This window comes from Tinamus guttatus, unplaced genomic scaffold (genome assembly GCF_059628265.1).
Source record: "Tinamus guttatus ecotype Peru unplaced genomic scaffold, ASM5962826v1 Tinamus_guttatus_pri_ptg000030l, whole genome shotgun sequence".
Taxonomy (NCBI): domain Eukaryota; kingdom Metazoa; phylum Chordata; class Aves; order Tinamiformes; family Tinamidae; genus Tinamus; species Tinamus guttatus.
In genome coordinates this window covers 1005708-1077020 of record NW_028288564.1, presented here as the reverse complement: position 1 = coordinate 1077020, position 71313 = coordinate 1005708, and the positions used below count along the sequence as shown (strand labels likewise).

General features: G+C 40.7%; 3 protein-coding genes across 3 annotated transcripts; 2 read left to right on the top strand and 1 right to left on the bottom strand.

Moving 5' to 3' along the window:
• The first annotated feature begins 6384 nt into the window (after window positions 1-6384).
• On the top strand, window positions 6385-28875 carry FHL2 (four and a half LIM domains 2). The gene is made up of 6 exons (XM_088530437.1): window positions 6385-6403; window positions 16490-16669; window positions 24990-25164; window positions 27299-27468; window positions 27824-28010; window positions 28717-28875. Exons 1-6 carry the CDS (start codon window positions 6401-6403, stop codon window positions 28866-28868), a joined length of 867 nt encoding a protein of 288 aa, XP_088386563.1. The 5' UTR covers window positions 6385-6400; the 3' UTR covers window positions 28869-28875.
• Window positions 28876-32432: 3557 nt separating this feature from the next.
• On the bottom strand, window positions 32433-40202 carry TSLIG2 (tRNA splicing ligase complex subunit 2). Its single transcript, XM_010219625.2, has 4 exons — window positions 40062-40202; window positions 37514-37680; window positions 35204-35576; window positions 32433-32707 (listed from the first exon to the last, which is right to left on the bottom strand). Exons 1-4 carry the CDS (start codon window positions 40200-40202, stop codon window positions 32651-32653), a joined length of 738 nt encoding a protein of 245 aa, XP_010217927.2. The 3' UTR covers window positions 32433-32650.
• A 3194-nt stretch (window positions 40203-43396) lies between these two features.
• Window positions 43397-70712, top strand: TGFBRAP1 (transforming growth factor beta receptor associated protein 1). The gene is made up of 12 exons (XM_088530105.1): window positions 43397-43404; window positions 46243-46944; window positions 49961-50155; window positions 50520-50674; window positions 55466-55548; window positions 60635-60976; window positions 62098-62155; window positions 63513-63656; window positions 64675-64821; window positions 66835-66994; window positions 68588-69021; window positions 69862-70712. The coding sequence occupies exons 2-12, from the start codon at window positions 46260-46262 to the stop codon at window positions 70048-70050; spliced, it is 2592 nt and encodes an 863-aa protein (XP_088386231.1). The 5' UTR covers window positions 43397-43404; window positions 46243-46259; the 3' UTR covers window positions 70051-70712.
• The last annotated feature ends 601 nt before the right edge of the window (window positions 70713-71313 follow it).

Genomic DNA, 71313 nt, shown 5'->3' with positions numbered 1-71313 from the left:
CCAGCAAGGGCCCTTTCAACTTTATGATTAGACACTAGAGTTGAATGAAAGGACAGGATTTGCATCGTAAAGTGACTTCTGACTTCTCTCTAGTGATTTTTTTAAAAAAATCACTTATCCTTCAGCCTGAGACACATTATCTTCAAGATGTGCCATTGTCACAAAACCTTTATATAATTTTTGAATTTCATTCGCAATAAGAGAACAACTTCACTGACACCCATGTTTATACAAACTTGACAGGCACAAACACAATTCACGAGTCTATCAGCCTGACAATGGATAGTATATTTTTTTCAGCTCCATGAGAAGTGTTAGACATGAACATTCACACCAGCATCAAAATGACTGCTCTAATCCTAATATTTAAAGGGCTGGAGCAAGAGTAGAGTTCAAAGAAAGCAAAGAGCTAACAGGATCAACAGCAAGGACTCTACTTCAAAGTGCACAGCCTAAGCTCATATTTGTAATCATAATATATGACTAAGCCTCCGTCTCAGACCCTCTCTCTTTATGTATAGAATATATAAACAGTGGCTGAGCAGAAAAATAACTGTTGTTGTACAGTAGGATTTTTGTACAAAACAGGACATCCCCAGTCATATTCAAAATGGAAGGGGGACTGCTTCTACTTCCATCAAAATATTAGCCTTCTGAAGTAATCTGAGAAGTCTTTCTTCATCTGTGTACTTCTTTTGGACTCGAGGTAAGCTGGACAACTTGGGGAATGATAGGGCCAATAGATAAGGCATAAAAGTGAAGAGAAGGCTGTGGCATAAAAAAAAACTTTTTTTTTTTTTCTCCTGTATTCACTGTAGAGAGCTTGGAGAGATTCCCATGGCAGAACACTTCCTTATGGGGATCATCAGATGATCTACTTCAAGCTAAAGTGTCTGTAAGGGAGGTATGGAGCAAATAAACAAAATGAATAGGGAGAAAATGTTAGAACCAAACAATGCTCAGCCAGGAGATCTAAAGGGACTCAGAGATGAAATACCTGAAATAAGTGTAGCACATACTTTCTTTTTTAAAATAGGCTTAGTATTGAGCACCTGCAAGTAGCCAATATAATGCCAGTATTTAAAAATGCTTCCAAGGGAGACTGGAGGAATTAGAGCCAGGTAAAGCTGATGCATTTAGAAGACATGAGTGTGCAGGATAAGAAGATGGGAGATATTATACAATACAGCTTTGCAGCTTTGTATAGGGAAATCATGCTTCATAAATCCATGTGATTCCTATGCGAAGGTAAGATGCATGCAGCTATTGGAGATTTTGGATTTGCAGTATCTGCTTGTGCTTCTACCACTTATTCAACACATACTTACTCAACTAAAGACCCTTAAAACAAATAAGCAGCCACAATGTAAGAGGGAATATCTTTGCATGAATTACACAAAATTGCCTAAAAAGATAAAAAGGGAAGTTTATAAAGTACAGGATGATTAGCAGTGGAACTCTCTAAGGACTGAAGAACAGGAGAAAAAATGGCTGGGCATTGGGATAACATCTTAAACTCTGTGTAGATAAAGATAAAGTATGCACTGGGGAAAAAATACAACTTTACCTATAAAATAATGGCTCTGAGCTGACCATCTGAGTGTGAAATGTGGGGGTTAAATAAGTTTATGAAAATATCTTTTCAATGCTCAACAGCAGCTAAAGAAACAATCCGAGTTTTAGATTTTTAGTCACTTCATTGGAAAAAGTAAATGGTCCTATGGAGTAGCTTGGTGTCATGTTGCCATCCTTGATTTGAGATTTCTTTTTTCAGGAAGTATAGTACTGTGAATGAAACTGGGGCTAACAATGTAAAAGAAGGCCCAAATTAACTTCCTGAAACACTGAACAAAATCTTTGCCTAAAGTGATCAGAACAGTTCAGACTGTTTTCAGCACTATTCCAGACCTTTCTGCCACAGAATTAGCCCCGAATTTGTGTTGATATTATGTATGATAGCACATAACAATATTGAAGCTTTCTGAGGAAATAGTTGACATTACACTAAAAATATCCCAAAGTGATGGAACTTTATCCTACATAGAAATAAAAGCTACTCAGCCTTGACACCTTCCTCTAAATTCACTGAAGAAAAATGTTAGAAGGCTGTATGTGGAAACTATTTAAAGACATTAAGAAAGCAAATGCAGGAACATGATTTTTTCAGATTAGCTCAGTATTTCTAAAATTTTAAGCTTCTCATATTGCATCCTCCCAGAAATAAAAGTCTTGCATCAACCCAAAGCAGATAGATTAGTGAACTTACCTATGCCTTGACTGAATTAGGTTTAATGGATTGTCAAAAGGTATCTGTTACTTCTTCATTGGAGTCTAGGAAACTCTAACACTTATAGCTTGCTGAATATTTCTGCTTGAGTCTCTAAGCCATCTTGCAGGAAGAAAAGACTATAACACTGCCAAAAGAGATACTGCTGGAAGACTGCATGGGGACATAAAACATACACATGCACAAAAAAAAATTACTTATATTTTGCATATTCCTCATATGCTTGGACAAAACTATGTATCTGAAAATGTCCTACTTGGGATTTAATACTGCCATGCTGTTATTTTAGGTTCAATGAACTAAAATACAATGTTTGTATGAGTCTATATTACTTCCTAAGCACTAGGGCCAAAAATAGCAGTTCTCCTAGATGAACCCTCTCATGTTCAATGAGAGTTACATGGACTGCAGTATCAGAAAGGGATCTGACAAATTCTGATAATGTAACATATTCCAGGATAAAGTAGTAGTGGATGGAATCAGTCAGTAGTTTAGCTATTTTCAAACTTTAAAGTGTGGCTTTCCAGCTCCTCTAACCTCCTCAAAGACATTGCATTTCTCTATCACTCAAACTTTGCAAAACAGAAATATTCCAATTCCAGACAGTTTTTTCCTTTTCATTATTTTTTTCTATTGTTTTCAGCCAGAAGAGGAGATAAGTGCTTAGATGGTAGTTATTTGGGCATCAACTCAGTAGCTGAAGTGAGATTTCTGAAGGATTAGTAAAATAATTGAGAAGCGCTAGTATGTGAATTATACTTTTTTCCATTTTGCTTTCCATATGTGAGGTACGGCTTTCTCCATGAGGGAATTAAATCTGTTAAAACACAGAGACTCCTGAAAAAGAAGCAGTATATGCTATGTAAGTGCTACATATGCAAGGAATATAAAAGCCATATGATATGGCACTGAATGGTACTTATATTCTCAACTCTAAATTTAGGCTCCTTTTTAGAAATATTGCCCACTGCTTTCACTGAAATGTCTCCTCTGAAGCCTTGAAGATGTCTAATCTGTTCTGGGCTGCTCAGAAAACCAATGATACGGGGAAAAAAAGAGGAGAAAGTGGGTCACACGAAGATGAAATTTTCCATCAAGGAGAAGTTCCTGCCCTCCTCTCCATCTCCCCGTTTGCGCACACTCAGCTCTGGAGGAGTGTGATCTGCTAGTAAAAATGATTGCGCTCTTTCCATCTTTACCATGAAAGACAGAGTTCGAGATGTTCCCTTTGGTTCCTGCATGGGGGTGATAGATGGGGCAGTTTGTGAGATATAAAAAAGGGCCACGTACATCTCAGAATAAAGCCAAGAAAGGTTAGCCCAAGGACAGAGATGGTCACAGATGCTGAAACAGGGGAGAAAGAAAATAAAAAGGCATCAAACAGTGTAAAGTTTGAAAGAGACACTTGTTGGAGATGAGGAAGCCATTCTAGTCCAAGGGACCCAGAAACACTGATCTCCTTTTCTGCATCGAAGAGTTGTTTATAGATTGCTTAGCATTTCACTCCGAGGAGCAAATGACTGTCAATGTAAAGCAATAATGTGAAAATATTTCTCAATGATCAATTATATGACAAGATGAACTTATGAGTGATTTTCTGACCAAAGGAGAAGAATTAAGGAGGTTTGGTGTCTGATTGCCCAGATAATTTGATGCTGGTGGAAAAAAACATTGTGCAGTATTGCCAGTCGTTAAAATATATTTTTTCCTGCCTGTCAGAAAAAAAAAAAAAAAAAAAAAAAAAGTATTGTTAGCAGCTTTGGAACAACTGAAGGGAGGTAAGAGGTAGGGGCTTCCCCCGTGGGCTATGGTGCATACTCCACTATGGTGGTAACTTGCACATACCAGCTTCAAAGCAACATCCAGCTGTGGTTGTGGCTTCGGATCATCCACTACCATCTACGAGTCTGCAATGCCACAAATCATCAGCTTACAAATTGGCAGGCATTCTTCTGCCTTCGAGGACATACACAGGTTAGATTAAATCAAAAAAAGACAAAAATTATCTTATCTTCCTAACGGCAAGCCATGACTCCAGAGGGTTAAGTAAAGTGACTTCAGCTGTTATCAGTAGATATTTTATCTCAGAAGTGCGGACAATACTGAACTGTATTCCAGCAGGTCTGATCAGAAGATCCTTGGCAGAGATACTGTGCTGGCAGCCAATGCTTAGGGAAATGAAAACATAACGGAAATAGAAAAAAATCCAGTATCATATTAGAGTATTTAATTTGGTTTAGAAAGGCCTGGAAGTAAACTGACTTAAATAGCCTAAATCTAATCACCTTTGGGGCCCATCTTTCTTCTTTACAGTCATTTTTAAATCAGAGCTGAGGTAAGAACTGTAACTAAGATGGAAAGTAATGGTTATTGTTGTCACTATGTAACAGTTTAACATAATAAGAAAGAAGCATTATTCCTATTAGTGTGCATTAAGTAGTCCTTTCCATACACAAATTTCCCTACACCTCACACAGGATTTTAGCTGTCCTGAGCGCTACACTGATAGGGGGTGACAATGAGGAGCAGCAAATGGCACTGTTGTGTCCAGGGGCACCCAGCAAGCCCAGCGGAGGTGGGAACAGAGCCCAGGACTCAGGTGCAGCTCCAGGGCTCCTTGAAAACCACTTGCTTTGCAGCTGACGGAGCTCATCTTCCAGGGCCAGCGTCAGTGTGAGGGAGGAGCGGGGACGTGTGGCTGCAGACTGCAGCGCCTTTGCTTTAAATGAGCTTTAGCTGCCCAGGAACCAAGCTCTGTAGTCTCAAACATGCCCAGTCTGTCCTCTAGGGCACAATGCCTGTGTTTGCCAAATGCAAGGTTAAACCTGAAGCTTTACTCCTGACAGAAGAGCTAGGAATGGGCCTTGCCTATTATTTTACTGTGCTTTTACCAGGACAAGCTCAGTTGATTTAAGCAGAGCTGAGACTGATAACTCATTTCATGCCACTTCCAAATCTGAAACTGTTTGGGTGCACCAGGGGACAGTGACTAGATGGCAGGATTCTGGGGTAAGGCTGTTTCCTGTAGAAACGCTTATCAAGCCCCTTTGTATACCCGCACCACTGCCCAGGCATTTACCCAGCACCCAGTGTCCAACACAAAAAGACACTGGATGATTTTTGCTTTATCTGGATGCAAAACGACAGCAGGAATATCTCAGGCTAATGGGCTTTACATTTTCATCCTACTAATTTTTCTTAAGGTTGAAAGCATTCAGTCTGAAGTACCTCCTTCTGGCTGGCACTATTAAATTGAGCTGTCTGCCCCCTCTACCCCACAAAAGGCAGAGAACAAATGTGCTTCATCCTATATGCTTCAGGTCCCAATTCTTCCCTTTGGAAGGTTTCCTCGCTGTTTTGATTAACAGAATGTGTTTCTGCTAGAATGTTAGATTTTGTAGTAGTAAAATTTGTTCCTGGTTATAGAAGGATTAATGCATCCCCCCTCTCTTTATTTAACATGTGCCCACTGGCAGGGCTCTCTGCTGGGTCCGGAGCATGTGCTGAGGCAATCTGTTCGTCCACCTTTCTTTTACACGAGGCTTTTTTGGGGATTTCATTTATTTCCTCTGCTTTTCTTCTTTTTCCTCCTCACTATGGGGGACTTGGAGCAAAAGAGAAGGGTGGGGAGAAGCAGGAAGGGGCTCTGAGCACTTGTAAAGAAAAGCCTGCACACTTGCTCCTCCTAAAATCACGAACCTCTCCATGAAAAAGAGGAGAAACAGCTTGTTTCCTTCTTCCTTCTTAGAAAGGGCTAAGTCTCAGCAGGCTGAATAAGCAAATCAAATAAAGCCTCGTACCAACTGCAGCCAGGAACTTTATTCTCTCAGGCAGGTGAAGAGATGTAGAAACGTCTGTGCTCGAGCTGCTGTAAGACCCTTCCTTCTGCAACCGAGAGCCCCTGGCTTTAGCAAAGCCACGTTATTAATAAGCATCAGGGGCTTAGGAAAACAAAGGCTGGAGGAAGGGGGAGCCTTAATTTAGGAAGGGGTCCAACAAAGACAGCACGTTTAGGAGGGGGAAGTATCTACACCCTTGGAACAGAGAAAGTGGCGAGTGCCAGCTGCAGAGAGCCTAAAAGAATGAGTGTCTTGGATGCTTTTGTCTCCTTATATGGTAAAATGATACAGAGGGGTTTCACTCGGCTGGGGAAGGCAGCAGCCTCTCTCCACACAGCCCTGGCTGCGGAGCTGGGAGCGGGAGAGCTGCTCGTCGCAGGCACGAGCGGTACCGCTCCCCCTGCCAGCAGGCCACCCAGCTCCCGCCCGGTCTGTTAATGGATGTGACCCCCTGCCCCTGCTCCAGGAGCTGACATTAACTGCCTGCTACTGCTCTGTAAGTAAATATCCCTTTTTTACCATCCCCACTCCCTCCCCAGGACCCACGGAGTGATTTTTGCTTTAAACAAAGGGTGCAGACGGAGAGGTGGAGGGGGTGTTTAATGCCCCGTGCGTTGCTGGATAGGGATGCAAGGAGAGCCCTTGCCAGTCCCCGTCTTCCCTGAGCACACGGCGAGGGTTGTGAGGAGGACACAAAGATGAATCTCTTATCGAGGCAGTAATTGCTGCGTGTCTGTCCGTAGGTGACACATCAGCGATCTGATGAGGCACGGGGTCATTTCACTTGCAATTGTTTTTAATGACAGCAGTGTACTGTGAATGTAACCCATCGGGGAGTTCATAAAAAGTAGGGGATGGGATCTTCGGTTTCTTACACCTCTGTGCACGCCTCCCGCTCGACAAAGGATGAATTTTGCAGTCGCAAGAGCAGATGCACATGAAACAAAGGTAGCTGGTGCTGCTTGCAGGCAGCCCGGAGGGACAGACTGTGCATGGGAAAGGGAAGCCACCAGCACTGTACTTCTTATTTTTATGCAGAGACATTAAGTTAGAATGCAAATCCCAATAAATAGCTCTGAATTCTTTCCTTTCATGCTTCCCTCCATGTGCATGCATGTGTAGCCACAATAGCCTAGGTTCTTCATGTATGACAGCTCTCTCTGTCTAAATACTAAAGGACATAGTGACTTTCATTGTCTGCATTAACGGTTATCCTAAACTTTCTGCATCCCTGAAGGGATGCAGCTTTTATTTAGCTGACTAGCTGACCCACAGAATTGAGCCTTGCTGTGTACAGAGGCATAATCACAAGAAGGCAAACCTAATAAATCTGTATACTAGCAGCAATGATTTTGCTTTGCTCCTCCCCTGACTCCTGTCTAGAAGTGTATTAACTAAGATTGCCGATTGATGCCCCAGGTCACGAATTAGAACATTTATTGAGGGCTACACATAATCTGTTCACTGCTTTAAGTAGGAATTGTCCTTGAAGTGCCGAGAGAAGAACGTGTATTATTAGGTATTCACATGCGGCCAGCTGTAAAGGGATGCTATGCCTGAGGTTGCCATTCGGTTTCTGCTTTAAGCTGTTCTACACTGATGGAATGCCCTGCTTTCTAACCCAAAATCTTCTGTGCCTTTTATCAGTTAAATGGTGATCTTGGAAAATGCTTCAGGTGTTTGGATTTGGGGGACAGAAAAATGTTTCTTAGCGTATTAATTTTATAAAAATGATTTATAGTTCTCTGTCCCTGCACATATAGCTGGGAAAGGATTAACTCTAGAAACTGCCCCATCAATATAACCTGTGTATGTTGACCAAATTTGGGGAAAATAATTGAAAAATAAAGCACTAGATTTATAGAAAACTTGGTACCACCCACCTGATATAGTGGGACTATCTATCCCAAACCTGACCACAGCACTAATAAAACTATATTTTATGCTAACCATAACATAGATACTGACCTCTGTGGCTATCCTTTGGGTTGAGAAATAACATGCAATTGAGTTGAACAGGATAGCTAGAAGGACACAAACTGCTCTTGCTCTTGTATCTGGGGGCTCTCACTTGACATTTCCTTTTGACAGAGCAGGCCTGAGGCTGGGGCAGCACCAGATCTGGAAGGCCTTTGAGAAAGCTTAGGAAATCCTGACATGGCAGAAATGCTGGGGTGGAATATTCCTATTTTCGCAGCCTGTGTTGCTGGAGGAACTGGCAGTGCTACACATGCAGGCTCCAAATATTCACTATCAGGATATATAATTTTTAAAGCAGATAATGATTTTTTTTTTGAGATCACTACTATCACATAGCAATAGCCATTGGAAATGGTTTGTACATGCAACACTGCTGCCCTGAAGAGCATGAAACTGTGATTCCCAACTAAAGGACCCAGGTACAGACAAGGCCCTGTTTTCTACTTAATATGGTTTCTTAACAAAGTCAACAGAAGTCCAGGTACCATTTCCTGAAATCACATTTTTTAATCCATACAGGTAGACACAGAGTTATCCCAATTAGGACACATAAACAAGCAGACACTTTTTATAAAAATGTTAAATGGCTCCTTGAAACACGAGCAACATAGCCCTACAGGTTTCCATCATGCCTATCAGGATACATTAAAAAATCATGAGTGTAAAAGGCAGGTTTTGTGGCAAAGGACTGTAAGGGCTGGTGACAGTTTGTGCTGTATCACATTGTATCAAATTTAAATCCAATTCACAATTTTGTCAAAAGGGAAAAAAAAGGAGGGGGAATCTTCTTCTCCATGCAAATGGGACGGAAAACCGAATTGTTGCCTGTTGCTGCTGGCCAATACACTGCCACTCTTTCTAGGATCCCACAGACCAGCTACAGGCTGCCGTTGCCTCACCCGTGTTATGCTGGATAAATTGGTCCAGAGCATCTTTGGAGAAACTCCGCCTGTGGTAGTGATCCAGGCAGCCCCTTTCCCCCAGTGGGGTGCTGCTTCAGAGACTGGGCATCGCATAATTTGCATTTTTAGGCTGATTAATGTTAATTGTGCACTTTTAATGTTTCATTTACATATGCACAGTTATTTGTGATGCAGATTCACCCCAAGTGAGTGTGTGAAGTGGCAGGTTAATGACAGGTTTCATGGAAATAAATCTTGGATACATTGACAGCTACTGAAGCATTAATATTTCAACAATACTAATTAGCTTGTTCTATATATATGGTTGGATTAGAAACCACTGGAGGCTTCTTCTGAGGCTGAACTCCAAAATACTCATGCCAGGTGAAAAGAAATATGATGCTCATTTCATGCATTTTCACTTACCTTTGTGCATTACATTGTGCAATATTAACTAGGCTGCCAGATAGTTATTGAATATACAGCATTACATAGTAAGAGGAATGTAAGAGTGTAGCTCTGACATAAGGACTAATGTCTCTACCTTCCACAACAAATTTGCCACATAGAAGTTGCAAATATATCTGCCCCTGCACAGCAAGTCCTAGGAGTGCTCATTCATTGGCAGGCAGCACGTTCAGACTCTTGCTGAGCACTGTTACAAGGGTTCAAAACCTACTGCTCTTTATCTTGCATGATAAAAGCCATGAGTTGAGTCAAACACTGAATTAGTAAATTAGTGAATTATTATTAGTAAATATTAGCAGAATAGCTGTAACCATTTCCCTAGCTCTGTTCTGTCATTACTCTGAAGCGCTATTGGGCACCAAGGCTCTCCTCAATGTCCAGGATCCCAGATCTTCCCAGTTCTTCCTCCTCCATACTGTGCCATGTGTCTCTCTATGGTGCTCCTTCTTTGCTCTTCAGTTAAAATGATTTCTCCCACAAAAAGTTTGCCTACATCCTTGTCCCCAGGTTCCTTCTGTCTTTCTGTGTTCACATTTAAACCCACCCACGCACCGTAAACCCTCCAAACCACTGCAAGTGCCAGTTATTTTAGACAGAAGTGGCCTTTGGAGTCTGGTACTCTGTAAGCAGAACAGGAGGGAAAGACCCAGGGCTGCTTTGCTAGAGAGCAGGACTAACCACAGAGCCTTCTTCCTCCTAGTATCCTGTCAGCTTCACCCCTGGCCTCTCCAGGGAGAAGGAAACAGAGTATTTGGGTCAGTCTTTTATTTCTGTGTCCTAGGGCATGTTATGCAGGATTTTAAAAATGTAGAAGAATTCAGAAATTTCATTGTTTGGTCGCATTTGAAGTTTTCAAAATATTTTTGGGGGTCTAATTTCCCTGGGATTAGCTGTGTTGCTATCAACAAGCCATTCTTTTCTGGAAAACAAAAACAAAACTGAAAAAGTATCTCCATACCTCCACTGATGTTTAGTCTCTGCAGTCATTTGGTGTATACATTATTTATACCAGGTAAAGATGGAAATAACAATATTTTTATTAATCTTACAACATTTTATCCTCTACCACCTTCCAATGTCTGCTAAAATGCTCTTTCTAGAAATACATCTTTCTGTACTTAAGTAATGGCAAATATTTGACCTCTCCATTTTGAGTAAGCCTTTGTTTATTCCACAGGAGAAAGAAGGCAGATATTTGTTTCAAGAGGGTTTAAAATTGAACATAAGAAGAAGCCCTTCAGCTTTAACTGTGCTTTTTTGTGCTATGATAGATTTAAAAGTCATGCTCCTTGTTATTTAAATAGGCTCCTTTTGTAATTGAAAGCTATAAAGGAATGTTTGCAAAACCATACATCCTCTAGTCATTTCAATTCCAGCCTTAGATAATCATAGTGTAATTTGTGTGGGATAAAGTGTCAAGATACCATCTCTTCTGTGGCATCTCTCATTCCTACTACCACCACTGGTAGCTTACTAATTACTGGAAAAGCTCTAAATTAAAGCTGATCCTTGCTGATTGCCAAACACAGCAAACTACATGGAATCCACAGCTGGGCTGTTGCTTTTCCACTACTGTAATTGGGATTAATTTAGCCAGGCACATTAGAAACCTAAAACTTCTTGCAAAAGAAACACTTTCTATGAAATAGCACACTTTCCAATCCATGATCGGCTAAGTGTGCAATCCAGACAGGAACCAAGTGTGCTTTCATTATCTGCACATGCTAATGCAGTCTGTCTGCTCAGAAAATTGCTCTAAACTACTTAGGAGGGGACACGGGAATGTTATTCCATAGGCAAAGTAAGTAAGTCAGCCCTGTACAAGAAGGCTAAGTTGATGGAAAAACTTAGACATGACTCTGAAGACTGTTTCAAGGTAGCTATAAAAAGTCTATTAAAACTGAATATTGTTTGAAGTGTCTTCTAATGGCTATCATATATATAAAGAAAGAAAAAAATCAGGATATTTAAGAAGAGATTTAATATAGTGATAAAAATGAAACCCAGGTTAAAAAAAAATACTAAATCATGACTTGGAATAGCTTTGCCAGATTGCTTCTGGGAGATCTTGGAAATTTTACTGTGAGCTTTATACTGTCATGAGGAGCAAGAAACGCCTCTCTAATTAGATACTTTGCTTTCAATAATCTAAACTGGATGTAGACCGTGGTAAAACAGTCCACACACCTTCTGGGAGCGCAATGAGATGTTATGTTATGAGGCCTTGATTTCTTAAAAGCAGAGTGCTGAATTCATTTCATGAGGCTTCAGCTTTATCCTGGCTGATTGCTCATCCATAGCAGCAGTAGCAAGAGAAATAAGTTTTCAGCTTTTCTCAACTTAAAAAAAATGACAGAGAAAATAAAGTGCCTGAGCATCCCAAGTACATTTATGAGCTCTACGTAAATCCCATATCAGGAGATGCAGGGATATGCCACAGCTCATTCCCTGCAGTAATCATGCCTCCGCTTTTCAAGGACCTGCACAAAAATGATGGTATGAACAAGCATGTTAGTAACAGCCCTTAATGTCTCAGTAATCTCAACACACATTGCTGCAGCAGAGCAACAGGAGTGCTAGTATTATCCATCATAAGCAAAGAAACAGGACTCTTCCTAAATACCTGTGGTCTTCTTCCCGAGCCTTTTAGGGGGATTGCTGCTGAGCTCAAGGCTAACTCCTTGACAGGTTCTGAAGACGTCTCGGCTGTAAAGACCTGACTTGGCTCCCCTTGCCAGAGCATGGCAGCCAACATGGTCACGTGGAGAGTCACGCACCCAAGCAGCAGGAAGACACAACACCTGCCCCACAGCGAGCTGGACTCCAGGCCCTTAGGGTTCCCCTTCCCCGCTCTGTTCTACTGCAAGAGCGTCTGCTGGTGTGCAGCAGAACATGAGATACACCCGGACAGCCAAAGAAAGAGAGCTACAACCTCTTAATATGTTCACGAAACCTAAATCTGATGCATACGGGACTACTTCATGTGTTTGTGGTTTGCACCTTTCTAGCTTAGTTGCAAGCCCTGAAATTCAAGTGGATCTGACTATATCGTATATCTTTCTTTTTTTCCATGACAAATGGTCATTTCTTCTCTTGCTCAAGTAAATCAAAAATAAGATTTTTTTTTCTTCCCCCCTGCATGGCATCCTGGTCTCGATTGGAAAAATGATTAGCTCCTAAAATAGTGACTTGCAGTGTCTTCAACAATATGATAGATAATGAATGTGGCAGTAGCTGCTAAGTTACGGGAAAAGAGTCACCCTTTGCCAGAAAGATGAGCATAGTTTGATCTGCTAGCTCCTAGTTGCAAAGAACATAATAAATCTTCACACTTTAGCATTTGGAACGTTAACATAAATTGTTTCCAAACGCTCTAGACCTGCATGGCTTATGTCACTAGAGTTGCCAGACACAAATCTTCCTTTCTCAGGGGAAGGAAAATAAACAGATAGAAGAATTCTCCATGTGCACAGCTCTTCAGAAAAAAAAAAAAAAGTCACATGGGAGAGGTGTGTGTCTGTGTTGGGGGGAAGCTGGGACTCTCCAAAGAGCTTTTATTTCCTGTGCAGGTGGTGAGCAAAATACCCTGTTCTCAGGGCACAGGTAAAGCACTAGTCACACTGGCAAATGGCAAATCCGCCTCTGGCTTCTACAGGGGGTTAATACCATTAGAAGAAGACAAGAAGACATCAGAGTTTAATTTCACCAAATAAAATTTGATTCCTACCAATTTCTCTTTGCTCTCTCTCTCCTATGTGTGTGTGTGAGCCTGTACTTTTCAGTGTTTTCAGCAACTGAGGCGCTGAAGGGGCCTGAAATAGGAGATGGACAGAAATCTCTTACTATGCTTGAAAACATAGCCAGAAAGAGCAGACATAATCGGGGCAGAGAGTGCCTGCTTTCACTAGTCAACACCGTCATAGGATGGGGGAATACTAGCTAGTTTCTTGAAGCTCTTATGATCCATGTTTTTTTGAGGTAATAATAATTTAATAATTATTTCTACTTAAATGAGATTGAGAGGAGAGAGGAAGAAGAGGAAAGAGGCATATTTTTAAAGTTAATTTACTTCCTTTTTCCAGTAATTTTTATACCACTTTTTACTTCTTGAAAGACACCATCTGGGTACTGCTAGCATTTGGAATAAGCTGTGATTTCTTTTCTCAACATTAAAAGAAAAGGTGTTTCCTTTTTGTGAGATATTTAGTGGCTAATATTGCAGGAGGAAAACTATGGAAGAAACTAATTTCTCATTATAGTGTTGAAAGCAATCTGAAATAGCATACGTGTATGTATGCTGTGACTACTGTGATGAAATCTCAAGACCTTATTGTACCACAAACATGTCAATAAGGTGAATTTCTGACCCTGCAAAGCTTAGAGTCAACAAATATGAAACAGAAGAGGAAGAAATGGATTAATGGCAAGGAGGCTGAAGAGTGGTTTGTGTCAATCCACAACTACCAAACTCTTTGTGTCTCTTAAAACAATGCATAAAACCTGTATTAAAGTTGCGTGGCTTTTGCACATATCATGAACTGACTGACTAGCAAAGTAAAGGACTACAATCACTAAGTTGCAGGCAAATAACATTGCTCAGTATGATTTTTCATTTCTTGTTTGTAAGACAACAGTGAAATGATTGGCTTGATTTTCCTCGTAATTCTTCACTAGGTAGACCTTTAATTTCTTCTCTATCATGAAAATATCATTAGTGAATAGTGAGATCCAGTCTGATACTAAGATTTGAACAGCCTGGAATTTGAGGATGTTTCAGGTAACTAAAATGCAGACTTTGGCCATCTTTTCTTGCCATCTTTTAATTTCTCAGGTCACTGGATCTAAGACTAACACTGTCCAGAATTGCCCCCCGTAGTGTCTTTGTATAGGAGAGGTCCCCACTAAATCAGTTTGGGACATAGAAATGAGGTCTGATCTTCCTGCTGTTGTAGTATGGGCTCAATCCAGCATCACAATCTTTGAGAACATTTAACAAAATCAGATCCCTTTCAGGATATGGGGACAGATATCACTGTATTTTATAAAACAGTGGCAGTGACTTTTCTATTACATAATGCTTGCTTCTGATCCTGTGGAGGAAAAAAAGAAAATAATACAATATTTGAGAAGAAAACGCCGTAACAAAATCACTAGGGCACCCAGTTGTGAGGAAAGAGTCCTTGCTTCCAGTCACAAACCATTTCTATAGTTTGAATTTAGCAGCCTTTGGATGAAGGACAGAAATGATAGATACACCTTTAAAGGAATCACACGTTATGTTTTGGGTTTTTACACATCTTGATTGCAGAGAAATTTTCATTCTTTGTTATCACGCATTGACTTCTAACTCAGAGCTGGAAAAAACAGTTTTTAAAAAAGGTGAAAGGTGCAAGTTTGTTAACAACCCCTACCCACGTCATCTTTGTAATAATTCAAATTGACTGTGCAAACAAATCTTGTTACGAAAAAAATTAAAAAGTCCAATAAAGTCTGAGAAAAAGTTACAACTTTCTGTCCTGCATATAGACTATTTGGACAATGGTATCAATCCTCTCAGATGCTGTCATACATGCACACACCAGTTTATACTGGTTTGTCTCCTTTCATTTTGCTGCAATTACCCCATTGAAGGAAATGAAGTCTTTCCTAGTTCTCTCAAGGGGAGTATAACTGTGTTACGTAGGCGAGCAGTGTAAACTCTTCCCCCTTCAAGTGCCCTAAAATCTTAACCAAACCCCAGCTACAGGGAATACAGGAAAATAATAAAAACTGAAACCTTGGAAAAGAACTGAGAATTTGAGAATGCCCCCAGGGTGACTCTTGCAGCCAAAACAAGAGGACAAACTCCAGAATTGAGGAACTTTGGCCAAGAACGCTGAGCGAGGAACTGCTTCTTGCTTCAAAGTGAGAGCTGATGTTGGCAGAAAGACCACAGCTGCTCTCAATGTCACCTGGGTGTGAAAGACAGGGGTAGTTACGTAAGCCATTAGTACGCAAAGCATTTAAGGTTTTATAGATGAAATTTGGCTTAAAGTGGAGATCAGGGCTGGCAATCTGTACAGACCCTGCCGCTCCATCTGGGAAATGCCCCTTCACCAGGAGCCTGCTCCTGCTGTCACCGCTGAGCACATTGCAGGTGGGACTCACACCGCAAGCCTCAGCTGAGAAAAATGCTGATGACTCTAATGAATCCCAGACACGGAATAAATTGTCTCAAGCAACTATAAACATTCAAGCCAGTACTCAAAAGCATTCATGTCCTTGCTGCTTATGTGTGAATCCAGAAAATGCTGGAGACACAGGAAACCAAGGGAGCAAATAGCAGGTGTCCCTGTTTCAGAGATACATCTATTTTGTTTCTTCTAGTTGCTTTTCCCTTCCGTAAACATTATTTGAAATCCACCTGCACGAGAGAAGAACCACAGGCCCCCAATCCCGTGCTGTTAACAGCTCCTGGAACCCTGTGTGTGAGCAGAGAGGGAGGGCAACCTGGCTCAGTGCAGGGCAATAATTGCCAGGTAGTGGCTCATTGAGAATATACAGAAAGGAGTGGAAGCACTTAGCTGTGGTGCCTGTATGTGACTAAAGTCTACCAGGTGTTACTCCTTCCTGAGACATGCTGGCTCATCATTTGAAGGAGCTTGATTCACTCCATTGGCTACAGAGGTAGCTCCTCACTTTGGGGGCTGCAGGTTAAACTTGCTTTATATTCCTGAAGCATCCCATGTAAATTCTTCACAGTCAGGTTTTACTCATATTTCTTTCTCAGGTCTCCAATACTAGCTCCTGTAAAAGATAGGTCAGTAGATGGCTAAAGTAGATGGACAACCATCTTTATCCAGTATTGCACGGTTTACAGCCCAATTTCTTCCTATTGTGCTGGTTTATCTGACTGAAGGTTGAATTGAAATGGAAGTACAATGGGATAAAGTGAAATGGATAATAAACTCTATTTTGGTGTTTGGGCCAACAGTAGTTCGATCTGCAATGTTCTGCTTTTCTTTTTATGGCAGGATAGCCAGACACCAGATACCACCATGACTGAACGCTTTGACTGCCACTACTGCAAAGAGTCCTTGTTCGGTAACAAATACATCCTGAGAGAGGACAGTCCCTACTGTGTGAAGTGCTATGAAAGCCTTTATTCCAACACCTGCGAGGAATGCAAAAAACCCATTGGTGCTGACTGCAAGGTATGCTGGGTTTGTGTCTTCCTACAGAAATCTTGCAGAGTAGCCTGGGTGTCATCCCTTACCTCTGAGCACTTGTCTTCAAAGACGAGGGCACAAACGGGAAGGCGTCCGTGTAGAAAGTGCCTGTCCTCTAGCATCTTGTTCGCTAACAGGAAGAACGAATGACTTGATCCTCTAAAGTGCTAAACACATTTTTGGAGCCAACGGGAACAGAGGGTACAATTTAAAGCGTTAAAAAAAAAAGGGAGTTTTCAGGTATAAAATTCAACCTTTGATATTAAAAACACAGATGCTCCTGCTTTTCTTCCCTCCCCCCCAGTTAATTAATGGTGAACTTTCACATTTAGTGACCTTTGTTCAGAGGTAATAAGTGCTGGTATTTTATTACAGCATTTTTTATTATAGCTGGCATTAAAGATGAATAACATTGTCATTATGCTGGAGCCCTTACAGGTGTCTGAGGCACGGTACTGTCAGCTAGAAGGATTCATGCTTTTCACCACATCTCTAATTTACCAAGCACGTTAACAGAAACACAAAAGCACCCCTCTCTCTGTAAGCCATGAGAATCTGATGTTAGAAGCATCAGCAATGCATTAGGAGGGCTAAACTCCCCATGAGGCCGAGCGGGATCTGGGGAGGTGGCAGAAATCAGTTTGTCCACCTTTTGAGCAGAGGGATTTAAGCCACTGCTGGCTTTGCAGCGGGTATACCCATAATTTGGGTATCATCGAGACAAGACCTGTGATGTTAGAACCATGCTCAATTCAATCCAATGCAATCATGATGAGCTTAATGTGGGCTCATGGAAGTCTCCTTAGAACCCTACCAATTTCTGTAGTTCATATTTATACTACTGGCTTTGGAGATTTACAGACTCAAATACTCACAGAAGGGTTGAGGTTGGGAGGGACTTCTAGAGACCATCTAGTCCAACCCCCCTGCTCCAGCAGGGTCACCTAGAGCACATGGCACAGGGTGGCATCCAGGTGGGTTTGGAAGATCTCCAGAGAAGGAGACTCCACAACCTCTCTGGGCAGCCTGTTCCAGGGCTGTGTCACCCTCACAGGAAAGAGGTTATTCCTCACATGAAGATGAAACTTCCTGTGTTTTAATATGTACCTATTACCTCTTGTCCTGTCACTGGCCACCACTGGGAAGAGTTTGGCCTCATCCTCTTTACATTCCCCCTCAGCTATTTGTACATGTTGTTCAGATCCCCTCTCAGTCTTCTCTTCTCCAGGCTAAACAGGCCCAGCTCGCTCAGTCTTTCCTCATACAATAGGTGCTCCAGTCCCTCAATCATATTCAAGGCAAGCACTTTAGTGAACGGTACTCCTGTATGTATTCAGGAAAAGCTGCCAAATCATGAACCACAAAAAAACTGGCTAATATTGACCTGAGTAACAGACCAGCTAGAATGCATTAGCATCTCAAATGCAGCCTGATGATACTGGAGTCTAAGACTGCAAAGGAAACAACATGATGCCCTGCTTGCTTGAGCTGTGCACTGCTGCACCACACAGAAACACTGACCACATGAGGTCCATCCACCTGCATTTCATTTAAAATAGCTGGGACATCTGGAGTGTATGCCAGTTTTATGCTGTCTGAATGAAGACAGATGATATTTGATTGATGTGTAGTGGTTTCTTGACCACCAAAGGTAGACTTCATCCAATGTAAAACCTCCTTGTACCAGTTTGACCTGCTCAAAGTTGGCCAAGAGATTCAATGGCAGAGTGACTTAGCAGTGGAATAGCAATTTCCATTAGGTGGCTGTGGGATTTTTTGACTGTTTTAAGTCCTGAAGTTTGATTTCCTATGCCGTCAGTCTGTAGCTTGAGAAACACCAGGTAGTCCCTATTACTGGTACTACCAGCCTACTACTAGCTTGTAAAATCACAGTTATAAAAATATATGCAAATTTGGATTGGAAAAATGCCAATTCTTATGTCTTCCAAATTGAACTACCTTACCCTACTAGAAAATCGGTAGGAAAGCCTCTTTCAGAATCATTAGAAAGGAGAATGATTCACCATCATGACTGGCAATAATCTGCAAGAGGGTGTAGCAGTGCCAACTTTCCTACAGCTCATAAATTAGAGCTGGACTGACATGGACAAGCAAAATATTTCTGCCCCATTCTAGAACGTACTTTGTTTTAAAGTCTCTTTCTAATCCCCTGAGAAGATATTTCTATGTGTTGACATCCAAGAATTTCAAAACTTGGACTGATTTCAACAAATCTTGGGCAAAGTATTCAGGAACTAATCAAGCTGAACTTTTCAACCCAGATTTATGGATTTAGGGCGTGTGGGTGTTATCCGATATACTTCTCTTCTGTGTTTTAAAACAAAACACAGTCTAATAGCATATAGAAAAAAAAGGTAGGCAATATAAGACTATAAGTGTAAAGAGTTAAAACTACATCTGAAGAATAGAACTACAAGATAGAGAATAAAGATTCCTTAAACAGTTTAAAAGTGTACCAAAAACAAATCCTTTTTTTGTTTCTGTGGCTGCTGTTTGTGCCTGTCTGCCCTTGAACCTGTAGTTTTTGAAACCATTGACTAATTTTAACTGAATCTTGACAGATGGATAAAAGTTCCAAACTTGTTAAGTTTTCTGTGGTAAGAAAAAAAAACACACACTTTGTTGTTCAGAAAAAAAAAGAGATCCTGTTAGTGTCCCCACTGACAGGAAAAGGAGAGTAGCTTTTCAATTACAGCAGAAGACACCAGAACACTTGTAAGTGCCTCAGCAGCAAGAAAAGTTTCAGTTAAAGACTGCGTATGGTGTGACTATGGATAACTCAACGTTGAGACCCAAAGTCACAAAAAGTTGTGTTTCTGCACCTCATTAACTACATACACACATAACACACATACACACATAAGTATATAAACACATTATATGTATTTATGCATACACATTTATAATTTTAATGTATCTTGGTAGGCACTGAATATGTGCTCCACAAGTCTTAAGAAAATTGCATTTTTCTCTGAACAAAGAAGTCAAAATGTACCTTGAATGACACAGGCATGCTTGCTGCATGTACAAAGAATGGGCTCCATATTTATTTGTGTGTTCTGATATAGTCTTTATGCACTGTAAAATTCAGAACCAAAATTTAATGGTGTGATAATATTGTGAGTGCTTATTTGTCTGGATGGCAATGATTAGAAAGAAAAAAAAAAGAATTTTATTAGTGGCACAAAGAGCAACCCTCCTACAGTTGAAAGAGCAATATCAAAGTAAAACAGGTGCTGACAAGGGAAGAGCAGCTCTCCATCTTTGACACTAATATAGTGTTTTTCTCAGTGCCTATCAGCACTGCTGCAAAGCATCATCTCACCTGAATTAAATTTGAGCCTGTTCAGCCACTGGTAATGGTCAAACTTTTATAGCATTGGCTCTAAGAGAGTCAAACTGGTGCCAGATTTTCACCCCATGTTGTTACTACTGTACAGAAAAGTTGTAAGATACTGTTTTGAAGACAAGCTTTCTTGGAATTCAAAGCAGGAGAAAATTTGTTTCACTACCTTCCAATCTTTTTTTCTTTTTTTATTGTGAATGTAACTGAGAAATAACTGTTTCTATATTATAAATGCTACTCTTTTACCAAAAAAAAAAAAAAAAAAAGGAAAAAATAACTGAATGACATGTGGTGTTAATTACACCTCTGGATTTAGGCCATTTTGTTAACCGTAAACAGTTCTAGCTGATGTTATGAGGATTTCGCAGGCAGATGAAAAGCTTCATAAATGTAGGATGTAGGAGGCAGTGGCAGACAGGAGAAAAACCGCAATGCCATTGCTCTTGCCGCCGTTACACTTTAGCCATATGCCCAGAGGTTCTCATGGAAATCTACTCTTGGGAGAATGAGCTGGCTTTTCATGGCCTGTGTCTCTGGTGAATGCTCACTGCACCTGCTGTTGCACACCTCCGCTTGCCTGAAGGACGGTGCCCTCTTTCTGGAAATCCATCCGTTATGTTCTCATTTGCTTAACTGCTTAAATGTGACTTCTAGTTGGTTTTGGCTTTTGGAGCACTTTCTCTGCAGGCTCTTTGGCAGAGAAGCCATCACAAATGCAGGAAATACCTGCAATAATCCAACGTTTGCTGTGGGCCGCAAGCTGGCCTTGGCAAGGAGGCGGGGGGGACAAATCTCGCTGTGAAATCTGAGAATGAAATTAAAAGTGGATTGTGATATAATGCTACTGTGTCAAGAGACAGGCCAAAAATGAATCAAAAGGGTCAGTCTTACATATAAACTAAGCAAGAACTAAAGCCTGTAAAGCAGGAAAAGGAGAAATGATGTGTCTTTAATTTTTAAACCCTGTGCTGAGTTTCAACTCTTTTCTGTTCATTACTGAATCGGAGTAGTTGAAAAGCTGAAGAGCAAGAAGAGCAAGAAGACCTTTATCTCCCCTCAGGTGACTGAAGTGCTGAGTTCCCCAACATGTCACTTAATTTTGTCTTTTCTAAATTCCTCTTGATGAGAAAGTACCAGCCTAATATATTTAAGTAGTCTGCCAGATTCTGCATGCCTAAAATCCATACAGCTTTTTTGTTGTTGTACCCCATTTCCTCTGCCCAAGCTTTTGAATAAGATCATTGTGGCAAGCAAACAAAACAAGCCTGATGTACTTCTCATTCATGGTCAAACACATACAGTTACTTTTGTAGGAATTACCTTTCTAATCTCCTTTTTCCTGTTGGGTCCCCACTGAGAGCCGGTTCAGGGGAAAAGGAAATACATGACATGACGGCTTAAATTTACCCTGACTTACACAGTCAGAGTATAATGCCATGCAGTTGCCAGAGATAAGGAGTTTATGTTTATCCCAGTTACATAGAAAATTCTGTCTTGCAGCTTTTCCATTTAAAAAATAAAATCACAGGCAGCCCCATCCTAGAGGCCAACAAACCACAGTTAATCAAAACTGCACAGAACTATGGAAACTATGAAATAAATTATGATTTTACTGGTGCTGAAAATGGCCATCCTGACAAGGTTTTCTTTAAGGATGTCATAACTAAGTTAAAGGAATATTAAGTGTTTAAAAGCCAAGGGGAGCTGCTTTTCAAAATCAGAATGTTCAATCAAATTGCACATGGGATGGCCAGAAAGGTTTGGAGAATATAGGATCTGCTTTAAGTTTTCCTTTTACCATATTCTTACAGTCTTCTGTATTTCTCCTTGCAAATTGTGCTGCAGCCTTTGCCCTCCTTTGCATTTATTAGTATTACATCTGAATCTAGCTGGAACACTCCGCACTTCAGCTCCAAAATGCTCATACAGGACAGATCCATATCCATAAGCATCTGTGCACACTCATCTCTATGTGCATCCCTCTGACCTGTGAAAGTGTATGTGTGTTTTACCTACCAGGAGCATTGGGTAGTCACTTTTCACAGGTGCATAGATAGACTGAAAAAAAATAAAAAAGTCATTCTCCAGATTCAAGCAACATTAGAGGTTGTATTAAAAACTAAAGTTAAAATATGCATCAGGGACTCAACTTCCCTCTAGCAGCTATGAAGTTATGCTCAGTATTTTAAGGATACACTTCCAATTTTGAGTCCACAATAGCATTTTCTTCTGTATCCATTCTTCCTGGCAAACTGTGCAATAAACAGGAATTAGTATCAAACCACTTGTATCCTCTTCTGCTGGAGCAGATTTATTTGGGCTACAGGCAGCTTTTATAACCTGGATCTTGCAGGTTGATCCTCTTTCAGCTTAAGCGAGGACAAGCCCAACAGTCAGATAAACTTAAAACCACCTTTGCACGTGCAACTTCTCCAGCATAGAAGCTTTTCTAAATTAACACATCTATAAGTCATGCATAAGCCAAAGGTTTCAGTAGAAACACAATATACTGAAGCAGACAAACCCTGATTGCCCATGACTTTGTTACACTGACATAAGAACAACGATGATTCAGAAACTGCTACATTATATGCACTACAAGATGACAGTACAAGTACATATGTAGGATAATGGCAATTACAAAATATCTGCTACTTTGATTTATCCAGCTAGTGTCCACAGAAGATGATATCATAAGCCTGACTAAGGAGTTAAAGCTCTTCTATTGCTAATTCTTGTCTTTTTTATTCTTCTTCTAAAAGAAATATACCAGCTGCGAGATCTATTTCTATTGATAAAACAAGGCAAAGCAAAATCAAATATCAGCATATCAATTGTGAAGGTAAATAAACACGCAAACAAGCAAAAACCTTGCAGAATATTGTATAAGGAGGAGAAAGGCAGCAAGAGGGGAAAAAGTAAATACCTTTTGTTTCACAAGAGAAAGGAAAACAAATCTGTTGTCATTCCCTTTTTTAGCAGGCAAATTTTGGAAACTTGTGTGTTGGCTGTATATTGCATTTTTCCATTGAAAATATTATTCCTCTCTGAGATCAGAATTAGGATATTCAACTTCCTTTAAAGAAAAAAGAATGTAAATAACTTCTAAAAACCTTTTTTTTTTTTAATTTTCATATAAAAAAAAGAGAATTTTGCAGTCAGAAATGGGCTTCTTTCAAAAGGATTTAATTGAAATGAACAAACAAGCTGAATAAAACTGTAGGGAGGATGGGGCCAGGCTCTTCTCCGTGGTGGCTGGTGACGGAACGAGGGGTAACGGGTGCAAGTTGAAACCCAGGCAGTTCCATCTCCATGCAAGGAAGAACTTCCTTACTGTGAGGGTGCCAGAGCCCTGGAACAGGCTGCCCAGAGAGGTTGTGGAGTCTCCTTCTCTGGAGATCTTCCAAACCCACCTGGATGCCGCCCTGTGCCACGTGCTCTGGGTGTCCCTGCTGGAGCAGGGGGGTTGGGCTAGGTGGTCTCTAGAGGTGCCTTCCAACCTTAACCATTCTGTGACTCTAAAGTGAGAAGTTTATATGTTCTATCTCTGAGAGCAACCTCGGAGCTGAAAGACATAGTGGGCATCAGTGCATAATCATGATGACTGAAGAAACAGAGGCGACTAGAGCATATAATCACAAAAAAATCCTTTATTACAAGTTTAAGTTCTTACTGAAGTGACTGTCGTTTATCAAGTGCGCTATGCAAAACTACTTCAGTGTTTCCTGATAACTACTCATGAGAGGAAGACTCCAGCAGACACAATTTTCTTATTTCAGGTCAGCCTAAATCCACTTAGGCAAGAATATGTGGGAACACTATGCATTGCTTGTGTTTTACTTAACATAAGATTAAAAAAAATATATGTTATCCTACAGTTCATTCTTTCCCTTCATTCAACCAAAGTAATTCGGTGCTTTTATTTAAGTTACAGTAAATCTCAAGATAGGACCTGAACAGGAATTTCTGCTGAATTTTGTACTTCCCATTTATGACGATATCACACCCCCCCACCCACAGCTCAGACTGACAGCCCACGTGCTTAGATGGAGATATCGACACATAAGTCTATAATCCCACCCTTTCTTTTAATAATCTGTGCTCTGTTTTGACTCAAGTACCAAATTGGACCACTCTGCGTTTTAAAAGGCACAATCTTTGGGTCACAATCTTAGACGGGCCTTTTCTAGAGAACAAAAATATCAGTGGAGAAAACTAAGGTGTACCTGAAATATGGAGATGCCAATGCTCATCCCACAGACAGAGCATTGTGAATCACCAGCTGCAGATGCAACGTGAAGTACCGATATTTGGTGTGTTCATTCACAGCAAAGAATCTGTAGGCAGCACCAACAAGGAGTCTGACCCACATTTAAAACACAGGTAAAACATAACTAAAACTTGGGAAAAAATAGTTCCGGTAGAAAAAAAGGAAGAGATAGCAGGCCAATTTCGTACTTCATGTTAATCTGTTGCACTGAGTAAACATCAGAAATTAATTTGGAAAATGCTTTCTGCCCAGCAATGAGCAGCTATGAAATGACCTAGAATCAGCAAAATCTAAGACAAAGAGGAGCAGTCAGTTATGCCTGAAAGTTTAACAAGTTTTAATTCGACTCAAAAATAGGACTTCATTCTGAAAAGGAAATATCTACATGAAATTAATTGTTCACCTAAGGCACACAGAAAGTGAAGGTTATCTTGAATTATGTTTGTTAAAACCTATTGAAAGAGGGACAAAAGTTGCCGTTAGCCATGTCTGGCAATCATACCAAAATGAGTTCCTCCTCAGCAGAACATTTTGTTTTCTAGACCTGTGCAAACGTGTCTCAGCTAACTCCTGGCTGTGATTCAGGATGGGCCACAGTTGGGTTCTCTGAGCTTCCGTTTGTACAAACTCTCCGTTCATCTGTTTCCTCTGTGCTCTGGATTCCACAGGATCTGTCTTACAAGGAGCGGCACTGGCACGAAACCTGTTTCCACTGCTTCCAGTGCAAGAATTCACTGGTGGACAAGCCCTTTGCTGCAAAAGAGGAGCACCTACTTTGTACTGATTGCTACTCCAATGAATACTCTTCCAAATGTAACGAATGCAAGAAAACTATTATGCCAGGTTAGGATTCTTACTTTTTGGACTGAGAAAAGATCAGGTTAAGCATCAAGCCCAAGCCCACTGACACCTGTAACATAAGTCATCCCTCCCTCCCTCCCTCCCTCTCAAGTCACAGTGAGTTTTGTAAATGTATCATAACCACTAGTTTAACTTATTCCCATGGCCAGATCACTCAGTTTTTGTAATGAATCTTGATTAAAATGTTACACACATAACATGGATTAACACAAGTCTTGAAATCTACCGCTTATTTCATTTTGCATTTTTATTAACAAGCACTTACATATTTCTATAGAAGTATTTAAGAAAAGACTTTGAAGACTGGTTGGCTAAAATTGGTATTTTCCATCCAAGCCCAGCTTTATATTCCGACTGACTTCCACTGTTTGAACAACAAAGGAAGCTTCTGAATTGAACAGTTTACTTAACTCAAGTTCAGCTTTTTTTCTTTCTTTCTTTTTTTTTTTTTGTAAATACTCTAAATTTAGCTTCTTAAATAAGAATAGAAAGCTGGTCAAAGCACCACTAAAGTCTTATTAAACACAAAGATTCAAAGAAACAGGAAAGGTCTATTTGTCTGCTTCAAGACAGAAAAACAGATGTCTAAAACCTGAAGATGCAGTAACAGATTGTTAAAATCTGATTTGCTGATGACAACACAGGCATTTTGTGATGGTTTCAGGGCTTAAAGGAGATGGTAAGTTGGGCTAGAAGTAGAGCATTACAAGGCAATTTGAAGAGCCCATATATCTGCTACATAATTATGAGTGGTTACTTATTCCAGTAGAATTTTTCTACTGGACTGGTTCTTACATTGGTCATCTTAGACAAAAACCACAATTCTGCTTGTGCACCTGACATGCTTTCATTAAAAAATAAAATAAAATAGACAGCTTGGTGATGATATACAGTGTATAAATACAAAACAAAACTTTTTAAAAGCAGATGGCCCCATCCACTCAGGACTCAATATAAGCATCTCCTTCCATTATTCTGTGTGCACCTGTTTCTTCAGATACAGCACTAACAACTGACATGTTTGAGAATAGCCAGTGTTAGTTTTAAATCTGGAAGAGTTTTCTTAAGATAATCCATCAAATCCATTCTCATGATGAGCAAGCTTTTTTACAGAACGTATCTCTGCGTGTTTTGCAAGTTACAGATTGGTAAGTAGTAACGGAGGCTAGATTCAGTGACCCAGAGAGTCACTTTTCTTATAAACTGAAATGGAAGAAATCATTGTTTTTTTAATGAAGCTTCACAAACACTGATTGGTCTCTAAATGCTTCCCCAAGACAGAACAGATGCCACCACATTCAGAAAGCAGAACATCCAGCCTGTGTCTTCTGCTGACATTGTAGACCATGTGAGCACAGGAGTTAAAATGGAGCACTGTGGCCATCAAGTGAAATTATAATTCATTTTGAAGGAACCAGCAAGTGGTTGGACACCTATTATGGAAACTTTTAATGCTACACTTGCCCTTTGCTTTGCTCCATTAAATGCACATTTTAGATTTAATAAAACATTATCATGATAAGCATATGAGATACTAAGTTAATTAATTATAAGCGTGATCTTTCAGTTCTGCTGCAAATTGAATTCTGACTTCAATTCTGCAGGTAATGAACAGGTCTCTCCCTGCGTTGTGTTTCATGATAGCACAACTCCAAGTAAAGCCCAGCCAAAAAAATGAAAATAACTTCAGTGTTCTGCATCTTTCCCCAAGATGCCAATCCTTCAAGGACTGATTCATTAACCAACACACAAAATGATCTTTGTAGAAGCTGTCCATTAATAAAATGGATCAGTAATATCAGTCAGTACCAGATAGGCTGGTCAGTCCTCTTCTAAAAACTTGATAGCATGCCTGTTGCTACTTAAGCATCATCTGCTTGCTGTTTCTTCTGGCTGGTTCATACTGGGACATAGTGACCGACACACTATATAGAACATGAAGAGATTTGCCCATTTAACGGGGCATCTCCAATTCTATATAAGGAGTCATCTGTGTAACAGTTGCTTTAGTTACTAACAGAATTGCACTCTCAAAGTTGTAAACATACCAGTAAGTGTCACAGAAGGGTAGGTGTCAGCCCGCAGCAGCCTGGCTCACGCTCTGGTTGCGTTGCAGGCACTCGGAAGATGGAGTACAAGGGCAGCAGCTGGCACGAGACCTGCTTCATCTGCTACCGCTGCCAGCAGCCCATCGGGACCAAGAGCTTCATCCCCAAGGACAGCCAGAACTTCTGTGTGCCCTGCTATGAAAAGCAGTTTGCCATGCAGTGTGTCCAGTGCAAGAAGGTACTGCTTTTGTTACCGGAGGTATCGCGGAGGAGGAAGATGGCTAGGACAGACCTAAGCAAAATGACCTACAAAGAAGGCTGGGCTTAGAAAGGACAGTTCAGAGTGACATTATACAGTGTATAAGGAATAAAACACTGTTAGCATGAGGCATCTTTGTATAAATTGGGAAACAATGAATCGCTTGCATTCTTGAGGTTAGCTCCTCCCCAGAATTGTGATTTTGCTATTGAACTTTCTCTCTCCCCTATACCTCCCACCAGCAAAAACCTTAGCGCCCTTCCTCCCTACCAAATGAAGGCCGAGACCTGACTCCCTCACGAAAACACTTTGTGTCTCACTTCCCCCAATCCAGGCTATCACCACGGGCGGCGTTACGTACCGGGAGCAGCCCTGGCACAAGGAGTGCTTCGTCTGCACCGGCTGCAAGAAGCAGCTCTCCGGGCAGCGCTTCACCTCCCGGGACGAGTTCGCCTACTGCCTGAGCTGCTTCTGCAACCTCTACGCCAAGAAGTGCGCCGGGTGCACAAACCCCATCAGCGGTAGGTCTCTCACAACCGCAGCTTCCGCTCCAAGTGCTGTTTAAAAGGAAAATAAACTGCTTCCAATATTAAAAGTGGTTAGTAACTCACTTTGAATGGCTTGAGAGAATAAACACTATTCACTTCAGGAGTCTGTGGTATTCAGTTACCTTACGATGCCTTGTGGACACTGTGGACACTGTTTTTCTGTTCATGCGAAAGACTCATTCCTCTTCTGAATAGTGCAGCCCTATCATTTTTCAAAATGCTGCTACAAAAACAAATATCCTCATTAGTTAAAGGACATGTCCAACTGTTAAGTCTCTTCACTGACTCCCAACTACTCATCCCAATATATCATATTCCAATGACCTGTTATCATTCTCAAGGTTAAACAGCAGATAACTCCTACCACACCAGAGACTGGTGCCCCCTTGCTTTCTCCTCAGTACCTTTTATCTTCAGTACCATTTATACCAACCTCCCTACCTTCAACTTTTCTGGAATATTTTTGCATTTTACAAATCTGCTTCCTGGAGACATCTCTCTTTGAAAACCTATGAATCAAGTCACTGCTTAAAGTGTTAGCCTTCCTTTAAAATGCATTTTCTATAAAAGACAATTGACCTAAACATTATAAATGTTCCTGTAAGAACCTACCAAACTAGCGCTTGATGGCTGATGCTCTGTTATTTTCTCCTAACCAATGCTTGTGGTCTCTACACAGGGCTCGGAGGAACCAAGTACATCTCTTTTGAAGAACGGCAGTGGCACAATGACTGCTTTAACTGCAAGAAGTGCTCCCTCTCCTTAGTAGGACGTGGCTTCCTCACAGAACGGGATGACATTCTCTGCCCTGAATGCGGAAAGGATATTTAAGGCTCAAAAACAAGTTGGGGAAAGGAGGGCACACAATGTGCAGAGGAAGCTGTGCTTACAGTATATACTTTAGCTTTGGCATTCTGTGTTTCTCTGTACCATTCACATCATTTAACCTTTTCCTTCAAACTCTCCAAAGCTGGAGGGAAAAACAACTTCAAAAGCTCTAGCAGCAGTGTTGGTGTTTAAGAGTTTCTGCAGCTAACCAGAACTAACGCAAAACCTGAGATATAAAACCGTATAGGTATTACTGACTTGCTCTTCTCTTCACTAAATATTCCAGTTTAAGCATCTGATTTAATTTACAAGTAAGTGATGCAGTTCAAGGATTATGACGACTACAAACAAATTCAGGATAGATATTCAGGATGAAACCCTCAAACCATTGAAATCAATGGCAAATCATCACTTTCCTTAAGGCTAAGGTCTCACTTCAACGTCCTTGAGCTATGTAGCTAGTGTGTGCTGACAAGTGCATAGAACGACTAAGACTGTAGTGTGTTTTGATGTACAAATAAATGTGCCATGCTGTAAAGACAATGAAAAGAACAGCTGAAGTGGGAGTGCTGTGTAACAGGTGCATATTTTATTGCATGACTAGCTCATCTTTGTGTTAAGTACAAGTTCTGACTGACAATATTACAGTTAGTTGACATTACACTGCACACTGTATTTTTCAAAATAAAACCATTTAAAAGAAAACTTAGTGGTTTAACTAAATAAACATATTTTATATTTACAAATAAGATGTGTGTTAAGAAATACAACGCAAGAGCCACACAAATACAATTCTTTTCATCCCACAAGTCATTACGAATTTCTCGAGTTTCAGTGATCTTCATATGGGTCCCAATGATACAGCATGTAAGTCTCCTATTAACTCAAATGAGTAGGAAGTTAGCAGTGAAACTGAACAACTGTGTGAAAATAATTAACAGCAGCTGGTAACACTGTGCTTTTAGCCTAAGTCAAAATCAGCACCAGATTTTCAGCAACAGAGAAGGTCAAGACAACTCCAAAGATGCTAAGCTTCTGCTTTTTGCAGATGAACTGCTATACTAGGGCAAGATTTAACTTGGCCATGTATACAACACGTAGCACCTTTTCTTCTGGCCTCATTTGTGCTGCACACTTGCTAGAAAGGTAGGTGGCAGGACACGCTTGCTAGAAAGGCAAGTGACACAATAGCACGCTGGCAGGGCAACCAAATAGAGGGAAAGCCAAGGTTGGTACCTTCTAACCAAAACAAACTTCAAGGACCATGGCCTTGTCATGCACTGCCTGATCCCTGTGCACTTTCCAGGGGGAACTGTTTGTATCCGTGGTAAGGAGGAAAGCAGTCTCACCACACCTCCAGCAGGGATCTTCAGATGTCGAAATAAGAACTGGGAATGTACCTACTATGTGTGTAAATGGATAAGGAATTTTTGCCATCTTTTCCTGCCATCACTCCTAAATTTCTCTCTTTAGTACCCAGCCTAAAGTGATGACATGACTTTCCTCCCCTGTCAATTCAGCGAGCAAAATACTTCCATCAAACCAGGTTTGGTCTCTTGGGTGCCATTTGAAGAATCTGGCTGCCAGACGCTTTTAAAGCATACACCTTCCTAACATAATCCCACTGGATGACAGAATCCTGTCCTCGGTGACTCCATTCTGTGGTGAAGGCCGCAGTACAAAGGCATACATGTCCTCTTATTCACAGACCTCCAAAGGCAGGTGAGCTCTGACCTCCTCTCCTTTAGGTCCTGGGGATTTCCCCAGCATTTTTCAGCTCTGCTCTGGTACTTTGCTGCGATAGGAAGCAAAGATGTTTCTATGAATGTAAGAGAGCAGTGGAAAGCAGTTAGGAGAGCAAGGCTTGCATCCTGTCTGCATCCTGCACCAGTGCTAGGAGTGGGATAGATCATGACAAGCCTGAAAGTCAGGTCAGCCTTAAAACAAGGCCATTATCATGTGGTGGTGGCATCAGGCTGTTATTCCAGCTCACTTCAACATGCCATGCTTTTAAAGACACCAACGTACACACTTCTAGCAACTGGAGCTACTGCAAAATACAGCAGAGACAGCAGCCAAAAAAGGCCACCCAAATCCTGAAGTCCTGACTGTTACAACAGTGCAAGGATGAGCACATCATACAACTCCTAATCCAAAGTTAATTCCTGATGCTTATTCTTAAGTTCCAGCCACTTCAAGTCCACTGAATTATAACTGTATAAAAGTCTGTAAAATGAAGAGGCTATAAAAATACGCCAGCACTACTTCTATTGCTTTTAATTTAGTTTATTTAAATAGGGTAAGGCTACTTAAAAGACAACTCTTTACATACAAAATGTACATTACGTTAAAGTTTGCTGTACTCAAGTACAAAAACTGCACAAGTGTTTAGTAAAAGGGAAACAGCACACGATATTTCAAAACACACATTCATACCATTTTACAGCATTCAAGAAGTGCCTTTTATGTTGTAACAGTGAATGGAGAGTTTCCGTCAGTAATGATTATGCTACAGATTTTGGTTTCAATACTAAATATTTAAAATGTAAACAAGCTTTCAGATCACTACTGACAGCATCTCTTAGTGGGTTAACTAGGCAAACAGTGGGATTTCTGCAAATTTGAAGTTCATTCAGAAATGGGTATTTTCTTTAAAATCAAATCTGGAAGTATTATTTTTTACCTTATATATCTTAAATAGATCTGAACTGGCTTCATCCTTAGCCACAAAAAATTAGTAAGAATTTTTTCCATCGACTCAACTGGATTCCTGCTGCATATGACACTAACAGTTACCCCACTGAAATCCATACAGAAAATCAAAGTCTACCTCATATAATTACAGGAAGAGAAGGTAAAGAGCTTTTTTTTTTTTTTTTTTTTTTTTTTTTAATTAAAGAGTACCACTACATACACCAATATTCCTCTTCCTCTCCAACTTCCAGGTAGCCCTGACTTGCATTCCACATGTTTCTCCCATATTTTATGAGCATGATTGTAACCAGGAAAGCAAGCAAATATGCTACAAAGGCATACTTGCATACTAATGTATGTACAGAATATGCCTGTGTGTATATAAAACAACATGGCACTAATCCATTCATTACTTCCTCTCAAAGACTCCTTAAAGACAGTCTAATAATGTGCTTCCATCTGTGCATTTCCTATTTCGTATGACAATAAGAGGAACTTCAATTTGAAGTAAAGCTGTTACATAGTTCATCTCTTATTACCAACCTAAACTGACTGTAAATTCTACGCTCTTGTTCTGCATAACAAAAAGAAAAAAAAAAAAAAAGTCTCAGACCATCTGGTCAGCAGAATGGCCAGTCTCTTCATCTAAATTAACTACCTTTATGAAGCCAAGAAACTTCTTGAGTTTAGTAACAATTTTAGCTCTCTAACCAAAAGTGGATCAAAATTAAAATCTTACTGAAAACAAACAAAAAAACCCCATTCATATTATATGCATGATTTGTAGGGACATGCAGGAGATGAACTATAATAATCTTGAGAACTAAAAATAAAGGCTTTTAGTATACTATTAATACTAACACCTTTTAAAGGGGGAATGAAGTATTCGGCATACAATAGCAGACACTCTTAAGGTGACTGGTGATAATGACTTCAGTTTTACCATGGGGAAGTTTTAAACTTGTTAAAACTTCACGGCAAGCTGAATCAATCCCTGTAAAGTCTAAAAATAAGTGAATTAAACGGTTCAAATATGACTTATCTGATCAAAAATATGGAAGCAATATTTGTTTTGAGCACCATTTGCTACTTCATGGCCATGTAACATGCTGGATTTTCTTCTTCGCTTCTGTAGGCTTTAGGTCATTCTAGAATAGAAAAAAAATACACAAATGCTGTTAGGTTTGTTACATCAACCTGAAAGTTGTAGTTAATTTCAATATTCAAATCTAGTATTGACTACTGATGTACTCAGCTACTACAGTAGTGGCTTTCTATTGCCATCTTGTGGAGAAAGTTAAAACATCAGAACTCCTGGAGAGGTGAGGGAATTAAAAGGCAAATGAATTCAACTGCCTACAAATCAAGTACTTCTTTTCCTTTTCTGTTCTTAGGTCTAGTCTTAGTTCTAGAATTAGCTATGCAAAAGCATTTTTCACTAGGAACATCATGCAGCGTAGAAACAGATACATACTAGATTTTCAAAATTCATACCTCTAAAAGATTTCAGACTGCTTTCTCAAAATACTTAAAAAAAAAAAAAAAAAAAAAAAAAAAAAAGGAAACCAATTTACCTATGCCAATTAATAAACATGTTGGAAAAGTAGATTTTCTTTGTAATGACTTGTACAAAAATGCTAAACAAATCCTTAAGACACAAATGAAGGCATATTTAAAAAAAAACGATGTCAAGTCCAAATTCAAACAACTGGAAATTGAAGTGGTGAAACTACCTTCTACCTTCCACTACCTAAACTAAGAAAAAACAGAGAAATTGGAGCTAAAATCTGACATGCAAAGTAAAGACTGAAGTACAAGTTTTACAGCGCATTCTCAAACAATGGCTTGGGGAACACGTTCTAGAAATTTAATGATACCAACATAAAATCCTGATAGTATGTTACATATATCTGCAGCATTCCAATTGATCTCAACCACTGAAAGGTTTAAAGATTTAGACCTAACGAGCAGCGGGTCACTTAAATGAAGTATGAAGAAGCGTTGTGCTGAACGTTAATCAAGTTTCACAAGGCTCTTGATCTTGCAAATATTTAGAAAAGTTCCAAGTATTAAAATAGTGCTATTCATAGTAGGAAGCCTCTCTCCAGGATGAATTTGATTCAGGGCCTCAACCATGTTTTTTGTGAAGGACTTTAGAGCTTTCAGAACAAGCACAGGTAATTAGGTGCTCATTCTCAATAAAAGTCTGAAGGAACCCCCAATCTATGCAGCAAAGATATTACCTGCATTCTTCCATAAAAGGATTTAAGAAAGATAAATGGAAAGCACTGCATGAGGCAATATTAAGAGATCAACTGACATTAGGTCTGCTCTCCTACGAAAATTTCAGTTAATACAGTTGCACACCAGATCTAGAACTCCCCCTGAAATTCTACTGAGAACAGCCTTTGAGGCTCTGTCTGATTCCAAAGAATCCCCACATTCCTGTTTAAATGTCAAGCAACTCCTGTATTAATTTAGAATACATTTACATCATGAAGGAACACAACAAAGTTTATCCCTACCTTACAGCAGGTCTCAACAAGGAGACGGCCCTTTATTTGGCTCTGCTCCTTCAACCCTGACAAGCACTTAAACACGAATCACACCCTTCTCAAAACTCAGGACCATTGCTGCATTTTCCTCCTCACCTTGAAACTCTGTTAGCACTATTACCTATCCTTGCCAAGTGTTTTTCCTCCAAAGGTCACAACTCGGCTCTGCCTAAGTTCCTTTCTCAAGACTTCAGCACATCAGCTTACCACGTGTCTGGTAGAGGCCTCTCCTTTATATATATTTTGTTTGCAGCTGAATCTAACTCCTAGAAAGGTAAATAACTATTTTCTTCACTTTTAGCAGCTTGGTGTTCAGCCTTCCTACTTGAGAACAGCTTCCTTCTGCTTAAGATCTCAGCATATCTTTCATCTCCTCACAGATGCCCAGCTACCCAATTAAGATCACTAAGGCCCAAAAGGAGCATGTGTCCTTTGCCTCCTCACGTCACCTGGTTTGTTATTCTGATTCAAACACACAATCTAGGTAGCTCTCCGCGTATTCACACATAGTTCATCTCTCTAGCTTGCAAGATTTAAAAGAAATTGCCTTTTTTACTCTAAGAGTATTTTCTACAACTCTGAACATCAGCTGCTTCAGTTCCTATAACATCATCTTTTCTTTGACAAATGAAAGCTTGTCCTATTCAACCATTCAACTGAGACTGTTGCAAATACTTGTTGTCATTTGGGGATTTTTTCTTCCCTACTCAAACTCCCACTTATCTTTTCACTAAGTCTGTGCACACTGTACTGTATGTCCTCTTGCATACCTACATGACTAAGTTCTTCTATTTGTGCTTTGTTTGACTCTGATACCAGACCATCTTTATTACTTATATATTCATTTTAAAACACGTTTTCAGTCAAGCTGCCTCTCTCACACAGGAGCTTCCCATGAACAAGTACAACGCACTTATCTTTTTTACTTCTCATCTCTTTCAAAATAGCTCCTTTTTTGCCTGTTTCTAAATAAAGACTGTTATTACTCTAACATAAAATAATCTTGGAAACTAATATAAGTATTTACTTTTGGCTGCTCCAGGTTTCATTAAAAAGTTGCAGAGCAACAACAAAAAAGAACATACATACCCCCAAATCAGAATCTTCTTTTGGAATAGCTCTCTTTAATTTCACAACTGTAGTTCCAGCTACTGCAGACAAAGGATACACCTTCAAACTAGCCAATACATTGCTATTAGTCTTTGAAATATTGTTCTGCTTAGCCTCATTATTCCCAGATTCCATCTTAGCGTCCTCTGATAAACTAGAAGCTGAAATATATGTTGAGGCATTTGAAGGAACTGATAATCTTCTAACAGTGTTGGTGGTGCTTCCAGCTGGGGGAGGTTTCAGGCGATCAGCAGCTCCATCCTCAGTCTTCTTCACTTTTATGCTTGTGCTTGTTGAGCTGCCATCAAAGACAATTAACGGCCGTTTCCTTAAGCCTTCCACTGCTGTAACACTAAAAACACAAATTGTAAAATTCTCAAAACACAAGCTAGATGATCCCAAAACAGCATACCTGAGACTTGAATGGTGAAAATTAATTTAATCTTGTCTAACATAAAAATATTTCAACACCATCCTTAAGTTTAGAAGAGCTGAAAGTATTTATACAATAGAAATTGCTTCCAAAACAAAACAAACAAACATGAGGGAGAGGGTAACATTTCAGGTAGACAACTAAAGCTGCACAATCAAAGACTGTGAGCTTGTATCACCAGAGATGTTACAAAATAACAAAAGGGAGAAAGACAAAGCAGGAAATTATCACAGAACTCTAACTAGTCTGGAGTGAGCTAAAAACGCATTGCTCAAGAATGGCACAACTAAAGTCACTGAAATGCGCAGATTTAACTTAAGGAATGATGCTTTCTATTTGTGATATACCATTAGCGTTTAGAAACATCAGTTTTCAGTACACACTTTCTAAACATCTCACTTATTGAACACAGAAATAAGCACTGAACTATGTTTTCAACCATTGAATGCACTAATTACAAATTAACAAATGCATCTATCAACACTGGGTGATAGATATCTTGACAGACTTGAGAAGAAACTGCAAATATAAACTGCATTTGTCTGACTTGGAAAAACATGAGAATAATATGTGAAGATTATCGGCAGCTATCAACATCAGGAAGTACACATCTGCTGGATAACTTACATCAGCTGGGGAAGTTCTTGAAAAAAGTGAAAAGAGTAAGGGCTCACAGAGTAAGCTCAGCTCTTTTCCCAGTTTGCTTCTACATTACTACCTCTTCCTAACAACGTATGCCACGCTATCCTTTATTTTTTTCTTTTTTATTATTTTCATTTATTTCTTTTCTTCATTCATTAGGTTCTCTGAAGTGACAGACAGAGAGAGATCTTTGTTCGTCAGGACACAGCCTTGGTTTATGACTACACTAACTGTGATTTCTAGAAGCTCTTATGAAATATGAGTAGCTTCTAAGAGCAGGCACAGACAAGGTTTCATTGAACAGCAGCAGTATTCAACACATTCATTACATTAAAGGGTGTAACCTTATTTGAATAAGTTTAAATATACATACACACACTTAAATGAAAGTTGGTACTTGTTGCTCACTTTCTTGGACAAAATCAACATGCTCTTCTAGGACATGCAATCAATCAACAGCAGTAAAACTAAACACAATATTCAAAACAGAGTTACAAATTCCGGGGGTGGGGGGGAAGTTTTACCTCATATCTGCAAACAGGCACTAGTGAATTCGGCATAAGCCCCACATCAGCTCCAGGGCACTTTGGAGACATGGGCTTTCCACAGAGAACCCCTCACCAAAGTTCTACTGTACACATGGTGAAGCAACTTATTTAACTTCTGAACTATATTAACAGCATGGTTAGTTCCAGATTTTGACTTACATATATACATATATATATATGTATATATATTTTTAATGGGATTTGACCTGGACACACAAAGCTACTGCAGCGTATACCTCCAAGTTTGTATTATCCATAAACTAAACTAGGTTCAGCTTGGTATATAGTACTGCTTTTTTTCTCCGGTAATATTAAGATGCCCATCGTCTAACAATTATAATGCAACACTGAAAATTACGATGAAGAAAAACTCATTAAGCGTCTTAGACATATTCATGGTAAGAAGCATTAAAGCCCTATAAGTGAATGAATACGTGAATAAAATTTAGATAACAAAATTTGGATAACAAAAAAATACCCTTTGCTTTGTTTCCTATCATTGTAGCAGCAGAATGTGATCCTTTCACAGAAAAAATCTGAACAGCATTCTCTGTTAATGGCAATATGTCCGAAAATTGCACAAGTTTTACTTACCAGGGAATTAAGCATTAAATTAAATGCATTTTCCTAAATACCCCAGATGTGTTCCACCAAAAGCTGAATTACCTTTTATTTTCACTTTTCAACTCATTTTGCTGTCTTTTCTTTTCCATCATTTTTCCCCATCTGTTTTTCGGTAAGTCCCGCTGAGGCAGTGGTATAGCATGTTGAACATAGAGGTCAGTGAGTCCATCCTTGTCCCTCTTTACATCATTTTCGACTGGTATATTCTTCTGTAGGGAAGGGGGGGAGAACAGTTACTTCTATTACATCATTTAAAGCATAAGCAGATTAATGAGATAATTTAATTTCTCAAAAGCCACTTTCAAGGAGTGTACAGGGCATATATCACAGTTATGGCAGCAGAGGCCACAGGGATAACCTGCATGGGAGGACACCATGAACTGTCCTGTACCAGTCACCGCTGTGTCCAGCTGGCTCTAAAACCAACATGAGCAAAGGATCAGACAGGGAGCGTATGGCACCTCTGGTCAAACACAAGAGCAGTTGCAAGAGGCAAGTGACACCAGAGGACACACCTGAGGAGGCACGCAAAGAGACAAGGAAGAAGAAAGCATGGCACATACAAGCCCAGCCTCCTGTGCTGCCTGATGCTTCATCAAGAACTGGGAGGCACTGAGCATAACGTGTGACAGAAAAAAAAAGGGCTGCTAAAAGTAGGAAGGGGGAAGGAGAGGTGCTTCACTGAAGATAAGGTTGAGAAAGGGCAGATAAAAGCTTTTTCTGAGCGGTTGTTAAATGGTTTCCTTCTGCTGTTCCTTATTTGCTGCTCATTTTCCTCCACTGCTCCCTGCTTCTTACTCATCCGTCTCTGTACCAGCATGGGCACCTGCAGGCCCCAGTCCCCTCAGGGGTGTGCCTGCCCCAGCCTGGGTGCTCCACAGGCCACAGTCCCAAGGAGACGTATTCTCGCATCTTCCAAGAGTGCAGGTTCAGTTGTGGCCCCAGAAATATCATCTTCCACAAACGCCATCCATTTCTGGTATCTCCCAAGGCATCTCTTCAGAGATCTGCTCATGTACTGCCTCCTGGGCATCCACTTGTGTTCTGCTCCTGGTGGCTGATGTCCTCTCCCGAACATGCCTGAGCAGAGGCACCACTAGCCCCTCTGACTGCCTGGGCCCTTGGCAGGCAGTGGCTCTTACTGCTTTGCACGATGGCTGAGCCCAGCTGTGGCTGGTACAGGGCAGTTCACAGCCTCGACCCACACAGGTCACTTCTCCAGCGCACTGCTACCAAAATCCTGCAGTTTATGCCCAATATAAACAGCTAACAAACACACACACACACACACACAAAAAAAAGGTTATCGCACACATACTGTTGTTGAGGGATGTTTTAGCACACTCTTAAACACATCAACCTGAAACCAACTACGATGTCCAAGCCCTCCACCACGCTACTAAACAGTGGGCAACTAAGAGCACGTGGCAGTTCCAGCTTCCAGATGCAGACTGCTTCCTCAGTCCCCTAAGCACGAGTGGTTCTGAACAGAGCTAGCACAGATTTCTAGTAACCAACAGTAATTTCACTTCTCTTTCTAATCATATACAAGGTTCAAAAAGCAAAACTCTTCTTGTATCTGCCAAATTTATAAAAAGAGAAAGAAGAAAAAAAAAAAAGAGAGAGAAAAAACATCAGCATAATCCACACTAGAAGTCATGGAAAGCAGATCCAAGCCTGTATACTTTTCTGGATGTAAACTACATGTACTGGAGTACACAAAAACTCAGTGAGCTAACACGAAAGCATAGAACAGAGGTTACCATCTGTTTGGTGCACCAAATAAGGCAGCAGCAAGCATTTTAAATCACATCAACTGAAACGAGGTGTGGTCCAAAACTGGTGGCAAATTCATATTTCCATCACGCGTACCTAAACATTAGCTTGATAAATTATGCAGCTTACATTTCCTTTGATTCACCAGCTGAACATAAACCTGCCTTAACAAAACAGCGCTCACCTCTGCATGGCTAACTTCACTGAATGTCAACACTCTCACAGACAGCCCAGCCTGGCTAAATCACCTGAGGCCCAAACAATTATCAGGTCCCAGTCTGAGGTCCCTTCTAACCTCAACTATTCCGCAACTACGTAAATTACTCGTACAGGCACCAAACTGGTGGTGCTCAAACGCGCTCCTTTGCGAGGCACTGAGACGCTGCTCAGGACAGCTGCAGGCATCCTTTAAGCCAGGGCCCAGTCTACAGAAGTGACTTCTTTTTTTTCTTTTTTTTTTTTTTTTTTTTTAAGACGGGGGTGGGGCGAGGGAGAGGGGAAAGAGGTAAGTGCTTTTGGGGAGCCCCTTAAACGCGGTATATAGACTCGTAACTACAGGAACACCGGAAGAGACCGAACCATAAAGGTGATGGGGAAAGGGGGCGTTTCCCTCCGGAGGAAATAAAAAGACAGAAAATCAAACACGCCGGGCCCAGGGCGGAGAACGATGTAGGAAACAGGGCCAGGTCGGGTCGGGGGTCCCGCCAGGCCTCCCCCTACCCCCTTCCTCCCTACCCCAGGCCAAGCCGGGCCCAGCCCCGGCTGCCTCCCGCGCCCTGCTCGGGGACACGGCGGCGCCGGCCCCCGGGCGCACCTGCTCCAGCGTGAGCAGCAGGAACTCCTCCGAGAGCAGCTCCGGGTGCAGCAGGAGCTGCTCCGCCTCGGGCCGCCCCGTGCTCCGCTCCTCCTCCTCCTCGCCGCCCCCCCGGCCCCGCCGCCTGCCCCGCGCCGCCATCTTCTTCCCACGCCCCCTTCCGCCTTCCCACAACCGCGCAGGACGGGGGGGGGGGTACCCACCCTGGAAGTGACGTCACGGCGGGGCGGAGGCGGGCGGCGCTCCCGTTCCGCCGCCGTTTGCGCCGTTGCTCCGCGCGGCCGCCGGTTGTTCGCGGTGGCTGACACCGCCTCTAACGTCAGGAAAAGCCCGTAGATGGAAACTTATCGTTTATATGAGAGTTTAATGTAGGAGAGTCACTGCTCGCTAGTGGTTGCCCAGAGAGGCTGTGGAGTCTCCTTCTCTGGAGATCTTCCAAACCCGCCTGGATGCCACCCTGTGCCACGTGCTCTGGGTGTCCCTGCTGGAGCAGGGGGTTGGCCTAGATGGTCTCTAGAGGTCCCTTCCAACCTCAACCCTTCTGTGATTCTATAAAGTGAAATACTAGTAGAATGTGAATGGCCTTTATGCTGGGGGGAGAGGAGCATGGAAAGGGACTCAAGCTGCCTGATGCTTGCGGGTTGTTAACTAATGTGGAATATTTCCATCACTAGGTGGAGGGAGGGGCTGCCTGGCAGGAAGAAGTAGATTAATACAGAAAATGGAAAGTCACATCTGAAAAAGACAAGGAATGCCAGCACTCAGGCTCTGTCCTTGCTTGATTTTTGCCCCTGACTTGTGTTCCATATATGCAATGGCTTGTGTTCCATATACGCAATGGCCGTCTCCTGTTAAGTGCAGAAGTAGTGCTGGGGACAAATCAAAAGCAAAAAGGAAAAGTCTTAGGGTGTCAATTTACTTCAGCATAACACCCAAAGACACTGTAGAGAGTGGCAACATAACTAGCATGTAGTTGCCTAGGAAAGCCTGCAATAATACTAACAGTTCTGCGCTTCAGAACTATTTTTCAGAATAGCTACACTGCACTAAACTGCTTTTTAATCAGAGCAGGTGGCAATGTACACATCGAGAAATGTGCCGCATCACTTGAGGATAGCAAGAGCTGGAGAAGAGAAAAAAAGCGAAGCTTTCTTTTGATGCTAAGCAAAAGTCATTCCAATGTGATGTTTTTGAATAAGGGCGTCAGAGGTTCATTTTATTATAATTTTTATCAGTGTATTAAAGTACAAAATGTTAATCTTTTCTGCTATACACAGCAGCTTTGCCACTGAATTAAACAGGATCTGAATTTTGCCCATAAATCTGATAAATGTCAACTAACATTTGTTGATCTGCAACAACAAAAAATGCTTTGTAATTTGAAGGTAAAATAATTGTTTGCTAATTCGAGTTAGTAATCTCCTTATCCGTTTAAAAAAAGAGAGAGAATTACAAATAATTCTGTTGTTCAAGCATAAAATTGCAATGTAATTTGAAGTACTTACTACATTTTACAGAATAAGAAGCACAGGCAGTAAGTCGTGTACACATGCAAGGAAGAGGTTTTGTGTGCTGAATGTTGAAAATCATGTAACTGCACAAGGAAGCAATGTATAAACATACATGAATTAAGATTATTTCATCTAGTATCTCAAATCTCTATTTTCTGCTGGATTATGAAATCCTCTACCCTTTGTTCCTTCCTTTCTTCCTGTCTGTTTATCCACTATTACTTGCAGAACTTCAACAGAACTGTTTTCTCAGCCTCTTAGATTGTGACAGGCATTACGTATTTTTTTACACCGATCAGATTACTTGCAGATGGATCTACTTCTGTGTACACGTAGAATTTGTTTCAGTTCCTGACTGGCAGTGCATTTTTAATGACATGAAGAACTGTGCTGGGGCACAGAATCACAGAAGGGTTGAGGTTGGAAGGGACCTCTAGAGATCAGCTAGTCCAACCCCCCTGCTCCAGCAGGGACACCCACAGCACGTGGCACAGGGTGGCATCCAGGCGGGTTTGGAAGATCTCCAGAGAAGGAGACTCCACAGCCTCTCTGGGCAGCCTGTTCCAGGGCTCTGTCACCCTCACAGAAGGAAGTTCTTCCTCACATGGAGGTTGAACTTCCTGGGTTTCAACTTACACCCATTACCCCTCGTCCTGTCACTGACCACCACCAGGAAGAGTTTGGCCCATCTTCTTTACATTTTCCCCTCCGTTTTTATTTTTATTTTTTTTTTCATATTGATCAGATCTCCTCTTGATCTTCTTTTTCCAGACTAAACAGGCCCAGCTCCCTTAGCCTTTCCTCATACGATAGATGCTCCAGTCCCTTAATCATCTTCGTGGCTCTATGCTGGACCCTCTCTAGAAGCTCAATGTCCTTCTTGTCCTGGGGAGCCCAGAACTGCACCCAATACTCCAGGTGCGGCCTCACCAGAGCTGAGCAGAGGGGCAGGATCCCCTCCCTTGACCTGTTGGCAATGCTCCTCCTGATGCAGCCAGGATCCCATTGGCCTTCGTGGCCATGAGGGCACACTGCTGCTTCATGGTTAACTTGCTGTTAACCAGGACTCCTAAATACCTCTCTGCGGAGCTGCTAATGTGTCCTGGTGCCTGGGGTTATTCCTCCCTGCTCCTGATCTTCCCCGTCTGTCCTGGCCAAGTTTCCAAGAGGAGGCACCTCACACTGTAAGAGCGGGATGAGGATGCATTTAAACCTCCCAACATATTTTTTCAGGCTCTCACAGCAGGCGCCATGGGGGAGGTGGGTCTTAAACTGAGGAAAGGCAGCTTTAAAGTTGGAAGATTTACACTTAGTAACCAGTAGTGGATTCTCTTGGCCAGCAGGTCAATCCAAGCAGTGCAAAACTAAACTAAACTAAACTAATATAATATAATATAATATAAAAACATACAAGACTTGGCATAGGGCCGAGAGCCCCTCCCGACGTGGCAGCCCCCCCCCGCCCCCTGTTGCCTAGCAATCGCCGCACGCCGTGCACGTGCAGCCAGAAGCCCCGCCCCCAGCGCGGCCGCGCGCGCCTTTGGCGCCCCTGTGCCCGCTGGCCGCCACGTGACCGGAAGCGTGTACTCTCCCCCGAGGGAAGCCGGCGCTGCCCCCTTCCGCCCCGCGTAGGGCAGTCGTGACGCGGCGGGGTGGGGCCTGTCGCCGCACCGGAAACGGCGCCTCCCCCGCGCTGCCCGGGCGCTCGGAGCGCGGAGCCTGCTCGGCCCCGGCCCGGCCCGGCTCGGCTCGGCTCGGCTCGGCCCGGCCCGGCCCGGCCCGTCCTGCGGCGCCGGGTGAGGCCCGGCGCGGCGGTGTCTCGGCGCTCGCAGGTGCTGCGGCATGGAGGGAGAGCGGGCAGGCGGGAGGGCCGCGGTGCTGGGGGCGGCCCGGCTGCTCCCCAGCAGGCCGGGCCGGGCGGGCGAAGCCCGCGGGTGAGGGCCGGGGAGGCCGGGGCCCATCCCCGGGGCCGCCGCGGGAGCCCCGCGGCTGCAGGCGGGAGGTAGCGCTCGGCCAGAGCGCGGGGCCTGCGTTATTTGCACTGCGAATAAGCGTGTGCAACGCTGTGTAGCACCGTAAAACTTGGTAGCCGACTGGCCACTCGCCCGTTGGTTGCGTTTGATGGCCACGTCTCAACGACCTCGCTTCCTGGCGTTAGGGACACCTAAAAAGTAGCCCCCCGAGCGCTGTTCGTGGCTGTCTGAAGCGCGGTCTGACCCCTAGGAAGCAGCCGGTTCTGCTGCCCCTGTCCCATGTGGGGAGCGTGAGCCCCCGAGCGCCCGGAAAGGAGAGCAGAATAAACCCCATAGGGCACAGGCTGCGTGTTGGTGTTTGTCGTTGTGAACTCTTCTGTTTTTAACAGCCTCGGTTTTGCCTATCGCGATTGTTTCATTTTGTTGCTTCCCAGTTTTATGTGGTAGTACGTTGTGCTTCCCATTCAGGATTTTTTTTATTGTAGCCTTTTGTTTTTGTTTTGTTCTGTGTGGGTTTTGTTTTGTTTCCTTTTTTATGTTAAGAACACTGCATGTCTTTTATATTTCCACTGTTTCATCTGCTTTTGTAGTTTTCGGAGAGGCCTTTTTCTCTATTAAATGTATCTTCTTCAAAAGCAGAAGGACACACTGTCATCTTTGTTTATATTATAGGAAGTTTATCATTGACAGTTTCAGGTTAAAAAAGGCCGCTAAACCTCTCTCCAGAAGATAATTCATCATTTGGATTATGTATAGGCTGTCCTTAAAAACTTCTTGATTCGATGGTCAACCTGCAACCTGCTTTTTTTCTTTTTTTCTTTTTTTTTCTTTCTTTTTTTTTTTTTTTAAAGAAAATTCTGCGGATTTTGGCCCGAGAACACATTACATTCTTAGACTTAAACAATCAGCACTATCTATTTTTGTAAAAACATAACATGGTTTGCTTCTGGCTACATTCTTACATGGGACTTATATTGGTTAAGACTTCCTAATACTCCTTGCATGTTCTTCATTCCAAAGCACTCTTCTGGTGGCTAAATGAGCTAAAAATCACTGTCTGCAGCTTAAGGCAGCATAATTGAAACCAACCTTAGTGATGTCTTTGCATTGTGCAGTTTGCACGCGGGAGTCCTGTCCTGATTTTGCAGCACACCTCAGATGCCTATTGTTTTTATGAGCCTAGGTTTCTTAGAATTGGAAGAAATCTCAGGTTGAAAAGCTGATTGCGTCTCATTAGATACTTAAAATACAAAAGTATTAAGTGTTAATGATTTGGGATTTAAAAAAAAATCAGACTAAACTTTTCATATTTAGTGATTAATTGTGAGTTTTGTAGTTTAACTTTTCATGCTCATTTTTTGGAAACTTTTGGCATGGTTTTCAGTATTGTCTTGCAAAGGTCAAGTTTTTGCTGCATTTAATGAGTTGAAAGTAGCTTTATTTTTAGTACTTGTATTCAATTTCAGAATTCTCAGTAGCATTGCTTTGGTCTTTCAGTCTGCCCATAGAAACTTCATTTGATGTTTTGGGTCTCCCCTGTACGTGTGGAAGTAACTGTACATTGTATCTCCCAAATCTATCGAAGATGCTCGGTGCAGTTTCAGGCCGTGTGTTGTGTAAACGGTGAGCACAGAGCACAACCAAGGCACGTTACAAGGTGCCGTTTCTTATGTTCTCTTTGGTGTATTCAGAACAGTTGCCAGCTGGTTTCCAATAGAAATAGTGTGGTGTACAGCAAAACTCTGGGGATTGTTTTGAGAGACGCTAATAATTGCTTTGTAAACTGGAACTTCCTCTGGCAAAACTTCCTGGCTATAAAGGAATAGTATTTGCTTGCAGAATAGAGTATAAGAAGAGGTGCTTCACTGTTGAAAGCCATATTTTGGAATGGTTGTGACTGTAGATAACTGACTCTTAATTTCAGTATTCTTCTTGAGCTGATTGAATGTTTTATGAACCGTGTTTCTAAATTGGCTCTGCCTAATAATTGCTGAAGTGCCTGGTTAAGTAGAGTAAATGTGTAAATACTGGTGAATGAAACTGAAATTCTGCAGTTAAAGGAAGAAAAGAATCCTTCATTGTGAGCCACCTGATACCTTGCATAAATTATCAAAGTGACTCAAAAGTTGTGTTACATTCTTTATTATTGCTGGGAGTAAGGGGTGCAAAGTAACTTCATTAAAATGGAATATGGCTATGATATTTCATTGTAAGACTATTTATATTGCTTTCACCTTTGTCAAATAGCATACAAACAAAATAATGTGAGTTTCTAACATGTAGCACTGAAAGTCCTTTCCTAGAAATCGGAGCCAAAGCACGTGTCTCCTAACGTACAGGTGGTGGATCAAACACATGAAATGGTATCAGGGACCTACCTGTAGAGCAGAAGTATCTGAAAGTGCCAAAGTTGTGCTGCTTATTTGTGGAGTAGGCATCACTTTCAAAATAGCCGACTGCTGCTATGAATCTGCTTCATATAGAAGTAGATTGCCTTGAAGGGAGAGAGTACAATTTGAGTAATTTTTGTGGTTCTTAGCGTGGAGTGACTTGTTTAATCTGGTTGGAAATAATGACGATATAGCCTGCTTAAAAATTCAGCAACTTTTATACTGGTGAGTGTTGGGTTGCTTTCTGTGATATTTGATTTTGTGTGTGTGGAGAAAACTAAAATGTTTTTCTTTTTCCTCTAATCAGATCAGCCAGGAGGCACCATGAGTGTCAAGGCTTTCAGGCTCGTCTCTGCTGTTGAGCGGGAGATGCTGATGGGAGACAAAGCTCACATCAACATCGAGTGCATTGAGTGCTGTGGGAAGAACCTCTACATTGGAACCAATGACTGCTTTATCTATCACTTTCTCTTGGACGAAAAGATATCAACAGCTGGAAAAATAACTTTTGCTGCTACCAAGCAGCTGCACAAATACCTAGGCTTCAAAAAGTCTGTGAGTGAGCTAAAAGCAGCGTCCGCCCTCACCAGGCTGCTTGTGCTCTGCGACAACACGATAACACTAGTTAATATGATGAACTTGGAACCTGTTCCCACGGGCGCAAGGATCAAAGGAGCTGTGACCTTCACATTAAATGAGAACCCCGTGAATGGGGACCCTTTCTGTGTCGAGGTCTGCATCATCTCCGTCAAGCGTCGCACCATTCAGGTGTTCATGGTGTTTGAAGACAGAGTCCAGATAGTGAAGGAAGTGTTTACCCCAGAGCAGCCCTACGCTGTGGCTGTAGATGGGCATTACTTGTGTCTCGCCCTTACTACGCAATATATCATACTGAATTATAACACTGGTGCCTCCCAGGATCTGTTTCCTTACTGCAGTGATGAGAAACGGCCAATTGTGAAAAGGATAGGCAGGCAGGAGTTCCTGCTTGCTGGGCCTGGAGGGCTAGGTGAGACAACGGGTATTTTCGCAACTTTTGATCTTCTGGTGTTTTATCTCAGTTTGGGAAACAGAGCATAAGTAGCTATTACTCGAGTGCGAAATAATGTTATTTTTCCTTATAAAGCAGTGCTGGAATATTGAGAGCAAAAGGTAAATTATTGGTACTACATGTTATTACCTCCCACCTTTCATGTAAGTGCACAAAATTATGCTTAAATGCTTGTGTTTTAATCAGGGCTCTGGAGTGTTTTGTCTACATAGACAGCTGCCAGGAAACGTACTGTTTTCCCGCAGCCCAGAGTAACTAAAATTTGCTTGGTACTAAGTGAAATATCAAAGGCTGATAGCCTAGCTGTAGTGACTCACTGGACTGGCTTTCACAACCCTGTACTGCTATAAATTATTTTTGGGCTAGTGTAGGCAAGTTAACTTCTGACGAAGTTCCTATTAGGAAGCTTCATGTGAATTCCCTTTTGTAGAATGTAATAGGTATGTTGCATTACAGCACTAATAAGAAATGGTATTTGAAATAAACTCTAACCTAACTTCCTGTAGAATTAAACCCTGTCCTAGCTGTAGATGCTGTGAATTTCCAGGCATTTTTATGTTATCCTGTGCTCATATTTTTAGAGTGTTTTTTCAGGTCCATGTTACAGAAAATGATGGTTTAAGTGTAGTGTACTGAGTATACTAAGCTGTGTAGTGTTAAGTCCAGTAAAAAGCAAAACTGCTGTGATATTAGTTTGTTTTGGTGGAGGGACAGCACAGAAGAGCACAACCAATCTGAGGTCTTATTGGAGTGTTTTGATGATAGAGTAAGCTGAGAAAAGATGGTATCCTCTGCAGAAACTCATATTTACAAAGAAGGAGCTGGTGGGGGATGTGGAGGTCGGAGGAATCATGTCTGCAGTGGTCATGAGATGGTGGAATTCAGGATCCTGAGAGAAAGGAACAAGGCAAATAGTACTTCAGGAGAGCTGGCTTTGACTTCTTTAGTGACCTGCTTGGAAGAGTCCCATGGCCCTGTGGAGAAGGGGAGTCTGAGAGCTGTTTGACCTGTAACAATGTGACACAGAGATGCTGACAGCATGTGTGAGGATAGACTTTGGTTTTCCTAAACCCATCTAGAGCTGAACTCAATGCTGGATGTGAAGGGTGACAAGAAGGGCTTCTGCAAGAGGCAGGCGGACTGCCTGGACATGGTTTCCTTCTGACCTAAACTCTTTGATAGTTTTAGTGAGCTATAATGCACACCTTTATTTTAGCTTCCTGCTGTGTTTCTCCAGCATAAGCTCTCGGCGATGCGTGGCCTGACCGCGTGCGCGGTGACTGAGTAGTCTGCGAGCAGAGGTGGAGAACTGAATCTTCCCCCTTGTACAAATCTCACAAGCAAGAGCAGAGGGTTGTGCAGTGCATTTCCTCAGAGCTGCTGACTTGGTATAAAGCAAAGTAGTCCGCAGTGACCAATCCTTCTTTTCCCTTCCTGTTTTCATGTACTGTAGTGTTTCTCATTGCTTTTTTTAAACAAGTAAACCCTGGCAGTCTAACAAGTAAACCCAGGCCCCAAGTTGCCTGAGCAAATGCTTGTTCTACTTTGAGTGGGGTGACTGGACCAGGTGACCTCCAGAAGATCATTCAGGCTAAATTATTTTTGATTCTGTCAATTTTTAGGTCTGTTTCATACTGAAAATTGTGTGCTTTGGGGTAACTCATGCACCTTTCAGGTAGCCTACTGGCCTTTTTTAATGTGAAATTGACAGTGACTTCATCTTAGTTCCCTCAAATACTTTCTTTTCTGTTAAAAAGGCCATAATTTCTGATTGTAGTTGTCATGTTTATTATCCTTAGACAAGAACTGGGTAAAGACAAGGGGAAATACATCGTTATATCACAAATCCCCTGCCATTGAGGGCAGAGGGGTTTAGACAGGCTTTGACTTGGAACAGCACTGTGTTATGCACAGTTCCTATTCGTAAATGATTTTTCTGAATTATCTCAAACTGGAATTTCACTTGAATTGATTCTAAGACAAGACTTGTTACGGAGAAACAGAGAATATCACATGCTCTAAATGGAAGTGATGCTCTGTAGCCCAGAAGCAAGTGCAACTTTTATTAAGCAGTCACTTGGAGTGAATGGACAGGTAGAAAGATAACACAAATTAACTGAAGGTGCTTGACTGAAAGTGTGGGTTTTATTGGAATGTTAAGTCTTTACTTCACATGGAGCCTCTGGATTTTGTTGCCAGTGCTTGAAAACACAGATACCTTGCAGGATGTGACTCTTCTGAAGGAAATGAAGAAAAGTCAAGGAGTGAATGGAAGTTTCATCTCCATGTGAGGAGGAACTTCTATGAAGGTGACAGAGCCCTGGAACAGGCTGCCCAGAGAGGTTGTGGAGTCTCCTTCTCTGGAGATCTTCCAAACCCGCCTGGATGCCACCCTGTGCCATGTGCTCTGGGTGTCCCTGCTGGAGCAGGGAGTTGGACTGGATAATCTCTAGAGGTCCCTTCCAACCTCAACCATACTGGGATTCTATGAAATGCTTGGTAATAGACTGGCACCTTCTTAAGGCATTTGATGCTGTGAGAAACAAATGTGTTTAAAATGGGAGATAGGTCAGGCAGTGCTTGTCTGCAGCTCCTACTAGCTCTTGTCTCACCAAATACTGTGTGTTTTAAAGTAAATTCAAGCTACATGGCATAACTCTTTAAAAAATACTGATAAACTTGCTGAACATTAATTCTTTTATTCTATATTTTTCCAGCATATTTTCTTTTCACTCTTCAATCCTGTCACTTTTTGTTGGTGAAGGATAAAGAAAATCATGATTTGAGCTATCTAGCAAGTCTTTAAGGTGCAGTGATTTGTAAGATTTGATGCCCTGTCATTTTGCCCCCCAATGCTGTATATGTTCTTTTGAGAGTTGCTATTTCTAGTTCTTGATCTCAATGCTCAGGACTGGGAAAACAACAGTCCTAAACTAAGTCTCAAGCTCTTTTTCCCTTTGTTCTTCACATGTAGGGATGTTTGCAACCGTAGATGGCATTTCCCAGCGAGCCCCCGTGCACTGGTCGGAGAACGTGATCGGAGCAGCCCTTTGTTTTCCTTACGTGGTTGCTCTGGATGAGGAGTTCATCACAGTGCACAGTATGCTGGACCAGCAGCAGAAGCAAACCCTGCCTTTCAAAGAAGGTCACATTCTGCAGGACTTTGAAGGTATTTAAATGGACACTTATTTGCATTAGTGACTCTGTATTGTGTGCTCTGTAACATAACTCACTAGTATAAATGTGGACACAGTCTTGTTTGTTTTTTAAGCAAAATACCTACCAACCACATTAGCCATTGAAACACTTTTCATTGTAAATGCTTTCAGAGTTAGGTTCCTGCAGACTATGATAGACAAAACTTGGTCTTCCGAAACTGTATGCTCATTAAATGTGCTTTAATTGACAATTTAGTTGTCTGAGATGTCTGTGAGATTATAATTTTTTTCTGTAATTAAATTATTTTCTGTCTGTGTTTTTTACTGTGTTTCTTCTGTGGAGAACATAAACTGATACTACTTTGCTCTATTCAGGCAGAGTAATTGTGGCTACTAATAAGGGTGTATATATTTTGGTGCCACTCCCTTTGGAAAAACAGATTCAGGATCTTCTAGCCAGCCACCGAGTCGAAGAAGCCCTTGTCCTAGCAAAAGGAGCTCGAAGGAATATTCCAAAAGAGAAGTTTCAGGTCTGTTCTAATTTTCATGGAAGAGTTTCACAGTGGGGCCAGCTTGTCTATCAATGGTCAGCTGACTGCAGAGGGGATGTGTGGGGAGAGAGGGTGGTTTCTTTGATTCATCACTTATCCTTTCAGCCTTAGGAAGTGGAAGTGCTGTAAAACTGATCTCTGCTTGTAAAAGATGGTGATGTGTTGGCAGTGGAGATGTGCTTTCCTGGTTTGTACCTATTCCCCCACCTCCAGGGTATAACCTGAAAAAAACAAAGCAAAACAAAGCTCAAAATGGTGCTAGAAAAACTCTTATAGTGTTTAGCAGTAGGTTCAGCTGTTCGCTCATTTTAAACAGCAATATCAGTTTGTTTCTAGTCAGCTATTTGTTTTGAACTTTTTCTCATCAGAGATTCTTGCTGTGTCTTACACTCAACAATATTGAAACTTAGAGCAGAGCCATGCCTGTGTGTGACTGAATATTTAATATTTTTATGTGGCAAAGTACTGAGTAGCCGTTTTTATTAGATTGTTAAATTAGAGGTTTATATGCCTTCTGTCTCCAGTTCATAGTGCAAAACAGTCCTTTAGATTTTCAAACTTGAGAGAAGTAGCATGAGATTTCTGAAATACAAAGTAATACAAATCAGTTTATTCTTGATCAGTGTATGTGAATGAGTACTTGAATTGTTTTCTTTCCGTTTCCAAAAGCAAAAAGTGGTCTGTAACTGCAGAAATTGGTCTGTAGCTTGCAGAAATGTATCTGTATTCAGATGAGATGTTAGTCTTTTTTATCTGCATGAGGACCTCTAATTTTTCCAATTCTTCAGTTTATTTGGATTAAGCATGGAAAATGTCTTTGGCAGATTTAACTGCAATTCAGTATCTGAAATACATCCCACAATCTATTTCCTCTCGCATTTTTTTTGATTTTTTTAAGTATTTATTGTCTTTAGCATAAGTTACCTAACATATCTTCTGTGTGCTGAATATCTTACCTGCACTTCTGAAATTACTGTTTTCGAGAATATTGTAAGCTCTTGTGATTTTAAGTTAGTGTGTTCTTTAATTTTTTTCAGGTAAGTGCTCTTAAGGGTGTTCAGTTGCTTTACATCTATGCTACAGCTGAAAAACAAAAGATATTTTATTTTCAAGCAGAAGAGCCAATTGTAGTTCTGAGCAATGCTTATATGACCCAGCTCAAAATGGAGTCTTCCTCTGATTCGTATTAGAAGATGGAACTTGGCTTAGCCCTTGAGAAAGGAGTCCAGTTTTCAGAGCACATCAGCAGCTGCAAACATGATGTGTTAAACTGGCCCTCTGTGGTCTCTGGTGCCTAACGCTGTCACCGCAGGTTTGTTTGAAGGACCTCAGACCTCAGCTGTGGGCTCATGTAGCAGAAGTGTAGAGATGTGATGGAGCACAGCGAAGTTACATGCTTTAAATGTATCTTGGGTAACATTTCTGTAGCATAACATACAGTAATTCTCTCTTAATAGAATATATATTTATTCTGCAAGCATAGTTGAGCTGCTTTATTCATTCCCAAGTAGTTAATGCTCTTTTTGGGGCCATTTTATACTAGCAGGGGTAGGAGGGCAAAGGTATTGAGTTAAACTACTTGATCCAGCAGAAGAGTGATGGTATTTGAGTGGTGTGTATATATATAGTAGAGCACGCCCCCGCCCCTTTCTTTCCCCACATGCTCCTTTAATCTTCCCAGTTTGATATGGCTTTTGCCAGTCTGTGTGCCTTGAACTTGATGATGATACTGTAGCACAGACTTTTTGGGGAGGTAGGGCTTTTTGCTGCAGTTGAATACTGCTTGGTTATTGCATGGATTCATGTTGCCTCCCTCCCTCCTTTAAAATAAATAGTTTAGGTATAATTTAAGTGATAATTTGGGGTGGCAGTGGTATTGAAACAGCTTAATGTACTCTAATGTCTGAATTATGTGTGCAATCAGTGTTTTAGTTATTGTGGAAAAGTAGGTCATAGATGAGTAGCCCTGTTGCTTAGCCCTATGGGCTGTAAATTTCTCTGTGCATTAGATGAGAATTCTTCTGTCTTTGAGAATCAAGAAATATTGCTAGGTAGAAAACTACTAAGCACAAGTGGTGCAAGGATATCATTCTGGTAGAGGAGTAGCAAAGGCTTTTCTACCATGCTACCATGAGATGACTGAACACTACGTATTTGTTAATTTTTCAGGACAGCTGAAGTTTGCAGAAATCATGGTGGTTGGTAGTGAAGACCTTGCTTAGATTGACACACATCTTGCATAGGTATCTCTTTTTTTACCTCTCATTTTGTTTAGTCTTAAAAAAAAATGTATAAACTACATCCAGACCAGTCCAGAGATGAAGTAATTTTCTAGCCAAGCCTCTCCTGGCTATCTCTGTAGTAATGTTGACCATGCTAGTAAGGATTTCTCTAGCAATTGACAGAAAGCTTCACTGTGGCTATTGCAGCTTTAATATTAACCTTTCTGTTTACTAGAGCTTTTTAAAATGCTGCTTTTCAGTTAATTATTATGTGTTTGTAACTAGATTTTAGTTCCCAATATTTGTTTCCATTCAACCAACAATATAGAATTCTCTTACAGCACTTTGAGTCCTAAAGTCTCTCTTCAAACAATGATAAGGGAATTTGTGTTGATTTTTTAAACAGGTTATAACCTAGTACCTTTAATACAAACATCCAAAACACAATATTACAGGTAACAGGTCTGGAGGAACTTGAAAAGATTGCTTTTTTTGTTTGTTTTTTCCCCATTCCAAACAAAATGTAAGTAGATACAGCTCTTGAATAACATCAGTCTGACTAGATGATCTCTAGAGGTCCCTTCCAACCCTAAGCATTCTTAAAAACCTCTGGGAAGGAAACTGTAGAATTCTTTCCCTTTTTGCCTGTAAAGTCCCTGTCATGAGCAGTATCAATGTCTCATGTGCATCTTGGCTGAAAATCAAGGTAACTACTCCCTGTCCTATCAGGACGTCTTTCCAAAATTGGGAAAAGATCAATAGAAGCTGGAGGGTGGGGAGGGGAGGCAATTTTGCACAACTTTGAGACAAGTGCCAGGTCAATATTGTAGATAAAAGTGAGTATCCCTCAATTGGTTTAAATTTAAAACTGATTTTAGCCCTATTCTTGTATGAAGTTCTTAACTTTTAATTGAAAAGATTGCTTCACAGACCAATCTATACAGTTAAGGGATTAACTTAAGATGGATTAAACTTAACACCAGCACTCTGATTCTTTGTGTACATACTAGCGATCACTTTACTGTAAAGATTGGAAACAGCCTAAAAATGCTTCGGATATCAATTTTCCTAGGAACATGAGAAATTATTTTCTAATCTTCCCTGGAAAGTGTAAGGCCACATCTTGAAGATTTCTGATGCCACAAGGGGCAGATATTTGCTTAGAAAACATTGCAGTCTGCATCCTTAGTTGGACACAACTGCCTAACATAGAAGCACTGAATTTATAGTTTTGTTTCTTTGGAGAGAGGAAAAAAAGCTTTTTTGTTCCCCCTTTTCTCTTCAACTGTGGGAGGCAATAAAAAAAAATCAGCCCCCTTGCAAAGCAGCAGGTTTCAGTGGCTTACTGACATCACGTCCATAGGCTAAATGGACTTAAGCCAAACTTCCCTCTTGGTAAATTATGAATGTTAATCAAGACAAAAGATCACCAATGGGAATATTAGTGTACCCTACTTGAGGTCTCTTGCTTTTTAGTAATTCTGTTGTGAAATATATTGCTTAATATATTAAATTTTCCTGGTATTCTCACTGAAATTGGAGGCCTATTATTAACAACACCACTTGTAGTCCTCTGTTAGATGTTAAAAACAGCAAATTCATAAGGAAGTTGGAGGGGAAGACTGAAGGCATGTGGATATAGCTCGCTGTGTTTGGAAAATGCAAAGCCAAAGAGTCACCAGCAATGACGTTTTCCAGATGACAGTTTACATTACATTTAATAATTCTCTTTTGCCATTGGAAATATTTTGGGCACAAGGACTTCATTTCACCTGGTGGCAACCAACTCAGTGTTCAGATTAAATACCTAGCATTTATAGGTGATTTTTTTTTCTCTGTACTGAGTTATTTTTGCCTAACTGTGAACTTAGCAGCAAAACTTGGTTACATGTTGTTTTTCTTATAGTTTGCTTGTGCTTTCTGTGTTTTTGTACTTTGCATAAGGTGCTGCTGATCAGCTAAACTTAAGTTTAGAAGTATTTATTTTTTAAAAAAAATTGCTAGGCAGAAAATCAGAAGTATGATCATTCACAGTGGGGAGGCTGTGAGAATCAGCAGCAAGATATTATTGGAAGACTGAGGAGAGGAGGGCAGGCAGTTGGCTTTGTGCCTTTTATATATACATATGTGCGTGTGTATATATATATACACACATGTACACAAACGTACCCATGTGTCCCATTTGCCTATTCAGTTGTGGGGGTCTCTGAAGATGACCCACTTGCCTTTACATTTGCTGGTTCCATGAGCAAAAACTCAACAGTCAAATTCTTATCAAGTAATAAGTCATCATTTGAACATGTAAACTTGCTATTTGTGACTTGCCTTTTAGCAAGTACTCCTGAACAGTGTTGTGTCCACCGACTTTTGTGGAAGAAAGGCAGCACTACGTGCGCCTGGCTGAAGATTCTTTATTCAGTGTTTGTTTTTTTTTTGTTGTTGTTGTTCTTGTGGGGCTTTTTGTTGTTGTTGTTTCTTGTCAGATAGTTATTGCAGTAATGACTAATACCCTATGGATGATGATGTTTTTTTCTCTTCTTTTTCATAGGTAATGTACAAACGAATCCTTCAGCAAGCGGGTTTTATTCAGTTTGCACAGCTTCAGTTCCTTGAAGCAAAAGAGCTCTTCAGGTAATTCTGTGACAACAAATTTACTAATAGGCTTTCAATAAGGAGTTAGGGTACTTGGTTTTAGAAATGTTTAATGACTGGAATGTTTTTTGATGTGGATGTGAAATCTCTGTGATCAGATGTTTTTGTTGGAAGGGTGGCATTGGGGCAGTTTTCCATTATAAAACTTAATGCAAATGCTTTTTCTGTATGCCAACATATTTTAGCGTTGACACTGTAGGCCTGTAGTCTGATTTTTCTTTTTGTGGAGATATGTTGACCTGATGCCTATGAAGGTCCAGGCTGTTTTATTCAGCCTGTGCTGTGATCTATATCATGAAAATTGCCTGGTTTCTTTTAAGTATGTGTTTCCTAAGAAAAAAATGACAATTTAAATACTGTTCATGCAACTGTACTAGCTTTTATGAGGATGTAGATACTGAATTTGTGTTAACACTGGTTCAGCTAGATCATTTTCAAAAGATAGATGACTTTTTTCACAGATTGATCTTGCTATTGCACTTTGACTCTGTAAAGTGGTCAAATGCTGCTTGTTTTGTTTTACCTGACTATTTCACAGAATAGCTATCCTTAACAATCCTTCTTTTGTATGTAGAATGCTTTGAAAAAGTTGTCCTTGGATTAATGGAGATAACGTGAAGGAAGGTGAAGCTGTGGGAGATGTTACTATTGAGGAGGGAACTTTCCATTTTCACTTCAAGCACACCCGGATTATGTGAAAACACAGGTCTTTAATGGGCAATGCACAGTGAACAGCGATTAGGAAATGCCAAGATTGTCCTAAATATCATTTAGGAGCAGCTTCTGTTCACAATCTCTTTTATCGTCACTTTTTTGGCTTTAGTGCGAAACCTGCAATCTTCCTTCCTCCTTGCCAATCTCCGAGACACTGCACTCGATCGCTGCTGTTGTATAGCTGAAGTAGAAGTACAAGCTTTGTAATACAGAATCTCTTGCTGTACCAAATTCCTGAAAAGCCCTTGCGTGTGGTCCTCTCTTGCTGGTAGTTGGTGGAAGATGTTTTAAAAGCAGTGAGCAGAGGGAATGTATCAGGAGCTCTAGCATCTGTGGGAAGAAGGGGGTGATTCAGTTGGATTGGTCTTGATTTGTAGCTCCCCTCTATCTAGCAGCCCATCAGGAGTCGGTTGTAAGGAACAGGATTTAGAGAGCTCCTGTAGAGAGTAAAATGTTTCATGAGAAAACACAGTCCAACCATGAATCTTGAAATGTCATCCCAGGGTATTTTCTTCCTGCAAAATCTTCAACTGCAGAACAGAGAAGTTGCTCGTGATCTGCTGAACCCTTTGAGCGAGACAGTAAATACCCCTTTTGTCCAGCCATTTGCAGGCTATTCAGACTGAAAAGTTCCTTGTGGGATTCAGGGTCTCTGATTTTTTTCAGCCCTGGCTATCACAGCTAGTTCAAATAGCATCTGATGGGGCCCCAACTCTCCCGTGCACTTTTTTCTTCAAGCATCGATAAGTCTCAAATGAACAAGGCTAAGATACTGGCAGTCCATGCAACCACTTGCTCCAGTTCCATGTGTTGCATTGCAGGTATTTCAAGCTACAGTCAGTCAAAAATGACTGCTGTTGTAAAGTGCCAAAGAAAATATTCTATCTGTTTGAATGAAAGGTGGAATTAACAATGAAACAAGGAGAAAGCAGCATCTCGGAGGATTTGGTTTGTCATGAACCTCTTTCTGGCCAAATTTGCATGGAGATTGTCTCATTCCTCAGAAATCACCTATTGGCTATAGACTAATAGGTAAAAGCATACTGGACTAAAAGCTTTGTGTTCCTCTTTCCATAACTTGTCTTAAATAAAACTGCATCTGATAACTATGAAATTAAGCATCAGAATCTTAAGTACAGAAACTGTTAAGAGAAATACCTTTTTGCTAAGTTTCTTTGGGTTATGCTCTTATGTATGACTATAGAAGAATGAGGAGAAGGAAGAAAGGAAGTGATAACTGTTCTGGAACTCAAGTAGCTCGACAAATAAAGGAGAAGTTACTTTCTTCAGCTGGAGCAATTAAACTCAGTGAGCTGTCACAGTGGTGCTTGCTAGACGTGACATAAACATCTGCTATTTACAAGTTTTGCTATTTCATATCTCTCATTTAGAGATTCCCATGGAGTTGGACCAAACAGAAATGTTTAGTGAGCCACTTGCTGAATTTGAGATATTTTGCTCAAGTGTTGATAGCTGTCAAAATGAAAATAGTTTCCAGTACTCAGTTGTATCCTTTCACTGGTTAGATGCTGCTCCCAATCTGGCAAATAGGATACTGAAGCTACTGGTACTGTAGAAGTTAGAAGAAAAAGTCTTAAAACTGTTAAAATGTGATATTTAACATAGCCTACTTATTCATCTGTGTGGTTGTTCATTCCACCTTAGACCATCTCCACATACTTGATGGTGTAGCCAGTAGGGGAAATAATGATCATAGTTGGATTTCTACAGATTGAGAAGGCCGTTTTGTTTAATTTTGTTTAATATAAATGCGTGAAGAATCTTGTTGAAGAAAACTCATCTTTCTTTAAATAGTTAACTTTATTGCAATATATCTTGTATAATACAGCTTATTTTCTGCTGATCCTCAAGCCTTTTAAGCTTTCGCAGAGGAGATGGACTAGCCACAGCTGCAGTTAGGTTGCTGTAGTAAGTCAGTGCTAAGAGCCCAAGTGCTGTTTGAACCATGAGGTTATGCCAGTGACAACCTCATGTTTCTTGGTTATTCAGCCTCTTCGTTTCCCATCTCTCTGAGTTCAGTCATGATGTGAATCTAGATTTCTGAAACTCTGAAGTTTGAAAAAAGGGATTCAAAGGACACTTCAGCTATAGGAATATGCTATTGCAGGACACTTCAGCTATAGGAATATGCTATTGCAGGAGACATGGACCCTTTGTTTGCTAGAGGCTGGCCTTTCTAGGGTAGTGGGTTTTTCAGACAAAAAAAAAAAAGTATAGTTTAGGAAAATATACTACTCATACTTTCCATAGGAAAGGCTGTTTTCAGATTTCCCTCTGTTGCTGTTGGCTATCATTCATTTTGCTGCTTCTGTGCTTTGCATCTATTGACAGTCCCTAGGCTGTGCAACAGGATACTTGATGCTTTAAAAGTTCTTGTTATTGCTGCTATCATCTGTATCCTTCTGCTTTAGTAGCCCAAGGTTGATTTTTACTGTCTCAAACATTATTTAAAAAAAAAAAAAAAAGGCAACAGCTATTTATATTTATGGGTTCAGTTTTGTTTTTAAACCACTCTAGTTTTCTGGATAGTTTTAGAAATACCTTGGCAAGAAGTCAACAATTCAAGGCTTGCCTCACTGCTTGTGTTGCTTCAGAGAAGCTATAAACCCGTTTGTTAGGATCTTCCATACTTTATTGCTGGCAGAAGGTAAAGATTTTCCTGCTTCACCTATTGCAGTAGTCTGCAAATTATTTTACTTTCAAAATTTTATGCAAGGGCTGTGGAGGGAAAAGTTTTTCTGAGTTTGTGGATCATTGGATAAAACTTTCCTCTTTTTGAAATTAAATATAAGAAAAAGTAACTAACATTTCCTTTATAGAGTTTTCTGTTCATTTTGAGCTTTTTCAGCAACAATATCTTTCGCCTTTTAGGAATGCTTCTCTTCAAAAATGAATAGTGAAATTCCTAGTGAAATGAAACCTAAATCAGGATTTCTTGCTGTCCTTAGAAGGCAAGGCCAAGAGTAGTAGTTGCTGTAGCTCGAGTTCTTAGCCCCTCGCTCAGGGTGAGGGAGGTTGCATAGAGCAGTGCAAGGAAGCCAAGACAGAGATGACATTTGGGCAGATTGAGAAATTTTCAGTAACTAATTCTGCCTAATGAGGTTGCTGTTCTAGTGACATCTACTCACTGAAGAATAGAACGGAGGGAAAAGTGTTTTTAGGCCTGTACTCGATTTCTCTTGAACAGGGAGAATACGTAGAGAACAAGCAGTAGAAAATAGAATGAAGCGAGTACACTCATCCTGTCAGTAGGACTGATTCCATATAAAAAACACTAAATTAAAAAGTGGCTGAATCCACTTCACATGACCGTTGCTAGACTGAGCTTACCTATATTCAAGCCAAAAGATTGGGATTACAAGGTGCACATCAAAATGTTCCATGCCTGCTTAGATACCCACCTTGAAACTTTCAGGACATCTGTTTTTTGGGAGAAGTTTTAATCATTTTGAATATTCTGAAGGCTTTATGTTTTCTATAGAAAACAGAAGCTTTCTGCAGAATGACTTGCACAATCTTTGTGGTTTGCCTGAAAGATTTCACTATACCATTTTTTTTTGCCTGAACCAGAATACTAGCTCCCTAAATATACAGAAGTCCAGGGCAGTCCTAAGAACTGTACTGAGTCTATTCAGCTGTTTTTTTCTGTATAGATCACTGAGCAGCTTTGGGATGTTGTACTGTCTGCTTCTCTGGTTGTTGACAGACTAGTAACTTAAAAGTAAAAGGTTCATCCAGTTTCTTAATTCTCAGAGCCCCCTCTCTAGAGGAGGAAAAAGAATGATGAATGAGTTGGGATGGGACAAATCTGGGTTTGATTTTTTGGCCATTTCATACACAGAATCCCAGAATGCTTAGGGTTTGAAGGCACCTCTAGAGATCAGCTAGTCCAACCCCCCTGCTCCAGCAGGGACACACAGAGCATGTGGCACAGGGTGGCATCCAGGCGGGTTTGGAAGATCTCCAGAGAAGGAGACTCCACAGCCTCTCTGGGCAGCCTGTTCCAGGGCTCTGTCACCCTCACAGGAAAGGAGTTCTTCCTCACATGGAGGTGGAACTGCCTGGGTTTCAATTTATACTCATTACCCCTTGTCCTGTCACTGACAACCACCGAGAAGAGTTTGGCCCCATCCTCTTTACATTCTCCCCTCAGGTATTTATAACTTTGAAGGTGCTTTTCCCCAATATAGAAGGCAGTAACCTTAAGAAGCCGACAACTTGTTATTGACTCTAAGCATCTGTGCACGCATTTCCAGTGTGTTATTTTTTTGTGCCTATGTATACTTTTTCTTTCTTTTTTGCTTCATCTAGTTTGACACTGTAATTGCAGAAGCGGCCAGCTTGACGTCCGGGAGCTGATCTCTCTCTACCCCTTCCTGTTGCCTCCTTCCTCTTCATTTATACGGTCTCATCCCCCTCTGCACGAGTACGCGGACCTAAACCAGCTGACCCAAGGCGACCAGGAGAAGATGACCAAGTGCAAACGATTCCTCATGAGCTACTTAAACGAAGTCCGCAGCACTGACGTTGCTAATGGCTACAAGGAGGACATTGACACGGCTTTGCTGAAGCTGTATGCAGAGGCAAATCACGAAAGCCTTCTGGACCTGCTGGTTTCTGAGAATTTTTGCCTTTTAACAGATAGTGCTGTCTGGCTGGAAAAACACAAAAAGTGAGTGAATTTTACTGCAGTTTTGAGATGAGAGGGGGGAAAAATGTTGTTGCTTCACTAGTCAGTAGCATTTAAGCCTAGATCCCTGTGATTTCTCTGTTTGGTCCAAAAGATGATTTGACTTGTCAGTGTTTAAAAAAAAAATAAAAAAATAAAAATGTGCACTTCAGGTAGAAGCTATTAACTAACTAGTAGCTTTAAAATGGTAGTAGCACTCAGATGAGCTTTTTCTTTTGAACTGTGACCTCCAGTGTCCTCATACTGATTCACTACAAGGATTATGCTTAGCCTGAGTGCAGATGGCTTCAATCTGGAACTGCCCAGAGGTAAAGAATTGTCTGGCAGTCATTAAGCAGGGAATGCTAGAAAATAAATGTGTTAAATATGAGCTCCAGTCATATCTAGTATCCCAATAGCTCTGTGTGGGATCTAGTTTCCTCATCTTTAAGCTGTGCACTATGCTGTTAGTGACTACAGTGGTGGAGGTCCTAATTGTGATTAGGCTTAAAGTAGTTTCAGTAGTTTTGCAGAATTCTCCTGGCACATTTACTTTGCGTGGCAAACTTTGTAGTAAATGTGAACGGCAAAACATCATTTCATGAGATAACCATTCTAGAGCTTAAACATTGTACTATACAAAGAACTCTGTAATGGCATCCTAGAAAGCAATTCCTTGTGTGACTCTCTCATTTAAAAAGAAAAACTTTTTGATGTACTCATACTAAATCACTTTTATGATATTTTTAGATAGCTGATTATCTGCTGAAATAATATTTGGTTTTGGGAGCAGTACCTAAAATACAAAGAATAGAATGGGGGGTGTGTGTTTTTTTTAATTTGACACATACAAAGTCAAGGTTTGAGATACTAATTGTAGTCTCCTTTTAGAGAAAGGAGGGTCAGATGGATCACTTGTAGGACAAGACTTCTCTCTTTTGATCGTAGAAATCGTAAAAATGAGGCTGCAGTTGCTTGTTCAAATGTGGACCTAAGAATTTACACATCACCTAAAAATCCCACCATAACCAACTATTTGTTATAATGCCTGCTATTTGAACCGTAATGAAATTGGTAGAAAGGATCTACAGACTTTAATATTACTACTTTTTTCTTCTATACAGGTATTTTGCCCTTGGTCTCCTGTATCATTACAATGGTCAGGATGCTGCAGCACTTCAGGTTAGAATAAAGCTTTTAGTGTTGTCTGTGAATTGAACCAAAATATCAGGTTACCCCTCTGAGATTAAAATCTCTGAAGTGCAGATTTTCTTTGCTTGAAAGTTGCAGGAGAGAGAAACTTGAATAAATTGATATTTTACATGCAAAAAACGAAGAATTTGAAGTACATAACAGCTATTCAGATGCCTTTATGCTATTTCTTTAGGTAGAATTCTGCATCCCTGAACATATGTTTGTACTTTTTAAAAGATGTACAGAAGCACTAAAATAACCCAAAGACCCTTTAGGTGGTTTTGGAAGGGGCATGAGGGCGTATCCTATGCCAATTGATCTGGACACACAGCATCAGTAGCAAAGTATCATGGCAGACACTGATAGCAGTTGGGAGTTGTGTCCTTTCTGTGGCTCGGCTGCACTTAGTTCACAATTTGTGGGTTTCAGCTGGCTCTGTAGCCCTTTTGGGGTTCCCCCCTCCCCTTGTCATTAGTCACTCAGACCAGCAGTGGTTGGTAGACTGCCAATTAAATAACTATTAGTCATGTCTGTAAAGCTCAGTGTGTAAAAATGATTTTTTTTCTGATCATATACTGATTATCTGAACAGCATATATCAAATACATAAAATATGCAAAACCTGTAGCAGTTTTCATTACTGCACGACTTTGAGAATATGGTTATCATCATGACTGTTAAATGCATTCAGGTCCCTTTGTAAGGAAGCAGAAACTTCCTGGGTAGAAACAAAAGGCAGTAAGAAAACAAAGGCAGTGAGGTGGGGCAGCAGGGGAGTTCTCCTTTGCCACATGTGTCTGGCTTTGTTTCAGGAATCTGTGTTTATTGCTGACCTGATCTGTTAAGTGTAGCATTTTTAAATTCCATTTATGGTTAATATAAAAATATATACTTATAGTGCTTCTAAGTTTTGCACTTTAGTTTTGACTGAAGAATTTTATGCTTAGTCTAAATTGGCATCATTTAAGTTTGTGCACTTGAAAAACAGATTTAAAATAGGCCCCACATTGAAGGAATTTTATCAAAAGCTCTCTCTGCAGTGGTTGTACCTCTTCTAAGTGCTCTGGCAGTTGTTTTCAGTGTGAGAACGCAGTGAGGTGGGTTTGGAATGTCACGAATATACATGGCATATACAAGAAAAGCCTTTAACACAGGAGTGGTGCAAATTTAATGACCAGTGAGATTCCTGACAATCTGCTTTCCTTGAAGCTCTTTCTAATTCCACAAGTACCTATGGCTGATACTAGGTGTAGTGATAGTGTGTGTAAATTCTGAGCTGGAAGACTGAGTCCATGTTTTAGGCACGATGTCTATGTAACTCTAATCTCTGTGCATTTTTGTTGCAGTTATGGGTGAAAATAGTTAATGGAGACATTCAAGACTCTACACGGTCAGATCTCTATGAATACGTAGTGGACTTCCTCACGTTCTGCTCGGACCACGATCTCGTGTGGAAGTACTCTGAGTGGGTTTTACAGAAAAACGAAGAGGTACTTCTTTCTTCTCAGAATATCACAAATAGAAGATAAGGCCTCCGAGACAGTTTGGGTATTGAGTAACGTTTGTATAGCTAGTCAGACTAGTTGCTAGCTAGTCAGACCATTCTGAAGAAAATTTAATAACTCTTAAATGATGACTGACAAAAGCAAACTGCCAGGGTGCTTCATTCTTTTTAAATCCCTCTTAGCCACCTGTCCTGTTGGTAATTGTCCCTTTTTCTTCTGAAAACACTTGGTCTTTCTGAGCAATGAAAGATACAGCATGTCTTCGTATTAATCCCACTTTTTAGAGTTTAGAAAAAAGAAAAACGTTATCCTAATGGGTTACAGTGCTGCTGCTAAAATCATCTTATCAGGATTTTGGTAAATGTAGTATCCCTGTAAATAGGCAATGACATAGCTGGAATGACCTTTGTTCAGGAAAGTCCTTTTAATTACAAGAATTAGTATAATTCCACCAAAATTAAAAATATAATTTTGTAATATCTGTTAGTGTTCTGTGCCAAATGAAGTGTCAGCTGAGTGCTCTGTGTCAGGCAGTGTCTGCTGCTGGAACCTTCCACTACCTGATGTGCATTAATTTAAAGCACGATCAGTCATCACATATAGTGACCAGATTTGTAAGTCTTGATTTTGATCACTGAAAAAATCTCTTATGTGGTGGCATACACAGAGGGGTAAGGCTGAAAAAAATCTGTTTTATAACTTGTGCTTCCTTCCTGCAAAGGACTCAAGTATCTTTCTCTGCTGTTGAACAGATTTGCTCACTTCTTAAGGCTGGTAGAAGTTCTGCCCAACAGCAGATTTATAGGCTGGGCAATTATATGGCTTACAAATGGAGGAAATGATGATGGGGTTAGGTGAAAGCTCAGAAGCACTAAGTGGTGTAGTCTTGGTGCAAGGGGTTTTGTGTTGTGTATCTTAATGCACTAACTGATGCTGCTGTTAAATAGGTGTTTAAAGTAAAAGCGTTGCCACTAACTTCCCAAATGCAATTAACTCTTTCTAGGTTGGAGTACAGATTTTCACTAAACGGCCTTTGGAAGAGCAGGAAAAAAACAACATTAATCCAGATGATATCATCAGTTGCCTTAACAAATACCCTAAGTCACTTGTTAGATATCTAGAACATTTAGTATTGGAAAGAAAAATAGAGGTAAGTCCTCCAAGAATAAAAAGCATAAGTTTCACAGCGCAAATTGCGGTCATTTGAAAAATGCCAATGTTTAGAAGAAAGTAGTATAACTTCAATACCTTTAGATACACTCCTGATAGCTTAAGCTTATTCTCAAAAATCACTTCTTCCCTACAAGATCTGGATTTGAGATTACATTCTGTTACTAACTTTTCAACTTGAAAATGATGGTAAGGCAGGAATTGATGGTTCATTAGCTCCTCAGAGTTCTTCCATACCACTATTGCATGCTTTGGTTTAAATTACAGTCTGTTTTGAGACTGAAGTTAGAGTATCTCCGTGATGCCTTGTTACTCAGTTACACTTACGAACTGTAAATCCTCAAGTAGGGAGCTGATTAACACAAAACTTGGTAAGCCACCTACAAAGTGCATAGGGAAAGATGAAAAATAGGGATGTTTGGTCAGTCATAGTTGGCTGCATATTGATTTCTAGAAAACATGTTTAAGTGTTAGTGTGTAAATCTTAACTGTTGTTTTAGAACACCTGAGGCTATCTGGCTATAGCTTCTCACAGTAGGTAACAGAGCTAATGACTTGCAGTGCAAAAGAAAGGTCATCCTCTGGTAAGGCCATAGAAAAATGGTTGAAAGATTGCTAATCCTGTTGCACTGTGGCAGTAAGACACTAAGCCTGCTAATTCAGTGTTTCACAAGTAGATGTGTGTTCTGTCCTGGAGAGATTTATAGAAGAAGCATCAGAATTAAGACATGTACAACTTATGTTGTAGGATTCCAAACCATTCAAAGTTGAATGACTAGAGTGCTCACAGTTCATAAACACCACTGTATCCTAGCTTTGGATTTTATCAATATGTAAAGCATAATACAGAAGAAGCAACACATTTTGGAGCTTGGAAACGAGGTGCTTCAAGCACAGGAGAATATGACTTTAAGCTGTAAATAAAGCAAAGAAGTGAATTGTGAAAGAACTGAGCAGATCTGGTGGCCAGTCCTCTAGCTTGCATTCTTGAAATGTATATGCTAGATCAATGGTTTTCTTCTGTTGTTGTTAAAGTATATTTATATAATAATGCAGTAAATATTTTCAAGGATCTGGTGTATGGCACCATGACTAATAATAATCCTAGTTTCTAATGTCATGACTATTTGCAGACAAATACTAACGGCTGAACGGTGTCTTTGGAATGAAAAAAAAAAAAAAACCCACAAACATAATTAAATTTATTCTACCTGCAGGTAAAAAGCTGGATTTGAAACTGTCCTCTTCAGAAAGTGCTGGGTCATTGTGAATGCCTTTGTGGGAATGTTTCAAACAATAATCCAATTATCAACTATTTTTTGCTGAATATGTGGTGGTGAATAGTATGAAAGAGCGCTATGCTAGTACATATATTGCTGTATTTAGATTTTATATAAATTATTACACATATTGCTCCATTGATACATTTTTGTACTGGTTATATACTTCTGGTGACTTCCTTGCAATATATTGCAGCAAGAGAAGAGGTCAAAGAGCACACTTGAATATGAAGAAGAACGAATTAAGTTAAAATTACTCATTTTACAAGGCGAAAAAAAACACAAAGGCACAGTATAGGTTATATTCGTATGCAAAGGAAAGATCTGCTTTATTGCTTTAATTTTCATTAGCTGAACATCTGAAAGGAAAACTTTTGCCCAAGAACCTACTTATTGAGCTTCTTTATTTAAGGCAAAGTATGGTTTAGGACTAAGTGGGTTTTTTTTCAATATCTGTATTTCAGAAAAGTCTATGAAATTAAGATAGCATACAGAACTCAGAGCAGTTGTTTTGTGATGTTCATTTGAATAACTTGTCATTTGAGTAATTTCTCAATTTGCATGAACAAAAGATTTTTTTCTGACTGATACAAACTAGGTGAATGTATAAAAACACATTTCTATGCAATTATGTAAATAATCATCAAAATATTATCGGTGGGAGAAGAGGTTGTCTTTGTAAACCGAGCTAACACTGCCCTCTTTATCTGTAGAAGGAGAAGTACCATACCCACCTAGCTGTCTTGTATCTGGAAGCAATACTTCACTTGAAATCTGTGGCAACAGATAATTGTACAGAAACAATTGAATTGCTGTCTAAACTGCGCAGCCTTCTTCAAAAATCTGATCTCTATAGAATTCACTTTATTTTGGGTAAGATGTGTTTTCTCTATTATAAATGCTATATATCAGTTCTAGGAGAAAGTAGGATAAAATCTTCATAAGGATAGAAAACTAAAGATTTGAGGTTTCTAGGTGTATAGGGCTTAACCTGCTGCTTTCAAATAGATAGAAGTTGCTAGAAAAGGCCTATCTGTTACCACTGGCTTTGGTCTCACACATTTCATGAGTTAGAGCAGTATGTTTGCTGCTGCCCCAAGCACAGACTGCTATAGCGGACTGGGAGAAAGATCATACCAAAAAAAAGTTGTTTCTTTTTGAGCTGTAACTTGTGATGGTCTTTTGCAAATGCAAGAGTTAAATTTTTAAGCAGTCTGCCTCTCAGCGTGAAAGATAGCTGAGCATTAAGGAATTAATTCCCAAGGACTTGTGGATCTGTCTTGGTTGTTCTCCACAATTACTTCCCCCCCACAACCCTGAAAACTGGGATTTATAGTAGGCAAAAATCTGAGTGATTTTTTGTGTAAAAAAGGGCAATATACATCTTGGCGTAAGGCAAGCAACAATTTAACAGCTGAAATTAGTCCTTGGCCAGTGGTTATAATGGCTGTTGCCAACAGCAATGGCTGTTGCTTCCCGAAGGATGAGAGGGAAATGACTTGTTATTATAATGAAATAATGAATTGGTTTTCTGATCTTTCTCTGAAAGAATTGGTACTTGAAAGGAAAATGGCTGAATAACTAAAATAACAGTACTTTCCATCCACTTGCCTTTCCAGTCAAAGCAGCTTAGAACAAATAATTTACAAATATCAGTCATGAAACTTTTGCTCTTTATGAACCTTGTTCTTTTTAACCCATTTTTTTTAAAGGTAGGAGTTACAAGCAGGATTGTTCTCCTGAAATCCTTGTCCGTATGCTGTGGATACAGGATATCTTACGTGAAAAATTTTATCTTATATGATGATGAGATGAGTGCATATGCTAGTGCATTCCTCCTTGAGAACCAAAATATTTAAGGGGGAAATAAAATTACTAGTGTTTTACAAAACACCATACTTATTTTAACCCCCGTTTACCACTTTTAATAAGTAAGAGTTTTTACTTTATCCTGAAATTCCTGATGAACCTGCTATCATTCTGTTGGCCAGTTGCTAACACTTGAACTTCACAGCTGCCAAAGTGGATCGAGGATTTTGTATTGTCCTTAAGATTGCGCTGTTTTGCTACCAGTGTCTTCTATAGACTTTCAAAATGTTATTTTTGAGGAGGAGAGGTTAAAAATACTGCAGCTTTGTCTTGTGGCCGATCACAGATGGGAGCAGCGGGGGCAGAGGTAGCAAGGCTCAAGCTAGAGCTGTGGAAGGTATCAGTGCCATTGGTTTTGTTATTGTCACAGTGGTTTAGTGTTGCGGGAGGGTGTTCCTATATTTTGTGGTGTTTTGTTAGATGGTTATGTATGCTTGGACATCCTTCTACTATTATATCTGTCCTCTATATAGCTGCCAAAATCTCCTCAGAGATGATGAGAATCGAGCTCATCACATGGGGGGTGTTGGTGTCAGCCCTGGGAAGGGAGCAGCGCTCTCCTCCGCTGAGCAGAACGTTGCACCCGTCTCTTCACAGATAAAATCCAGGGCACCGATCTTCACATGGAAAGCGCCATCTTGTACGGGAAGCTCGAAGAGCACGAGAAGGCTTTGCACATCCTGGTGCACGAGCTGAAGGACTTCCGTGCCGCCGAGGAGTACTGCGTGTGGAGCTCGGAGCGCAGGGGGCGGCGCTACCGGCAGCGGCTCTTCCACATGCTGCTCGGGGCCTACCTGGGCGGCGACATGGCGGACGGCGCCCTCGTGGCGCCTGCCGTGGACCTCCTCAACGGCCGCGCCGCCGAGTTCGACGCCGCGCTGGTCTTGCAGCTGGTGCCCGAGAGCTGGTCCGTGCAGCTGCTCTCGCCCTTCCTGGCCGGAGCCGTGAGGCAGAGCGTCCACACGAGGAGAATGACCCGCGTTGCGCTGGGCTTGGCGCAGGCCGAAAACTTGATCTACAAATACGAGAAGGTCGGTTAGTCCCGTTGTGGTGTTGGGTTTTTGTTGGATTTTTCTTTTTTTTTAATAGAGGCATTTTGAAGTTTCGTGCTTTAAAGGGCTCAATTGCAATCTAATGTTAGAAATATTAGGACAGAGTTGTGCTGTCAGGTTGCAAGCAGTTCTAATAACTGTATGTATTACTATGACTGCTTGATTCAAAATTTATTTTACCCTTTCCTTATAAAACAAAAGGGTTCCTTAAAATAGGAACCAGCTTTGTGGGCTTTTGGACTGAATGAAAATGAATCTGGGATTGCTAGTTTAATCTTTGGCCAAATTTTAACAAACTTGAACTAACATTTCGCTTGGATTGAGCCTTGCCAGAATTTGCAGTTAAGTTTACGGAACACCTGGCAAAATTCCAAGCTTACCAATAGCTTTTATAAGTGATAAGTTCACTTGTGAAGCTTTTCGTCTTGGAGCTGTTGCTTAAAGCTCTCAGTGGATTCTTACATTTATTTAATTCTAGCAACAGTTTAACCTGCAACATGTGCTAATACTCACTTTCATTGAGTTGGTTAGGAAGTTGCATAGGTTGCATGGGACATGTGAGCACATGCACTGTACACCACCACCACCAGCAAAAACCAGTACTTGGGAGGAAACAAGGAAACTAGTATGAATGTGGAAATGGAATTCAAGTTAAATGGTTCAAATGGTCTTTTCCTATGACCTCAGTCACTGACAGAGTTTGTCCACCTGATGGAGTTGCAATAGTACATACTTGTATCCGTTAACTCTTCTCGTACTCCCTCCTAATTTCCCTGCTTTTCTTGATAGATTCATGTTTGGATTCTTTCTTCCTTTCAGGTTAAACAAAAAGGAGCTCCAATTTTTCTGTCGGATAAGAAGGTCTGTCAGGTGTGCCAAAAACCCTTCTGCGAGCCTGTGTTTGTGAGAGACCCACATGGGGGCATGGTCCACACGCACTGTGCTGCAAACAGACATCTGAATTCAAACATGACTCCCCACTCTTCCAGCTCCAGCAATCAGACTTGAAACACGTTCCAGGTCCCACATGTTCCTGTGACTTTTTACCACATTGGAAGTGGGCTGGAAAAAGAACGAAGTGCAGCTACTCTAGGTATCAATCAAGGCAAAGGTAGCCCCTGGGTTAACGGGAAGACTTTAGCAAATACGAAATACGGCCACTTATCCTCTTGTTTTCTAATGAATGTAGCTAAAAGATAAAAATCACTACCGGAAATGGAGAGATGCAATTATAGGCTCATCTGTACATACTAAGAAGCAATTAAAGAAAGCGAGCCATTCCTTCACAGTCAAGATGAATGTTAGGGAGATGAGGCAAAGAACTCTTTTAAGAAATGTCACTTCGCACTGGATAGGGTGTCGACAGGTTTTTACAGGTGGGGATGGTCATCTGTGGCAGGTGGAGTTCCTGGAACGTTACGTGTCGAGACTGGCACAATGCAGTTCCTTATCAAGACAAAAACATGCATTGGTTATAATGCTGGCTGCAGTGTGTCCTCCTTCGGGCTGGATTCTCTTCCCTGGGATCACATTATGAACTTGTACTTTGCGCTACAAATTGTTGGCTTTGCACATTTTAGTTTTTTTCTGTTTTTTTTTCTCTCTCCCTTCTCCTCTGCTGTATAGGGTTAAAACAAACTTAAGCACTGGTCTCTTAGGTTTCTACTCTTACAGTTAATAAACTCAGTGGGAACTGATAGCCTCAGTCACAGGTGTGCTTGAAAAGAAATGGAGTTGGATTGTCTGGTCAGACTGTAGTCACTTTTATATGGGAGAAGAGACTTTAATATTGACTTATTTATTAATATGCAAATATTCTGTACATACAATTGAATAAATTGATCCTATCATAGAATTTTCTTGGTGCATAAAGATGTAGCTGATATGTGTGCAGGTTGTGACAAATGTTTGCTATAACATAAACAGACTCAACAAGAGTCTCAGCAGGATTCACCAAGAATTGATGTTAGTCCTTGCAGATGACTTCATGCAATCGCGATCCCAGAAAGAGAAGATTTAACTGGGAAGAGACCTGGAAAGGGGCACTCCAGTGTCACTGCATTTGGTGTATTTTACTAAGCATTCTGTAAATTAATACCTCTCAACAACTACAAAATAATTTTACTGCTCCCATAACTATTCGAGATCCTGTTTAATCATTTTAAAGTAATCAGTTTAAATTTTAAAAGGCAGTTTCCTTCATTGAGAGGATTAGAAACAAAGTTTTTTTTTTTTTTTAAAAAAAAAGAAATAACCCGAGTATTTAAAAGT

Coding starts and splice junctions, on each gene's coding strand:
- FHL2 (XM_088530437.1), top strand. Junction 16,670..24,989: donor CCATTGGTGCTGACTGCAAG/GTATGCTGGGTT, acceptor TGGATTCCACAG/GATCTGTCTTACAAGGAGCG. Junction 25,165..27,298: donor CAAGAAAACTATTATGCCAG/GTTAGGATTCTT, acceptor GTTGCGTTGCAG/GCACTCGGAAGATGGAGTAC.
- TSLIG2 (XM_010219625.2), bottom strand. CDS start 40,202: ATGGCGGCGCGGGGCAGGCGGCGGGGCCGGGGGGGCGGCGAGGAGGAG. Junction 37,681..40,061: donor TGCTGCTCACGCTGGAGCAG/GTGCGCCCGGGG, acceptor CCTTCCCTACAG/AAGAATATACCAGTCGAAAA. Junction 35,577..37,513: donor TTGAAAAGTGAAAATAAAAG/GTAATTCAGCTT, acceptor TTGTGTTTTTAG/TGTTACAGCAGTGGAAGGCT.
- TGFBRAP1 (XM_088530105.1), top strand. CDS start 46,260: ATGAGTGTCAAGGCTTTCAGGCTCGTCTCTGCTGTTGAGCGGGAGATG. Junction 46,945..49,960: donor TGCTGGGCCTGGAGGGCTAG/GTGAGACAACGG, acceptor CTTCACATGTAG/GGATGTTTGCAACCGTAGAT. Junction 69,022..69,861: donor TGATCTACAAATACGAGAAG/GTCGGTTAGTCC, acceptor TCTTCCTTTCAG/GTTAAACAAAAAGGAGCTCC.